General features: G+C 39.7%; 3 pseudogenes; 2 read left to right on the forward strand and 1 right to left on the reverse strand.

The window, feature by feature from the left end:
* On the forward strand, positions 6,694 to 7,668 carry Olfr721-ps1 (olfactory receptor 721, pseudogene 1; annotated as a pseudogene).
* Positions 37,120 to 38,436, forward strand: Gm21063 (predicted gene, 21063; annotated as a pseudogene).
* On the reverse strand, positions 46,786 to 48,558 carry Gm8483 (predicted gene 8483; annotated as a pseudogene).

Consider the following 72,089-nt stretch of genomic DNA (forward strand, 5'->3'; position numbering starts at 1 on the left):
AAAGAAAGAGAAAGAGAAAAAGAAAAGGTAAAAGAAAAATGATGAATTTCAACACTAGACAAAAAATTCTGACGTGATTTAGAAACACACAATCTGTGTGTTTACTTATCTGTGGTTTTTCTTTAACAAAATTGTTGATAACAAAAGGATAAACCTGATCTAACTGGTCCAGAAGCACTTCACTACCAATTCAAGGTATGATGATTTATAGCTATGTGGTGCTCTGTGATACATGGAAATTACTGATGGCCATAACTTAAACTCCTCAGTAGCTGTAGCCATCACAATTATCACCAGAGTGATGCAGTAAAACAGAACCAAGAAGATAAATATTCAGGTACAACCCACGTGCAGCTCTTTGAGAAGAAACAACATATGGAACAAATGTCTATTCAAGTCAATCCAACAGCTAGGAAAAAGATTTGTGCACTTCTGGGAAACTTGCAAAATAATTGGTAGAAAGGATTAGTGACTGTGTAGTACCATAAGTGGGTATATATGCACAGTTTCTCATTTGCTTTCCCCTTCATCTATATTGTCAGGGGTAAAGTCACAGGGTCTATGTCTAAGAGCTCAGCACTGAGTAGAAGTCACCCAAGTAACACATTCATAACTGTACTGAGTATGAGGAAAAGTGTGGGGGAAAAACCTCCAATCGGAGTTCATCCTTTTCATTAAACCAAAGAGATTCCAAGATTAGAAAATTGCTTCTATGATGAAATATCAAGAATTAATTCCAGGTCTCACTTGGGGAAAGAACAGCCTGACAGGCATCCTCCAAAGCACAAGGCACCTGGCTGGTTAATGGCCCAGAGCCTCCTCATGGGGCTTGAGCAATCCACTCTCAATGAAAGTTTGCTTCGACTTAGCCTTCCTTTCATGTCCAGGTATTTAAGAAGTCTACTTCCCACTGCTGTCTCACTAAGTCCTGGACTCTCGCCAGCTTGAGGTAGGACCTTAGACTTTTATGGAAAAATGTGAGGGCATAACTAAAGTACTGGGATATTTTCTTTGGGTGTCACTGAAACTAATAGAAGCTACTCTGGAGTCATCTTCTAGGATGCAAAAGGAAGCAGCACTCTTTCAATACAAAGGAGAGAAAGTGTATGCATTTACTCTTTAGCAAGATTATAAAATAGCAATATTTAGCTTGAAAGGAGCATAAAAGGAACCTGAGAATAAGGGCAGAAATGCATTTACTTCAAAGGAAAATGGTATAAAAGGGACTGGAGTGATGGCTTATAATAAGAAATGCTTGGTACTTTTCTAGAGGACCCAAGTTGAGTTCCCAATACCCATATAGGGTACCTAAATATTGCCTGTAACTCTAATTCCTGGCTTCCACTGGTAACCTCACAAATATGGCCTACTCTCACATAAATACACAAATACAAATACTTTTAGAAACTTAATTTTAGAGAGCTAATGCTTAAAAGAATACAGCTAGTATTCACCAGTGGAAGTTTTCAGATAGTCATCTTTAACTGGCAGGAGTCAAATAGTACAAGGGGCCCCTGGAACAATCTTAGTTGGAACACTGTGTTTGTGTGTGTGTGTGTGTGTGTGTGTGTGTGTAGGCAGTTATGGAGAATAAGTCTATGTGTTTGGAGCAGTATACAGAAGTCAAATACCGTCTCTTTCTAATTGGTTACTTTTTTAAAGCTTTATTTTCTTCTTTTGTATGATATACATATGTACCTTGATATCAAACACTCTCATTATCAATAGATGGCATCACCAAGAAGCCCTGAGGAGGCATATTGTGTCATTGAGAAGTATACTTGACTGATTAACTCAGTATCATGGGCTGGTGGCTACACATTGGAAGCTTAAATTTTAGGCTGCAAACGTGACACTGTGTGTTGAACCTCAGGTCTCTGTTTTTCACCTTCATTGCTGCTCCTGTAAAATTGTTCCTTCTCTCTCACCTTCCAGCTCCCTGATACAGCATCACTGTGGTGGACTATCTTGTCCATATGCCACAATCATTCGTTGATTTGTATTTGCTGCCAGTATATAAGCTAACACAGCTGCTTAGAAATTTATCTCTGTGTACTAAAACAGTAGTCTTCTTGAGTTAATTGACATTTTTAGGTCAATTAGCATCTGAAATATAAATACACAGTCCTAGTGAACTAATTCCTGGCCAGTTAAGTGTCCTGTAAGTGTTATCCACATGCCTGCATAATACTACATTTTAGAAGTTAGACAAATCTCTTCTGACATTTTCATCTTCATTTTCTACTTTAACAATTTCTAAATTGACTGTGAAGGTTATGGTACAAAAGAGATAGTGCTATATACCCTGCTGAGAAAATCACTGGGCAGAGCAATGAGTATGGCAGTTGAAGGGAGAACTTTAGGAGATATATAATGATAAAAATGGGTTCTATTATATACAATCAAAGTAATACATGTGGGGGGCAAAAGCAAGTACAGAAGAAATTGTAAAGAGACACAGCTCTTGTGGCTCTAAAACACTTAATATTAGTACTTAGTACCTGCTGTGCTGCTACTTTCAACACCACAAAGCTATCAGATACATCTGCCTTAAATTACTATTTTATTGCTGTTTCCCACTGGAATGACATGCATTTATACCTCCCGTTTCTTGGTCTTTTGAGACAGCCTCTATGCCTTCATCCTGGTTTCTCTTCCCAGAACCCTGCATCTGAATGTTCCTTCTCTGCTGCTTTTGAACTAACCTACCCACCCTTCCCTGACATGTCTGCCAGAATATCTGTACAGGCATCTTCTGATGTTACACTAGCTATAAAGGAGTTTTCCTTCTTTAAAATTTTACAGTTTAATCTAGGTCTATTTCCACCTGTGCTCCTGTGCAACCTGCCCTGTTAGCTGCTGCTCTCTACCCTTGGTTCCTTAGGCTACTGTACCAAAGCAGCCATCTCCCAATTCTCCTCAAACGTCTCATTATTTTAAGGTATCTCAGCTTCTAGTTCCAGGTCAAGCCCTTTGGATAAAGCCTTTAGCAGATATGGGCAGTATGAGTCATGAGTAGCATTTTCACATTTTCTATGATATAAAGTTGTGAAGCTTCTAGCATGCCTGCATATGCTGTCTCTGGGTTCATGGTATTCTACTACAGCACTTTGTTCTCCTTCTGTCTCTTTTATCCTTTGTGTCTTTGCATCTTTACCTTCTCTTTCTATAAATTTTATCCAAAGCACGTGTGCACACGTATATTAAATCCTATCTTTGGTTTAACTTTTTCCAACTCAGAAATTAATAACTAATTTAAAGCAATGTGATACAATTTAATTCCTTTACCTAAAAAAAAATGAATTCCAGAAACATATGACCATCATGATATTCCTGTGTTAATTTTATAGCTCTATGTAGCTCAGCTCATGAGCAGCTATTGCTGTTATTTCTTTTGCTAAGAAATTCTAACAAAATATTTCTCTAAAATTTTTTATTAGATTTACAGTTTTGTACCATTGGTATATATTGCAGCTCTCAAACTTTATCAAATACTACTTAGGGAAGCTGTCATGGTTATGGATCTTTGTAGCTCACCAGTGCTAGGTACAGTGCCTTGGATACAGAAAATGTTCAACATGGTCATTCCTCCTCTGAGAGTGTACTGGGAACCTTTCTTTGAAAGTGGATCAGGGACAATGACTCGTCCAAGCACATTATCAGCTTTCCCTCCACATGAATGGCACTAGCAGGAGATTTCTTGCTGCTCCTGTAGTCCTGGGTTTCTGAGGAAGTCTGTCAGAATTGCTCCTGAAGGGATACCTAATATCCTTTTAAGGCATAGTGAGGGTCACTGATGTTCTATAACACCTCCAAGCATGCTATCCTGAACTTTGGCCCTGCAGAGAGAGAGAGAGACCTTTCTCTTTCCCATGTACTCTTCTTTTCATGGAGAAGACAACTGGTAGTAAAGTGCCTGTCATGGGGCTCTGCCATTCTTTTCAATCACAAACCCCAACCAAACATAGCATGTCCCACATTTGGCTTACTTCCTCCATTCTACCCAGTAGTGTTTGAATAGGTGACTCTGTATGACATTGGTAGGTGTTACAACTAAGGTGATCTAACATGATTCCAAACAGCAGAAAGGTCGGACTGTGGAGTCTGCAGATGAAAAATCTCTTTTATTCTCTTTTACTGTTCTTTTCTATTCTCCTTTTTTCTTCTTTTTTCTTTTAATCTTTCTAATTTTTAGAAGACTATAACTAGAGAGGGAAGTAGGAGAGAACAGTGAGGCCTCAAGCAATTGAGAATGGTGATCAAGAATGTAGAGTTGTCTGCTTCATAGAGGAAGAACAAGGAAGGCAACATTACACAAGCAAATTCCCTCTGGCCTTGAAGTAGACTCTGAGAGCTCATGTAAGCAGAACTAACTCACACAGTACTTTGCTGATAATTCAGATACACTAACTTAACAGCATCTGTTGTCCTGAGTAAGCTATATGAGTAACAGAATCAAGTTTTTGTCTTTTTACAACGTCGTTTTACTAAATAACAATAAATTGGCCAGCCAGATAAGTCTTATTAGTTTTAACTCATCTAATATTCTTGATTTAACTTTGTACTTATGGTCATTGGCAATCATGGGTTCTTTTACTTCATTCCTAACATAGTTGCTAATTAATTAATTTTAGATCCCATACCATAATTTGCATGATTGTAGGTTACAAAATAAGTATGAAAGAGACAAAAACCTCCATGATCTAAGGAGGTTTACTAAAGGCAACATGGATGTAAACAGAATGTGTGCAGATACCCCAGTAAGTCATAAACCACTTGCAAAACTGTGCAAGCTAAAGCCTGCCAAAGCACAAAGCTGGCTTTAGGTGTAGCTGTAGGACCAGGGTCTGAACCCCTGAAAGGTCAGGCAGTATGTCAGCCAAGTAACCATGCTGAGCTCAAGCCCTGGACAGAGGCTGGATTTAGTAGGGTATTAATCCTGTGAAGCATACTCAGATGGCTTGATGAGATAGCCTATCACAAGTGGTTAGGTGTCATTGTTTCTGAGTGTTGAGTGACTAGAAGAATCCTGCATCTTTTTAATACAGTGTATAGTATCATCTGTATCTTTACATGAAACAAAATTCCTTAGCTGGTGTATTTATGCAAAAGCAATTTCCTATTTTCCTAGCTTATTGTTAATTTGAATTTGGTGTCATATGCTTGATATTTCTGTTTTCTTCAGGATATATTTTAAATGGATAAGTGGAAGATGACTTGGCAATATCAGTAATTACCATACAAAATTTATAATTTTGGCAAACAAAACATAAAAGTAATTAGTCAAAAATAATATTGGCTGCCTACATAAGTATTCTGATTTCCAACCACTCATTACAGAAGCTTTATCAGTGAGTTTCTGTTTGTAATGCTTTTAAACAGAGTTTGTATATGAGTGACTCAGAGCTAGGTTCATATGTTAAAGGAGACAAAACTGTTGGTTTTCCTCAATCTTGTCATGAATAAATATTTAATATTCAGAGTTTTCCCTTTCTTGATTCATAATAAATGACAGATATATATTTTAATGCATACTAACAAAATGTTTTATATTTTCTCCCTTTGTATTTTGACTTTTCTATTTGGAAACATTAACTATAGCAAAGAGCCATCTTACAGGAAAGTTAAAATTATTTCTCTGTTGCTTTTGTTATTTAATTTTTGCTTCGGTGTAAAAGAGTTTTATTTCAGCTTGGTGCTTTGACAATTATTTGACTATTGTAAAAAACTGTATTTTTATTTAATTCTGTTTGAAATTCTGTCAAGAAGTGGAATGCCATGATATAATAATAAAAACTCACAACACATCCCCTGATATCACTGGGCGTACTGAAGAAGAGCACATTTATATTCTTGGATGGAGAAAACATGAGGGTCAAACATTTCAAAGGAGTTTAAAACTTTTGTTATCTCCCCATTTTGATTGAGGAATTATATTTATTTCTAAACATTAAAGATCAACAATAAAACAGAAAGTAAAGTTTCTGGAGACCCTGGTCTGAGAACTCTTACACCATTCTGTCTTGAAAGGACAAAAGGAAATGAGTCCTTAAAGTATTCTATCCTAAGACAAGAATCCATATTATAGGACAATATGGAACTAACTCTCACAGGAAGTTGTCTTCACTAGCATGTTAATCCGATGTCCGAAACTTATTCATAGCTGTGTAGTAATCCCAGTAGCAACGAAAGAAATGATTTTTGTTCAAAATTTTGGTTATGTGTTCAGATCACAACAATTTCTTTAGTTACAAATATTATCTGTACAAAAACTTTAACATGTAATTATGATATCAGATGAAAAAATTTAAATTAGTGAGGCAATATTCACTGTAGTTACCAATGTCACAGAAAATTCAATATGGAGTAATGAGATAATAAGAATTGTGTAGAAGGTAGTTAAAAATAAAATAAATAAATAAAAGAAGTACCATTATCAATGGTTATATTTACTACTTTCATCCAACTTAGAGAGTTTGGATCCATGATGATCCATCAAAGCTGATGAATCTGAGGTTAGATTTTGATTTGAATAATCCTTTGCTGCTAATGTTTAAGCAAGAAGTCAAGAGAATTCCAAGGTGAACATTCTTTTCTTTTCCTATGTCTCTTCGAACATGACTAACACAAAAACCAATAATCATTTGACATATGAATTTTCTGCCTCTACAGCTGATTAAGCTGCCATGTTCTGTGGAAATGGAGACTATTTACCAGAACTCCACTGACTTCATCCTCCTGGGCCTCATCACCCACCCAAAATTTCCTGGACTGATCTTTGCTGTGGTTTTCTCCATCTTTGTGGTGGCTGTAACAGCCAACTTGGTCATTATTATGCTCATTCATGTGGACTCTCACCTTCACACACCCATGTACTTTTTACTCAGCCAGTTGTCCATCATGGATACTGTCTATATCTGTATCACGGTTCCCAAGATGCTTCAAGATCTCCTGTCCAAAGAAAAGACCATTTCCTTTCTGGGATGTGCATTGCAAATATTTTTCTACCTGACATTGATTGGGGGAGAGTTTCTCCTGCTGGGCCTCATGGCTTATGACAGGTTCGTGGCTGTGTGCAACCCTCTACGGTACCAAATAATCATGAATCCCAGGGTTTGTTTGCTTATGGTGCTGGGCTCCTGGGCTGGTGGGTCTTTGGATGGATTCATGCTGACACCTGTTACTATGAGCTTTCCTTACTGTGGTTCTCTTGAGATCAACCACTTTTTCTGTGAGATCCCAGCTGTATTGAAGCTATCCTGCAGAGACACATCACTCTATGAAACCTTGATGTATGCATGCTGTGTGCTGATGCTACTAATCCCAATATCCTTCATCTCAGTCTCCTATACACGGATCCTCATCACTGTCTACCACATGAGCTCCGCTGAGGGCCGTCGGAAAGCCTTCACCACGTGTTCCTCCCACATTATAGTAGTGAGCATTTTTTATGGGGCAGCTTTCTATACCAATGTACTGCCCCATTCTTACCACACACCTGAGAAAGATAAGGTTGTCTCAGCCTTTTATACCATTCTCACTCCTATGTTGAACCCACTCATTTACAGTTTGAGGAATAGAGATGTGGCTGTGGCTCTAAGAAAAGTCCTAAGGAAATATGCTTCCTCTCAGAGATTACGAGTGAGACACATACCTGAGAAATACTAGCAGGACATAGCCAATACTCATGGGTGGATGTCACAATCTTTCTGTAAAATAAACTTTGTTCTGCTCAGCATCGTTTTAACTATCTAAAATTATCACCAATCAAAATCACTCTTTTATAATCACCACTTAAGAATGAGATATGAGGGCTGGAGAGATGGCCCAGCCATTAAAGGCTAGGCTTACAAACAAAATATAAGAATGAGATATGAAATCAAAGAATAAGTTTTCACCAATTCTGACTTTCTTGTCTGGATTCAGCAGCAAAAAATGTTCCAGTGTTTTCAGACAAAATGCACTGTGAGTCTTCCCAGGCAATATGAGCATCAATTGGAAGAGCCTCTTACTGCTATCTTTATGTCTAGCATTTGGCCATATGTTCTTTGTGTCTGTATTAGTTATGAATGTCTTTGGGAGAAATGGAGCCTACAATTCTACCCATGCTAATTTATACTCTACAGCGGAATAACTCCAACCTTCCTGGCTAGGCTTTGAAAGGAAATTGCCAGAGTACTTTCCAAGTCCTTGAGGATTTAATTTTAAATATTGAAAAAAACCATTAAATATAAATTAAAGATTTTTCTAGTGATGATAGTGTAATTTCATTCTGTGAGCCAGAGAAACAAGATGCCTTGATTGAGATATACCATATACATGAAATATCAAAAATATATTTGCTAAACAAGGCCTGCATAAGAGCCACACCACACAACATGCCAAAGTGGAATTTAACATGGTCCTACTCCTAGATAAAGAGATACAGGCATCCAGTGGCTACTGAGGGAAAAAGAATCAATGTTATGCTGGAGAAAGCCTCCCAGTAGATTAACTAATCCCTGTGGTCATCCTTAAAAACATGTACATTTAAGGAACTCTAAATTGACTTAGTAGGTTATTTATGTATATATGTAGTGTGTGTGTGTGTGTGTGTGTGTACATAAAAATGTAACACTAAGAAAGGTCATAAATTTAAGAGAATATAGAGGACATGGAATTAGTTGGTGGAGGAGGTAGGGGTGGTGGTTGTATAAGTTGTACAAGGAGGTTGTATTCATATATCACATTATTAACAAATTTAAAACTTAAAAGACAAAAGAAAGCCCACAACTAACCATATGTTTTCTCCTCCGAGAAACATATTTCACTCCCAAAGATATACACCACTTTAGGGTAAAAGGATAAAAAAGTGTAATTTAAGAAAATGAAACTAATAGACAGGCAGGTATATAAATTCTAATATTTAAAGAGAATAGATTTCAAACTAAAATTATAAAACAAAGAAAGTCTTTTTATATTCATCAATGAGACACCGTTCATTATATTGATATTATAATTCTGAACATATAGGTACCAAACACAGAAACCCCTAATTTCATAAGGAACACTTCATGTAAGACACAGATTAATAATGGTGGTAGTAAGTGACTGCAGTATCCTACTCTCACAAACAAATGATTAAAAGAGAAACATTGAGTTAAGTGACATAGAGAGTCAAATTCCTTAATATACATCTATAGAACATTCTACCCGAACACTAAAGAATACATATTCAAAGAAAAACAAACAAACAAAAAGGCTGCAAGCCAATATACCTCATAAATATACATGCAAATATGTTCAATGAGATACTGGCAAATGAAATATAGGCATATAGCAAATAGACCATCCACTACAATCAAGTTAGCTTTACCCTAGAGATGAAGGCATGGTTCAAAATCATATAAATGAACTTAAAAAAATAGTCATATCTCAATGATGCAAAATCAGAATGGTTAAGATCAAAACTAAATCAAGAACACATGCTGGTGAGAATGTGGAGAAAGAGAAACACTCCTCCATTGCTGGTGAGATTATAAATTAGTACAACTTCTCTGGAAATCAATCTAGTGGTTCTTCAGAAAATTGAAAATAAATCTACCTGATGTGAAGACCCAGCTATATCATTCCTGTGCATATAACCAAAAAATGCTCTACAATACCACAAGGACACATGCTTCACTATGTTCATAGTAGCCTTATATGTAATAGACAGAAGCTGGAAACAACCCAGATGTCCTTCAACTGAAAAATGAATACAGAAAATGTGGTTCATTTACCCAGTGGAATACTATTCAGCTACTCAAAATGAGAACATCGTGAGTTTTGCAGGCAAATGAATGGAGCTATAAAATGTCATTCTGACTGAGGTAACCAAGACCCAAAAGGACATGCATGGTATGCAGTCACTGAAAAGTGAATATTAGCTAAAAGGTACAGAATACTCGTGATACAACTCACAGCCCACATAAAGTTTAACAAGAAGAAAGGCCCAAGTAAAGATGCTTCCATCCCACTTAGAAGGGAGAAGGAAATAATCATGGGAGGCAGAGGGAAAGAGGGACCTAGGTAGGAGAAGGGAGAGGTAGGAGGAAAGAGGTAAGAATCAGGTATTGGGGGGGGGGGTGCCGCAGACCCTCTGGGTCCCTGTGTCTGCGTAAAATGGGTCTCTAGAGTAGGTGGGCAAAGTTTAGGATTAATTTGACAAACAGACAAACACACAAGAGAGGTGTTGGATCTGAATGTGATGTTCTGCTCGAGCCTCAGACTTTTTATAATACAGAGTAAATTGCAAATCATAACAGAATAAGGCACATTGAAGTTTTCCAGGTGCAAGAGGAGTGACTTCAAAAGGAACCAGATAAATGTTTGCAAGAGGAGTGACTTCAAAGGGAATTTGCAGGAATCAGATAAATGTTTACACTAGAAATTAGCATCTCCGCCTCAGATCAGCTTTGTGCCAGGCAAGAGTTTCACACTTTAGTGTTAATAGCATCAGGGGGTTATTAACTCTTGACAGGCTTCAAGAATAATGTAGTGTCACTGACCCCGAAATTCTCTAGGCCTTGTTAAATTTTATCTTGTCTGGAGAATCCTCATTATTAGGACAGTATATTAACTCACTTTTGGTATGGAATGTAGTCTGTAATGAAATTTTTATCTCAGTGAGAATTTTAGTCTCTTACTGTAGACAACTGAGTTAATGGCTTTGATTTTATTGTAGTGCTTAATTAGTTACTGAATAGGTTAAGCTCCTTGCTGCTAACTGGAATCTTGGAACACTGGGAGAGGCTTTAGCTAATTCAGGATACAATCTTAAAAAGCACTTATTATAGGGCAATGCTTAATAGAGGGCACGTGGATCCATACACTAGACTAACATGGGAGTGGAAAATTAATTTTATGGGTTAGGGGGATGGCCAAAACTCCAGGAGGAAGTTTCCTTGAAACTCTTTTCCTCAGAGAAAGCTTCCAGACTTTCATCTGTCAAGCTGACTCCACCAGAGCAGTAGCAGGGGCGTGGGGGGAGAAGACAGGAGAGAAGCTCAGAGGGCTAGAAGAATAAATGGAACTATATAGCTGCGGGAAAGGGACTAGGGGGAACCTCTAGAAAGTCCCAGAATCCTGGGATATGAGAGGATCTCAGGACTCAATGGGGTAACCTTAGCCAAAATACCCAACAATGGAATAATGAACCTGAAGAGACCACTTCCTGCAAACAGGGCCCTAATGAAGGAATGATGGTCACCAACCCACCTTCAAAATTTTTGACCCAGAATTGGTCCTGTCTAAAAGAAAGGCAGGGACAAAATATGTAGCAGAGACTAAAGAAACGGCCAACCAGTGACTGGCCCAATTTGGGATCCATCACATGGACAGGCACCAAACCCTGACACCATTAATGATGACAAGTTGTGCTTGCAGACAGGAGCCGAGCACATCTGTTCTTTGAGAGGCTCTACCAGCAGCTGACTGAAACAGATGCATATACTTACTTACAGCCAACCCTTGGACTGATGTTAGGGACCGCTATAAATGAGTTAGAGGAAGGATTGAAGGAGCTGAAAGGGAGAGCAACCTCATAGGAATAACAAAAGTATCAACTAATTTTGACCCCTCAGAGCTCCCAGAGACTAAGTCAGCAACCAAAGAGTATACATGGCACCTAGCACATATGGACCAGAGGACTGACCTGCTTGTCTGGTCTCCGTGTAAGAGGATGTGCCTAATCCGCTTGATGCCTCAGGGACAGGATGCTGGAGGGGGTGATTCTGGGATGGTTGGGTGGGTGAGGGGAGCACCCTCTCAGAGGCAAAGGGGAGGGGGGAGAAGATGAAGAACTGTGGAAGGGGGGACCAGGAAGGGGGCAATATTTGGAATGTATAAACAAAATAATTTAATAAAAAGAAAAGAATAATTTCAACCCTGAAACCAAAATTAAACAAGTCTCTAATTAAAACCATAGTCTTAGTCGTAAACACTACTCTAACATTCACATTAACCTTACTCCTAACCCTAAAAATAACCATAACACTAAATATAACTCAATTCACAAATCTAACCATAAAACTAACCTTAACCTAAACCTGAAACTGTATTCCTAGCCCTAACCCTTTTCTAAACCCTAATATGAACCTATAGTACTAACAATAAATATGAATGTAAACCTAGAGTAGCATTACTCCTAAACCCAACCTTAGGTTTCTAACCCCAACTACACTTATTTATACCCTAATCTTAACAATAATGCTAATGCTAACTCTAAGCTTAACCCCATTCTAAACCCTAACCCTCACACTTTCCTAGACCTAACATCAATTTTATCTCTAGCCTGACTTAAACTTAATACCCTAATACTAACACTAATTGAATTTCTAACTGTAATCATAATTTTAGCACTGGATATAATTCTATCCCTAACTCAAACATGTGTCTAACCCCAACCATTACCCTGCCATTTGGCATAAACTTAACTCAAAAGCTAACACAGAATTGTCCCCAGCTCTAACCATATTGTAATCATAAGCCTAAACATAATCCTATAATTGATGCTTGTCCTCATCCCAAACATATTCATAGTCCTAACATATTAAGCTCACCTTAATCTAAAACCCAACACTAACTCTATTCTTTGTTTTTCACAATTTCTACTTCTTCTCCTCCTCCTATCTATATATTAATTATATTATATTATATTATATTATATTATATTATATTATATTCATTGGTGCTTTGCCCTTCCTATGTATGTCTTTGTGAATGTCAGAATTCAAGGAACTGGAATTACAGATAATTTCCCCTGGAAGAGTAGCCAATGAACCATCTGAACCATCATTCAAGTCCCCAAGATACGGGTTTTTTGATGGTGGTGGTGTGGTGTTTTTTAAGATTTATTTATTTATTATATATATGGTATTTTGCCTGCATGTGTGCTTGCAGGCCAAAGGGTGTCATGAGAACTCATTATAGATGGTTATAAGCTACCACGTGGTTTCTGAGAATTGAAATCAGGACCTCTGGAAGAACAGGCAGTGCTCTTACCTCTGAGCCATCTCTCCATCCTGCGAAGTCTATTCTTAAACCTAATTCTAAACAAGTTACTAATGCAATATCAACCCCAAGCAAAACATTCTCTTAACCTTAATTTAACCCTAGCCATAACTACAACCCTAGTATAATGACCACTCCCATAACTAAATATAAACACAAACCTAACCATAGACAGCTCAGTCCATAACCCAAACATAAGCATGTTCTTAAACATTTCCCAACCAAGTGACCTAAGGTAAACCTTAACATTGATCGCAATTTTAACTCTAACTTTAGCCATAGACAGAAACCTGACTCAACCTTAACACTAACAAAATCAATAACAAAAACTTTGAACATAATATACCTAACTTTATCCATAGCACTAAACCAGCTTCAACCTTAATCCAAGTCATAAACCTAGCCAAATTCATAATGCTAATTCTAACCCTAAATATATTCTAACCCTACTCCTGATCCTATCCTTAACCCCAAACCAGCATTAGAGCAGCTCTAGCATAAGCCTAACACTGACACAGTTAATCATTATAAACATAAATATGACCCCAAACCTCTTCTTAAACCTACAACTTACTTTGCCATAATCATTATGCTAACCCATGTGAACCTGATTAATAACTCTAGCATTATAGGTAAGCCATAATTCTTACCCAGTCCCTAGTCATAAAACTAACACTAATCCTACTCATAATATTAACACTAATCCTATTTTTTCCTAGCACAATTGTGTACCTGAACAATTGACTTAAATATAACATTGATCCTATACTTAACCATAGTCCTATCCCTAAATATGAAACTGATATTAATCAATCCTAACTTTGGAACTAGACCTAACTCTTATCCTAAATCCTAACCCTCACCCTACTCCTTACCCTAAACTCTTTCCTTAAAATATAACTTTAACCCTAATACCTACCTCTAAATTTAATGCTACTCTAAACACTAAACCTATCCCTAAACATTAATGTAAAACTTAACCTCAAGTGTAGCCCCTAAACTGAAATCCAACCCTCATCCTAAATCTAAACCCTATCCTTAAACTATTCATAACTGATTTTTGTGATGGCTAATTTTTATGTCAATACTGCTGCCTCTAAAATCAACAAAAATTGAAGATGCCAGGCATTCTCATAAGACACATTTTGTGATCGGATTATTGAAAAAGAATGGTAGACTGTCAGGATCCATCATAAAAAAAGTTAAAAACTAGCAGGTAGTCTTCCTGAGGTGGCTGTGCCTTGGATTAAAATTTACAATGGAATAGCTCTAAAAGGCAAGGCCCAGGAGAAATTCATTTTAGAGAGATTCCAGCTATGAATATATATTTTATTCATATTCATATAATATATATATATAATAATTTATACACATAACAATTGCTAGGTACTAGCCCACCATTTTGAGCAGATCTCTGAAGAACAATGAAGATATACTGTCTTGTAGTGATGTTATATAAACAAATAGATGGTTTCTTAATCCTTAATGATGATCCTATAAGAATTCCTAAAATTTTATTAATAACTATTAAGCTCTGTGATAGTGGGACTACTAGTAGATTCTCTCTGATAATCAAAACTGCAATGAGAACTCTGTCAGTCTTTAGTGTCATGAGTTAATTGCTTCTGAGATAGCAAGCAGACATCTACTATTTAGGGCACATTCCAAGAGATTGTAAAACCATTAAGCAAACATCATTAAAAAAAGAACTAATGATTTACTATAGGTGCTAGGACAGAGGGTAAAATATTGACTGGCTTTATCTATACAAAACTTCACAAATACCTTGGTCACAAAAGTTAATTTTAACTCTCCATAAACCTAATGAGCTTGGGAAAGATGATGAATGTTTAGCTAGATAATTCATCCTAATAGATATGTGTGTAAAAATTCTTTCTTGTATCCTTCTTATTTGATTTATGATTTGAATTTATGTGTGAACTTGTGATGAACATTTTACCATGAGGTCATGTATTCTGAAAGATGTATAAGTGCTGAGGACAAAGAGAAGAGAACATTCTCCTTAGCCCACCTTTCTTAGCATTCTCCTTATTCCCCTTTTCTTAGCACTCCTTATCCTTTTTTTCAGTTAACTGCTTATTCCCCCTTTTTCTTACATTCCCCTATCCTCTTTTTTCTTAGACATACCCTTAATCCCCCTTTTTCTTAGAAGCCCCCTTCACTTTTTATTAGAGAGTTTTTATAGGAACCTTTTTAGAACTTTAAAAAATGCTAAAATCATTTTTCAAAGTTTCCCTTTTTCTTCCTGCAACTTCAGGTATTTTTGCTGAAAGTTATTTTGAACAGGTCCTGTGGAGATAGAACAAAGGCTACTTTACTTAATCTCCTGCTGTTTTATGAGAGAGATGCTAAATAATTTCTTACCTTGGAGAAACTCAGAAGGCAGGTTAGCTACTGAAACAAAATGACTTAGACTTAAGTCAGGAAAATATTTTATTATTATACAACAACCTTAAATATCTTGTAAGACCAAGTCTTATCCCCACCAATGCAATTCCCCCTCCACTGCTTCAAGAAGAACCAAACAAGAAAGAATATTCACTTCTATTGCACTATTGTTGCAACCCTCTTATTTGGACTTCCAACATTGAATACCAGCAGCTGTACAGTAATTCTCCATGCCTTCAGTACTGTTTGGAATTGCTGAGATATCCAGCTTCCAGGAATGAGGAGCCAGTAGATTTTCCATCTCTCTAAAGTAACAAAGCAATTGTTAAACTACCAAGACCATATCCTATAAGACTTTCTTTTTAATCCCAAGCATATATATTGTGTATGTTGTTTTACTTTAGAATGCATTAACTAATACAGCCTCTCAGCCAGACACGAGAACAATAACCCTAACCATACCATAACCCAAGTAATAAGACAAACCCTAACCAAAACAAGCCTAACCCCAACCTCTTACCCTTAACTACAACCCTCTAACTACAAACCTAATCATTATACTTTAACTCTTGCCTTAAACCAAAATGTTAACACAAACCCAACCTAGTGGTTACTCTGAACCCTAACACTTACCTTACACAATCACAGCCCTAACCCTAACATTAGTAAGTTCAACCCTAATATCTAACTCACTAATCATCTAACAGAACTCTAACTAGCTTAACCTATACTTAAACCTACACCTTAAAGCCTGAACCCTATAACTTAACCTGTACCTTGCTCTCACCCTATAAGTAACTATGAGTAATAAACTCATTGATTCACCAAGTGAATCCTTCAAGTAATCATTGTGTTGTTATGGCCTTAGTGACAAATAGGAGGTTAATTTTTGTTTACATTTCCATAAGAAAAAACCACACATACTTGATGCCTGAACGGGGATCAACAGAACCGAAGATGATTTGTGATAAAACAATTTTCCCATCCTAATCCTTTACTGTTTCATACAACTTAGGCAGGCCAGATGGAAAAGAGAATACTAATTAACTTTTTGCTAAAGTCCTCCCTGGATTTCCAAAATTTGCCAAATCTGGATGTAATTAAAGTGAAGAATAAACTGGCAAAAGTGATAGAAAATACCACTCAGACTCAACCTTTAATACAGAAAAAAATAAAATTCAGAATTGGCATGAAGACAGGGGTTCTAAAGATGAGCCAATATGACAGTCTGATAATCATGGATTATTCAGCATCTGGGATTCGTAAATTGAGAAAGATATTAAATAAGCAATAAAATAGGCCATTCCGCCTTCTGGTCAGCACCAGCACCGGGTCACCTAGGGCCCGGAGTCAGCAGACACCACCAAGATCCCCAGAGGACTCTCCTCGCCATCTTAGGATCACTGGTGAGTGGGACACAACATCTGTTCCAATTCAATTGGGCGGGACTTGAGACAGCAAAAGGGAAGCAGAAAACCAGCCTGACCAGGGGCACAAGTCCCTTCAGGTTGGCACCAGCACCGGGTCACCTTGTGCTCAGAATGGGCAGACAACCCCACAGTCCCCAGAGAACTCTCCACGTGATCTTAGGATCACTGACCAGACAGCTTTAAAGTCCTCAAAGGAGACACCATTTCCAGGCACTGTAATGAAAGACCCACAACGTGAGGACTCCCCCACGTTCTGACTCAGGAGAGGCGACACCCCAAATCACTTACGAGAAATGGTCTTGCTGCAAACTGCAAGAGGCCTTTTTATTTCAAAAGTGCTCTCGGGCCCACAGTCATACACCACACAGGGGTAGAGGACTGTGGCGCCCCAAGTAGCTAGGTAAGGGGGTATTTAAAGGAAGAAACCACAACTCAAGGAGGTGGGAAGGGCATTGTTGGAAAATACCAAAAATACCACTTAAGAGTCACAAGGAAGTGCAAAGTCACAGGAGTCACAAGGAATACCTGGTACTTGTGTGGGTTATTTCTCAAGACAGTTTCTAAGAGCCCCTAACATTAGTACTTTTGCATAGCGGGTTCCAGCAATGGTCAGAGTGGGTCAGGGTGACTTTGTTTTGAATGAACACTCCTTGAACCCAGGAAGTGGGTGGGTGGAGGAATGTTGCTATCTGTTTTATGATTAGCATATCTTGGAGCATTGAGTCACAGAGGTCACATTCTCAAGCCTGGGCCTAAAAGCCTTTTACGTTATACTTTTTCATTCCCCACTTCTACTTGTTAGTAGTTCTAATCTTAGAACTAGACACTGTCTTCTCCCTGACATACTTAATCCTTTAGGGCATGGTGCCGTTGTCTCAAAACTAAAAGCCACACTGCACTAATTCTTGTTCTAATAAAGGCAACTTTCCTATTTAACACACATGGACCTATAATTAAAAGCAGAAGCAAAATTAAAAGGGGCCCCATAAGGGTAGAAATTAGGGTGGTAAAGATTACAAGATAAGGGCCTTTCCGCTGAGTCTTAAAGTTTTCTGTGTGGAGGCGTCTAATGTAGACTGAATCTATAACTTGGAAGAGATGTGGGGCTTCCAGGTCTTCTCTTGAGTAGGCATTCTGGAGCTGCTTCTATACTTGCTGTCTCACCCATTCGAGCACCTTGAGACTAGAGAACAAAGGCTGGGAAAGCAGCACATCAGCACTATGTACAGAGGCTATTTTTACCAATGGAGAGGACCCCCCATAGAGTGATTCATAGGGGTTCAGTCTAAACTGTCCAGGGGTGTTTCTAACCCTGAAGAGCACAAAGGGTAGGAGAGCTATCCAATCATTAGTGGCAGTCTACACTGTCAATTTGGTAAGGGTCTCTTTTATGGTTTTATTCATCCTCTCTACCTGTCCTGAGTTTTGGAGCCTGTATACACAATGTAACTTCTAATCAATCCCCAATATCTTGGCTAGTCCCTGACTTACCTTGGCAACAAAGGCAGGTCCATTATTGGACCCGATTACCTTGGGTATGCCAAACCTCGGGAAGATTTCTTCTAGGATCTTCTTGGCTATCACATTGGCTGTCTCAGTCCTGGTAGGAAAAGCTTCTACCCACCCTGAAATGGTGTCTATTAACACTAATAAGTACTTGTTGCCATATCTAGCTGGCTTAGATTCTGTAAAATCTACCTCCCAGTAGGTTCCATGTCAGTCACCCCTGAGCATCTTCCCAGGAGTATATACATGGAGTGTCCTGCATTAGTCATAGCACAGGCCTTGCAGCTTTTGACTATTTCTTCTGCTAAGTCAGAGAGTCCTATAACATAGTAGTTGGAGGACCTAAACACACCTTTTAATTTCATGGCCCCCAGATGGGTCAAGTAATGTAAGTTGGTAACATACTTGCATCCTTCTTCCCATGGGAGGACTAGTTTTCTTTCTTCTGTTTCCACTACTCCATACAGGGTTTCCTTTACTAGTCCTAATTTGTCCATAACTTGATAGTCTTCAAGGGTGTATCTAAAGCTGGTCTCTCTGATGTCATAATAATCTTTAGGCTCCTTGACTGCCAGGATCATTGCTCCTTGGGCCGCTTGCTTGGCAGTTAGATCTGCCATCTGATTCCATTTAGCCACAGCATCTTAGGTCTTTCTCTGCAGATGTCAACAGCCCTCTTTGTCGGTATATTGCTCCGTACAGTGGCAAAAGCATACCTGCTATCAGTGTAAATGTTGATAGACTTCCTTCTTGCCATTCATAAAGCTTGTATCAAAGCCACAAGTTCAGCTTTCTGGGCCAAAGTCCCTTCAGGGAGGCTGCTGGCCTAGATCACTTGCTTTCTGTCCACCACTGCACTGCTGCCCCCACCTTCTGCTTACCTTCAACCATGAAGCTACTGCCATCCATGTACCAGCTCGAACTCCCAGGTCAAGGCTGATCTGTTCCTTCAGATCATTTCGAGAACCAGTTTCTTCTGCCGAATGTCAGCACAGTGATGAATAGGTGAAGACTCAGGCAGTAGGGTAGCAGAATTGAGGACAGCAGGGGGAGCGAAGATCACTCATTCAGTCAATCAAAGCTCTGATAATGTGTCGTATGAGAGTTGGTCATCCGTCAGTCAGGGGGACTGTTGGATAATGCTTTCAAGAGTGTGGGGTGCCACTATAGTCATTTGCTGTCCCAGAGTGAGATTATCAGCATCCTTGACAAACAGAGCTATGGCAGCATTAGCTTTCAGGTAAGAAAACCATCCCTGGCAAAAGGGTCTAACTTCTTGGATTGGTAAGCCACTGGCCTTTTTCAAGGTCCCAAAGTCTGAGTAAGGACTCCTCTGGTGACCCCTGCTCTCTCTTCCACATAAAGAGTGAAAGGCTTGGTTAGGTCAAGCAAGGCCAAGGCTGGCCATCAGTAGGGCCTTTTTAATTTCTTTAAAGGCTTTCTGGTGATCTGGGGTCCACACAAACACCTCCCCTTCCTTGGTTAGGGGGAACAATGGGGCAGCTAAGGTCGCCAACACAGGTATCCAGAGTCTGCAGAAGCTAGCAGTGCCCAAGAATTCTCTTACTTGCCTTGGTGTAGTTGGGGTGGGGAATCTAAATTGGTCTTTTTTCTGGCTTCCTTTAGCCACTGCTTCCTGTCTCGAAGGGTGTATCCCAAATAAGTAACTTCAGTCTGACACAGCTGAGCCTTTTTAGCTGAGGCTCGGTACTCCAACTCAATTAATTCTGTTAAGCACATTGGTCTTCTGTTGCCCAGATTCCCTGTTTAGGTCCTATCTTTTCTTTCTCTCCTACCACTGCGGCCAAGATTCTAGTCAAATTTATTTCTTGTCTACGATTCCTCCTGTTTTCTCTTTCTTCTGCCTCCTGCCTCTCTCTTTCATGTCTACCTCCCGCTGCCCCCCCCCCCTTGTAATACACCTTCCAATCTCTGAAGTTTCTTTCTGATATCTGGAGCCAACTGCCTTATGAAGGCCAGGGCCACTGAGGCCTTCTGGGCTTCTGAGGTAAGATCAAAGGGAGTGAACTACCTGAAGGTTTTCATAAGCCTTTCAAGGAACACTGAGGGATGTTCAGCCGGCCCCTGGATTACCTCTCTTACCTTAGCCAAATTAATGGGCTGTTTTGAGTTGCCTTGGAGACCAGAGCCTGGTGATAGATTTTGAAGCTCTCCCTACCTTCTGCCATGTTGCAGTCCCAACGGGGGCAAATCAAAGGGAATTCCATGTAGATCTCATTTTGTTGCTGTAGGCTGCATGTTGGCTCCGAAGATATTTTTTTTAGCCTCTAACAGAATTCTCTCTCAATCTTTGGTTGTGAAGAGCATCTGCAACAGCTGTTGACAATCATCTCAAGTAGGCTGATGAGAGAACATAAGGAGCTCCACCAATCCTGTGAGGCATTGGGGATCCTCTGAGAAAGGGGGGGTGGTTAGTTTTCCAGTTATAAAGACCAGTAGAGGAAAATGACCAATACTGAAGGGTTTGAAGTTTGGGCGGGTCGACCAGAGTCCACCCAGACTCTGCACTCTACGGCTCCATGTACCCATAGCAATCCACCTCCTGCCACCCCAAGGGGTTCATGGTTCCTCCAGAAGCTGGGGTTGAGGCTGTGGATAAGGGAGAGATAGTGGACTTGGCCACTCAGGAGGCTTCATAGATTTTGGAGGAGCCGATGGATTTAGCTGGTAGCTCCGATTCGGGAGAAGCCTTCGATTTCTCTTGTAACACAAGAGTACAACCACAATTTTGGGAAGCAAAACCCAATTTCAACAGTTTAAACAATCCATTCTCTTTAAAAATCAACACCAAAAACATTACTTGCTACAAAATTTGGCTACCTGTTCCTGCACACAAACGCAAGAAGGTATAGCCTCCAATACCTCAAAAAGACACTGCCCTAAATCCTATCTTTTATAAGTCTGGTTTCTAGGATAAGAATTACATATAATATTACCCAATTCAGGTGTATGTTTAGAGACCTGTCTCCTTGGGTTGTCTCATGCTGCATGTTGTAGTTCTAAATTACTCCAACCCAGAGTTACCAGTTTTAAGCCAACTTTTTGTTACCAATGTTACAAATTTTTAATCATAACCAATAAATTACGTGCCAATAATCTATAACCAAGACATATAAAACATATTTATACCTTTGAAACTATTCAGAAACAAAAATGAAATGGCTGTATACCTTTGCTTATTTAAACCAAACAAAATTCTTAATTTTTCTAGCTTTAATTTCAAGAGAGGAGCACCTTGTCACCTGATGAATTCAATCACAAGCACGGAGATTTTTGTAGGAAAAACAGCCATCGGTTTCCTTACCATAGAAGTTGAGAAGCTGCTGGTCCCTTTAAGAGTAGCATTTATAATCAGCTCCTAGCAGGACTTCTCCAGCCACACTGGACTTCTAACTACAGGTGCAGGGCTCCAAAGGCCAATTGATACTGTCGATTTTTTTTTGCACCAAATTATCCCCAGATAATTGGAGAGTACTGCTTTTCTCAAACCCGTTCTCTCATGTGTAAACTATCTCTAGTCAGGGTACAAAGCACCAATGAGAATTACCGTCACTTCTCTAAATTTTCACATAGCTCTAAAGACATACACAAAAACACACAAAACAGAAACCAACAGATCCAGACACATGTGACCCTTTCTCATCCTCCACAAGCAGGCAAAACAATTAGACGATTTCTGAGGGGGAAGCTTCTGCTTCATAAACAGAACTCAGTCCCTCTGACTGATCTCCGGATACTACCAGGTGTCCCTGGATCTCCCTACTTCCCAGGGCGTCCCCCAGGGCAGCAGCCTGTTGGTCCTCCTAGCATGTCTGCTAAACACAGTCCTCCGGTCCTTATGGCCCAAGAGTACAGCTGCAAATACAAAGCATACGTGTTACAGAAAACCCCATTGTCTACAAACACCATCATCTGCTTCCACCAGTATGACCAAAACCAGAGAAACCAAACTCAGGTGGATCCAAATCCAGGCTGATCAGTATAAACTCAGATGGATCAGAATCCAAAACTCAGGCTGATCAGTATCTAAACTCAGGTGGATCCAAACTCGACTGCAACATGTTTCAGAAACATAGGACGAGACACAGACAAACAATCCAACACAACAAGCACACGTTCATTTCAGAAAACAGACACTCAAACCAGAGACACTGGATGGCACTCACACAAGAAGGTATCCCCATACTTCCAAGTCGATTCTCGGGTGTGAGGGATGGTCGTGTTTCCCTGCCATTGCACCAAATGAAAGACCCACAACGTGAGGACTCCCCCATGTTCTTACTCATGAGAAACGGTCTTGTTGCAAACTGCAAGAGGACTTTTTATTTAAAGAGCCTTCCAAGAAACCACAACTCAAGGAAGTGGGAAGGGCATTGTTGGAAAATACCAAAAATACCACTTAAGAGTCACAAGGAAGTGCAAAGTCACAGGAGTCACAAGGAATACCTGGTACTTGTGTGGGTTATTTCTCAAGACAGTTTCTAAGAGCCCCTAACATTAGTACTTTTGCATAGCGGGTTCCAGCAATGGTCAGAGTGGGTCAGGGTGACTTTGTTTTGAATGAACACTCCTTGAACCCAGGAAGCAGGTGGGTGGAGGAATGTCACTATCTGCTTTATGATTAACATACCTTGGAGCATTGAGTCACAGAGGTCACATTCTCAAGCCTGGGTCTAAAGGCCTAGAATTTTGCTTTTATGTTAAACTTTTTCAGTAACACACCCAAGATCTTAGGACAACAGGATCCCAGGATAAGAGGAGCTGGGTCACACCAGTATTTCAGGGTCTCAGAGGAAGCTTGACTGCCAAAACCTCTGTCACACCCAGAATCTCAAGTTCACAGGAGCCCACAATCAAAGGATCACAGAGAAAGCTGAACTCTAAGGAGTCCTGAATCAACTGGGATTAGGGACAGGCTCCAATCAGATATATTGAGGACAGCAAGAACTTGAGATATTCACATGGCAGGAGGTAAGCAAAAGAACAAAAGCAACAGAAACCAAGGTTATTTGGCATTATCAGAATCAAACTCTCCCTCCTTAGCAAGTCCTGGATACAACATCACACCAGAAAAACAAGACATGGATCTAAAGTCACTTCTCATGATGATGATGATGATGGAGGACTTTAAGAGGGAAATAAAGGAAACCATAGGTAAACAGCTAGAAGTCTTTAAAGGGGAAACACAAAAATTCCTTAGAGAGTTACAAGTAAACACTACCAAGCAGGTGATGGAATTAAACAAAACCATCCAGGATCTAAAAATGGAAGTAGAAACAATAAAGAAAACCCAAAGGGAGACAACTCTGGGAATAGAAACCCTAGGAAAGAAATCACGAACCATAGATGCAAGCATCAGCAACAGAATACAAAAGATGAAAGAGAGAATCTCAGGTGCAGAAGATTAAATACGGAACATGGACACAACAATCAAAGAAAATGCAAAATTCAAAAAGATCCTAAATCGAAACATCCAGGAATCCAGAACACAATGAGAAGACCAAACCTACGGATAATAGGAGTAGATGAGAATGAAGATTTTCAACGTAAAGGGCCAGCAAATATCTTCAACAAAATTATAGAAGAAAACTTCCCAAACCTAAAGAAAGAGATGCCCATAAACATACAAGAAGCCTACAGAACTCTAAATAGACTGGACCAGAAAAGAAATTCCTCCTGACACATAATAAGCAGAAAAATAAATGCACTAAATAAAGACAGAATATTAAAAGCAGTAAGGGAAAAAGGTCAAATAACATATAAAGGCAGGCCTATTAGAATTACACCAGACTTCTCACCAGAGACTATGAAAGCAAGATCCTGGACAGATGTTATACAGACCCTATGAGAACACAAATGCCAGCTCAGGATACTATACCCAGCCAAACTCTCAATTACCATAGATGGAGAAACCAAGCATTCAATGACAAAACCAAATACACACAATATCTTTCCACGAATCCATCCCTTCAAAGGATAATAACGGGGAAACACCAATACAAAGACAAAAACTATGCCCTAGAAAAAAGCAAAAAAGTAATCCTTCAACAAACCTAAAAGAACACAGGCACAAGAACAGAATCCTAACTCTAATAACAAAAATGACATGAAGAAACAATTACTTTTCCTTAATATCTCTTAATATCAATGGTCTCAATTCCCCAATAAAAAGACATAGACTAACAGACTGGCTACACAAACAGGACCCAACATTTTGCTGCTTACAGGAAACCCATCTCAGGGAAAAAGACAGACACTACCTCAGAGTGAAAGACTGGAAAATATTTTCCAAGCAAATGGTCTGAAGAAACAAGCTGGAGTAGCCATTCTAATATGGAATAAAATCGACTTCCAACCCAAAGATATCAAAAAAGACAAGGAGGGGCACTTCATACTCATCAAAGGTAAAATCTTCCAAGAGGAATTCTCAATTCTGAATATCTATGCTCCAAATGCAAGGGCAGCCACATTCATTAAAGAAACTTTAGTAAAGTTCAAAGCACACATTGCACCTCACACAATATTAGTGGGAGACTTCAACACACCACTTTTATCAATGGACAGATTGTGGAAACAGAAACTAAACAGGGACACAGTGAAACTAACAGAAGTTATGAAACAAATGTATTTAACAGATATCTACAGAACATTTTATCTTAAAACAAAAGGATATACCTTCTTCTCAGCACCTCATGGTACCTTCTCCAAAATTGACCATATAATGGGTCACAAAACAGGCCTCAACAGATACAAAAATATTGAAATTGTACCATGCAACCAATCAGATCACCATGGACAAAGGCTGATCTTCAGTAACAACATAAATGATAGAAAGCCAACATTCACATGGAAACTGAACAACACTCTCCTCAATGATACCTTGTTCAAGGAAGAAATAAAGAAAGAATTTAAAGACTTTTTAGAGTTTAATGAAAATGAAACCACAACATACCCAAACTTATGGGACACAATTAAAGCATCCCTGAGAGGAATACTCATAGCTCTGAGTGCCTCCAAAAAGAAACTAGCGAGAGCATATACTAGCAGCCTGACAGCACACCTAAAATCTCTAGAACAAAAGGAAGCAAATCCACCCAAGAGGAGTAGACTAGAGCAAATAATCAAACTCAGGGCTGAAATCAACCAAGGTGAAACAAAAAAACTATTCAAGAATCAACCAAACCAGGAGCTGGTACTTTGAGAAAATCAACAAGATAGATAAACCTTTAGCCAGACTGAGTAGAGGGCACAGGGACAGCATCCTAATTAACAAAATCAGAAATGAAAAGGGAGACATAACAACAGATCCTGAGGAAATAAAAAACACCATCAGATCCTTCTACAAAAGGCTATACTCAACAAAACTGGAAAACCTGGATGAAATGGACAAATTTCTAGACACATAACTGGTACCAAAGTTAAATCAGGATCAGATTAATGACCTAACCAGTCCTATATCCCCTAAAGAAATGGAAGCATTCATTAAAAGTCTCCCAACCAAAGAAAGCCCAGGACCGGATATGTTTTGTCCAGAGTTCTATCAGACCTTCAAAGAAAAGCTAATTCCAGTTCTTCTCAAGCTATTCCGCAAAATAGAAATAGAAGTTACGCTACCCAATTCATTCTATGAAGCCACAATTACTCTGATCCTTAAACCACATAAAGACCCGACAAAGAGAGAGAACTTCGGACCAAGTTCTCTTATGAATACCAGTGCAAAAATACTCAATAAAATCCTCGCAAACCGAATCCAAGAACACATTAGAACGATCATCCATCATGAACAAGTAGGCTTCATGCCAGAGATTCAGGAATGGTTTACCATACGCAAATCCATCAATGTAATACACTATATAAACAAACTCAAAGAGAAAAGCCACATGATCATCTCATTAGATGCTGAGAAAACATTTAACAAAATTCAACACCCATTCATGATAAAAGTCTTGGAAAAATCAGGAAAATTCAAGGCCCATACCTAAACATGATAAAAGCAATCTACAGCAAACCAGTAGCCAACATCAAAGCAAATGGTGAGAAGCTGGAAGCAATCCCACTAAAATCAGGGAATAGACAAGTCTGTCCACCCTCTCCCTCCCTATTCAATATAATACTTGAAGTCCTAGCCAGAGCAATTCGACAACAAAAGGAGGTCAAGGGGATACAAATTGAAAAGGAAGAAGTCAAAATATCACTATTTGCAGATGATATGATAGTATATATAAGTGACCATAAAAATTCCACCAGAGAACTCCTAAACCTGATAAACAGCTTCAGTGTAGTAGCTGGATATAAAATTAACTCAAACAAATCAGGGGCCTTTCTCTACACAAAGGATAAACAGGCTGAGAAATAAATTAGGGAAACAACACCTCTCACAATAGTAACAAATAATATAAAATAACTTAGTGTGACTCTAACTAAGGAAGTAAAAGATCTGTATAATAAGAACTTCAAGTCTCTGAAGCAAGTAATCAAAGATTATCTCAGAAGATGGAAAGATCTCCCATGCTCATGGATTGGCAGGGTCAATAAGTAAAAATGGCTATCTTGCAGAAAGCAATCTACAGATTCAATGCAATCCCCATCAAAATTCCAACTCAATTCTTCACTGAGTTAGAAAGGGCAATTTGCAAATTCATCTGGATAACAAAAAATACCTAGGATAGCAAAAATTCTTCTCAATAATAAAAGAATCTCTGGTGGAATCACCATGCCTGACCTAGAGCTGTACTACAGATCAATTATGATTAAAACCTGCATGGTACTGGTATAGCAACAAACAAGTAGACCAAAGGAATAGAATTGAAGATCCAGAAATGAACCCACACACCTATGGTCACTTGATCTTTGACAAGGGAGCTAAAACCATCCAATGGAAAAAAGACAGCATTTTAAACAAATGGTGCTGGCACAACTGGCAGTTATCATGTAGAAGAATGCAAATTGATCCACTCTCTCCTTGTCTAAGTGGATTAAGGAACTGCACATAAAACGAGAGACACTGAAACTTATAGAGCAAAAAGTAGCGGAAATCCTCGAAGATATGGGCACAGGGGAAAAACTCCTGGATAGAACAGCAATGGCTTGTGCTGTATGATCGAGAATTTACAAATGGACCTCATAAAATTGCAAAGCTTCTGTAAGGTAAAAAATACTGTCAATAAGACAAAAACTTCACCAACAGATTGGGAAAGGATCTTTACCAATTCTAAATCAGATAGGGGACTAATATCCAATATATATAAAGAACTTAAAAAGGTGGACTCCAGAAAACCAAATAACCCCATTAAAAAATGAGGCACGGCCCTTCCGCTCGACTCGAGACTCGAGCCCCGGGCTACCTTGCCAGCAGAGTCTTGCCCAACACCCGCAAGGGTCCACACGGGACTCCCCACGGGACCCTAAGACCTCTGGTGAGTGGATCACAGTGCCTGCCCCAATCCAATCGCGCGGAACTTGAGACTGCGGTACATAGGGAAGCAGGCTACCCGGGCCTGATCTGGGGCACAAGTCCCTTCCGCTCGACTCGAGACTCGAGCCTCGGGCTACCTTGCCAGCAGAGTCTTGCCCAACACCCGCAAGGGTCCACACGGGACTCCCCACGGGACCCTAAGACCTCTGGTGAGTGGACCACAGTGCCTGCCCCAATCCAATCGCGCGGAACTTGAGACTGCGGTACATAGGGAAGCAGGCTACCCGGGCCTGATCTGGGGCACAAGTCCCTTCCGCTCGACTCGAGACTCGAGCCCCGGGCTACCTTGCCAGCAGAGTCTTGCCCAACACCCGCAAGGGTCCACACGGGACTCCCCACGGGACCCTAAGACCTCTGGTGAGTGGACCACAGTGCCTGCCCCAATCCAATCGCGCGGAACTCGAGACTGCGGTACATAGGGAAGCAGGCTACCCGGGCTTGATCTGGGGCACAAACCCCTTCCACTCCACTCGAGCCCCGGCTACCTTGCCAGCTGAGTCGCCTGACACCCGCAAGGGCCCACACAGGATTCCACACGTGATCCTAAGACCTCTAGTGAGTGGAACACAACTTCTGCCAGGAGTCTGGTTCGAACACCAGATATCTGGGTACCTGCCTTGCAAGAAGAGAGCTTGCCTGCAGAGAATACTCTGCCCACTGAAACTAAGGAGAGTGCTACCCTCCAGGTCTGCTCATAGAGGCTAACAGAGTCACCTGAAGAACAAGCTCTTAACAGTGACAACTAAAACAGCTAGCTTCAGAGATTACCAGATGGCGAAAGGCAAACGTAAGAATCCTACTAACAGAAATCAAGACCACTCACCATCATCAGAACGCAGCACTCCCACCCCACCTAGTCCTGGGCACCCCAACACAACCGAAAATCTAGACCCAGATTTAAAAACATTTCTCATGATGATGATAGAGGACATCAAGAAGGACTTTCATAAGTCACTTAAAGATTTACAGGAGAGCACTGCTAAAGAGTTACAGGCTCTTAAAGAAAAGCAGGAAAACACAGCCAAACAGGTGATGGAAATGAACAAAACCATACTAGAACTAAAAGGGGAAGTAGACACAATAAAGAAAACCCAAAGCGAGGCAACGCTGGAGATAGAAACCCTAGGAAAGAGATCTGGAACCATAGATGCGAGCATCAGCAACAGAATACAAGAAATGGAAGAGAGAATCTCAGGTGCAGAAGATTCCATAGAGAACATCGACACAACAGTCAAAGAAAATACAAAATGCAAAAGGATCCTAACTCAAAACATCCAGGTAATCCAGGACACAATGAGAAGACCAAACCTACGGATAATAGGAATTGATGAGAATGAAGATTTTCAACTTAAAAGGCCAGCTAATATCTTCAACAAAATAATAGAAGAAAACTTCCCAAACATAAAAAAAGAGATGCCCATGATCATACAAGAAGCATACAGAACTCCAAATAGACTGGACCAGAAAAGAAATTCCTCCCGACACATAATAATCAGAACAACAAATGCACTAAATAAAGATAGAATATTAAAAGCAGTAAGGGAGAAAGGTCAAGTAACATATAAAGGAAGGCCTATCAGAATTACACCAGACTTTTCACCAGAGACTATGAAAGCCAGAAGAGCCTGGACAGATGTTATACAGACACTAAGAGAACACAAATGCCAGCCCAGGCTACTATACCCGGCCAAACTCTCAATTACCATAGATGGAGAAACCAAAGTATTCCACGACAAAACCAAGTTCACACAATATCTTTCCACGAATCCAGCCCTTCAAAGGATAATAACAGAAAAGAAGCAATACAAGGACGGAAATCACGCCCTAGAACAACCAAGAAAGTAATCATTCAACAAACCAAAAAGAAGACAGCCACAAGAACAGAATGCCAACTCTAACAACAAAAATAAAAGGGAGCAACAATTACTTTTCCTTAATATCTCTTAATATCAATGGTATCAATGGACTCAATTCCCCAATAAAAAGACATAGACTAACAGACTGGCTACACAAACAGGACCCAACATTCTGCTGCTTACAGGAAACCCATCTCAGGGAAAAAGACAGACACTACCTCAGAGTGAAAGGCTGGAAAACAATTTTCCAAGCAAATGGACTGAAGAAACAAGCTGGAGTAGCCATTTTAATATCGGATAAAATCGACTTCCAACCCAAAGTTATCAAAAAAGACAAGGAGGGACACTTCATACTCATCAAAGGTAAAATCCTCCAAGAGGAACTCTCAATTCTGAATATCTACGCACCAAATGCAAGGGCAGCCACATTCATTAGAGACACTTTAGTAAAGCTCAAAGCATACATTGCACCTCACACAATAATAGTGGGAGACTTCAACACACAACTTTCTTCAAAGGACAGATCGTGGAAACAGAAACTAAACAGGGACACAGTGAAACTAACAGAAGTTATGAAACAAATGGACCTGACAGATATCTACAGAACATTTTATCCTAAAACAAAAGGATATACCTTCTTCTCAGAACCTCATGGTACCTTCTCCAAAATTGACCATATAATTGGTCACAAAACAGGCCTCAATAGATACAAAAATATTGAAATTGTCCCATGTATCCTATCAGACCACCATGGCCTAAGACTGATCTTCAATAACAACATAAATAATGGAAAGCCAACATTCACGTGGAAACTGAATAACACTCTTCTCAATGATACCTTGGTCAAGGAAGGAATAAAGAAAGAAATTAAAGACTTTTTAGAGTTTAATGAAAATGAAGCCACAACGTACCCAAACCTATGGGACACAATGAAAGCATTTCTAAGAGGGAAACTCATAGCGCTGAGTGCCTCCAAGAAGAAACGGGAGACAGCACATACTAGCAGCTTGACAACACATCTAAAAGCCCTAGAAAAAAAGGAAGCAAATTCACCCAAGAGGAGTAGACGGCAGGAAATAATCAAACTCAGGGGTGAAATCAACCAAGTAGAAACAAGAAGAACTATTCAAAGAATAAACCAAACGAGGAGTTGGTTCTTTGAGAAAATCAACAAGATAGATAAACCCTTAGCTAGACTCACTAAAGGGCACAGGGACAAAATCCTAATTAACAAAATCAGAAATGAAAAGGGAGACATAACAACAGATCCTGAAGAAATCCAAAACACCATCAGATCCTTCTACAAAAGGCTATACTCAACAAAACTGGAAAACCTGGACGAAATGGACAAATTTCTGGACAGATACCAGGTACCAAAGTTGAATCAGGATCAAGTTGACCATCTAAACAGTCCCATATCACCTAAAGAAATAGAAGCAGTTATTAATAGTCTCCCAACCAAAAAAAGCCCAGGACCAGATGGGTTTAGTGCAGAGTTCTATCAGACCTTCAAAGAAGATCTAATTCCAATTCTGCACAAACTATTTCACAAAATAGAAGTAGAAGGTACTCTACCCAACTCATTTTATGAAGCCACTATTACTCTGATACCTAAACCACAGAAAGATCCAACAAAGATAGAGAACTTCAGACCAATTTCTCTTATGAATATCGATGCAAAAATCCTCAATAAAATTCTCGCTAACCGAATCCAAGAACACATTAAAGCAATCATCCATCCTGACCAAGTAGGTTTTATTCCAGGGATGCAGGGATGGTTTAATATACGAAAATCCATCAATGTAATCCATTATATAAACAAACTCAAAGACAAAAACCACATGATCATCTCGTTAGATGCAGAAAAAGCATTTGACAAGATCCAACACCCATTCATGATAAAAGTTTTGGAAAGATCAGGAATTCAAGGCCCATACCTAAACATGATAAAAGCAATCTACAGCAAACCAGTAGCCAACATCAAAGTAAATGGAGAGAAGCTGGAAGCAATCCCACTAAAATCAGGGACTAGACAAGGCTGCCCACTTTCTCCCTACCTTTTCAACATAGTACTTGAAGTATTAGCCAGAGCAATTCGACAACAAAAGGAGATCAAGGGGATACAAATTGGAAAAGAGGAAGTCAAAATATCACTTTTTGCAGATGATATGATAGTATATATAAGTGACCCTAAAAATTCTACCAGAGAACTCCTAAACCTGATAAACAGCTTCGGTGAAGTAGCTGGATATAAAATAAACTCAAACAAGTCAATGGCCTTTCTCTATACAAAGAATAAACAGGCTGAGAAAGAAATTAGGGAAACAACACCCTTCTCAATAGTCACAAATAATATAAAATATCTTGGCGTGACTCTAACTAAGGAGGTGAAAGATCTGTATGATAAAAACTTCAAATCTCTGAAGAAAGAAATTAAAGAAGATCTCAGAAGATGGAAAGATCTCCCATGCTCATGGATTGGCAGGATCAACATTGTAAAAATGGCTATCTTGCCAAAAGCAATCTACAGATTCAATGCAATCCCCATCAAAATTCCAACTCAATTCTTCAACGAATTGGAAGGAGCAATTTGCAAATTTGTCTGGAATAACAAAAAACCTAGGATAGCAAAAAGTCTTCTCAAGGATAAAAGAACTTCTGGCGGAATCACCATGCCAGACCTAAAGCTTTACTACAGAGCAATTGTGATAAAAACTGCATGGTACTGGTATAGAGACAGACAAGTAGACCAATGGAATAGAATTGAAGATCCAGAAATGAACCCACACACCTATGGTCACTTGATCTTCGACAAGGGAGCTAAAACCATCCAGTGGAAGAAAGACAGCATTTTCAACAATTGGTGCTGGCACAACTGGTTGTTATCGTGTAGAAGAATGCGAATCGATCCATACTTATCTCCTTGTACTAAGGTCAAATCTAAGTGGATCAAGGAACTTCACATAAAACCAGAGACACTGAAACTTATAGAGGAGAAAGTGGGGAAAAGCCTTGAAGATATGGGCACAGGGGAAAAATTCCTGAACAGAACAGCAATGACTTGTGCTGTAAGATCGAGAATCGACAAATGGGACCTAATGAAACTCCAAAGTTTCTGCAAGGTAAAAGACACCGTCAATAAGACAAAAAGACCACCAACAGATTGGGAAAGGATCTTTACCTATCCTAAATCAGATAGGGGACTAATATCCAACATATATAAAGAACTCAAGAAGCTGGACTTCAGAAAATCAAATAACCCCATTAAAAAATGGGGCTCAGAACTGAACAAAGAATTCTCACCTGAGGAATACCGAATGGCAGAGAAGCACTTGAAAAAATGTTCAACATCCTTAATCATCAGGGAAATGCAAATCAAAACAACCCTGAGATTCCACCTCACACCAGTCAGAATGGCTAAGATCAAAAATTCAGGTGACAGCAGATGCTGGCGAGGATGTGGAGAAAGAGGAACACTCCTCCATTGTTGGTGGGAGTGCAGGCTTGTACAACCACTCTGGAAATCAGTCTGGCGGTTCCTCAGAAAACTGGACATAGTACTACCGGAGGATCCAGCAATACCTCTCCTGGGCATATATCCAGAAGATGCCCCAACAGGTAAGAAGGACACATGCTCCACTATGTTCATAGCAGCCTTATTTATAATAGCCAGAAGCTGGAAAGAACCTAGATGCCCCTCAACAGAGGAATGGATACAGAAAATGTGGTACATCTACACAATGGAGTACTACTCAGCTATTAAAAAGAATGAATTTATGAAATTCCTAGCCAAATGGATGGACCTGGAGGGCATCATCCTGAGTGAGGTAACACATTCACAAAGAAACTCACACAATATGTATTCACTGATAAGTGGATATTAGCCCCAAACCTAGGATACCCAAGATATAAGATATAATTTGCTAAACACATGAAACTCAAGGAGAATGAAGACTGAAGTGTGGACACTATGCCCCTCCTTAGATTTGGGAACAAAACACCCATGGAAGGAGTTACAGAGACGGAGTTTGGAGCTGAGATGAAAGGATGGACCATGTAGAGACTGCCATAGCCAGGGATCCACCCCATAATCAGCATCCAAACGCTGACACCATTGCATACACTAGCAAGATTTTATTGAAAGGACGCAGATGTAGCTGTCTCTTGTGAGACTATGCCGGGGCCCAGCAAACACAGAAGTGGATGCTCACAGTCAGCTAATGGATGGATCATAGGGCTCCCAATGGAGGAGCTAGAGAAAGTAGCCAAGGAGCTAAAGGGATCTGCAACCCTATAGGTGGAACAACATTATGAGCTAACCAGTACCCCGGAGCTCTTGACTCTAGCTGCATATATATCAAAAGATGGCCTAGTCGGCCATCACTGGAAAGAGAGGCCCATTGGACTTGCAAACTTTATATGCCCCAGTACAGGGGAATACCAGGGCCAAAAAGGGGGAGTGGGTGGGCAGGGGAGTGGGGGTGGGTGGATATGGGGGACTTTTGGTATAGTATTGGAAATGTAAATGAGTTAAATACCTAATAAAAAATGGAAAAAAAATGAGGCACGGAGCTAAACAAACAATTATCAACTGAGGAATACCAAAGGGCTGAGAAGCACTTGAAGAAAATGTTCAACATCCTTAATCATCAGGGAAATGCAAATTAAAACAACCCTGAGATTCCACCTCACATCAATCAGAGTGGTTAGGATCAAAAATTCAGGTGACAGCAGATGCTGGCAAGGATGTGGAGAAAGAGGAACACTCCTCCATTGCTGGTGGGATTGCAAGCTTGTACAATCACTCTGGATATCAGTTTAGCGGTTCCTCAGAAAATTGGACATAGTACTACTGGAGGATCCAGCAATACCTCTCCTGGGAAAATATCCAGAAGATGTTCCAACTGGTAATAAGAACACATGCTCCACTATGTTCATAGCAGCCTTATTTATAATAGCCAGAAGCTGTAAAGGACCCAGATGCCCCTCAACAGAGGAATGGATACAGAAAATGTGGTACATTTTCAGAATGGAGTACTACTCAGCAATTAAAAACAATGAATTTATGAAATTCCTTGACAAATATATGGATCTGGAGGATATCATCCTGAGTGAGGTAACCCAATCACAAAAGAACCCACATGATATGCACTCACTGATAAGTGGATTTTAGCCCAGAAATTTAGAATACCCAAGATACAACTTGCAAAACACCTGAAACTCAAGAAGAAGGACGAGCAAAGAGTTAACACTTTGCCCCTTCATAGAATTGGGAACAAAACACTCATGGAAGGAGTTACAGAGACCAAGTTTGGAGCTGAGAGGAAAGGATGGACTATCCAGACACTGCCCTACGCTGGGTGTCCATCCCATAATCAGCCACTTAACTCAGACACTATTGTATACGCCAGCAAGATTTTGCTGAAGGTACCCTGATATTGCTGTCTCTTGTGAGGCTAAGCCAGTGCCTGGCAAGCACAGAAGTGGATGCTCACAGTCAGCTAATGGATGGAACACAGGGTCCCCAATGTAGGAGCTGGAGAAAGTACCCAAGGGCCTGAAGGGGTCTGCAACCCTATAGGTGGAACAACAATATGAACTAACGAGTACCCCCAGAGCTTGTGTCTCTAGCTGCATTTTTAGCAGAAGATGGCCTAGTTGGCCATCTTTGGGAAGAGACTCCCCTTAGTCTTGCAAACTTTATATACCCAGTACAGGGGAAACACCAGGGCCAAGAAGTGTGAGTGGGTAGGTAGGGGAGCGGGGGGGGGGGAGGGCATAGGGGGCTTTTGGGATAACATTTGAAATGTAAATGAAGTAAATAGCTAATTAAAAAATTGGAGGAATAAATAAATAAATAAATAAATAAATAAAATAGGCCATTCCAACGTAGTTAGTAACTAAAAGGAAGATAAGATCAGTTTGAACACTGTAGAGGCAGAAAAACAGTAAAGTAACTGCCTCTTCCTCCTCCATGGCAAGGCTTCATAACCTGAGGCAAGACATGGGAAGCAGTCACTGGTGGACTGCTCATATAAGCCAACAAGAATATTCTTAGTTAATATTGGTGAGGTCCCCGTGAATATTCAGGGCATTGTAGGCTTAGATTTTCCTAACTTTTAATAAGGGTTCTTAAATGCTTTAATATCCCTTGTAGCCCATTACCCACCAGAGGTAATGGAACCCACATGTCTACATGTAAGAAATTGAGGTACCCTGCCCCCAGTTGATTTTGATTGGTAAATAAAATTGCCTGCAGCCAATGACTGGGCAAGGAGTCAGAAACGGGACTTTAGGATGCCTGGGCAAGGGACAGAGTGAGGAGGAAGAAGATATAACCACCATGCTGGGAAAGGATAAAAGACCAGACCTGAGAGGTGCAGAAGAGAGAGCACAGCAATCATGTACGAGGCAGGGAAGAGTGGCCCCAGGGGGCTTCCCAACTGGGGATAATGCAGCAAAGATGGAATATAGATTTTAGTAAATTATAACTCAGAAATATCAGAGGGGAGGTTTTAGCTGCATGGAGACTTGGGAGTGGCCCAACCATTGACCTATTTAAGGCATTATTAAAATATAAGGCTCTGTGGTGTGTGTGTGTGTGTGTGTGTGTGTGTGTGTGTGTGTGTGTTTCATTCAGGAACACAGAATATTGGGGCAGGTAGCCAAGAACTCACATTGCCAACACTAATCGATCAGAGAAAAAATTAATTGACAGCTGCAGCATATTTATATCATTTCCAAATATCATGTGTTCTCTCAAGTGTATCCTCTAGAAAAATATCACATGCCCCTTTTCTAGGCTTCCTCCAGAAAAAAACACCACATGTTTGTTCTTAGCAAAACATCCTTCCATGTTTCTGCTTCAACAAAAACATCCTCTCATAAGACAGTTTCCAGGAAAACATCACATGACAAAACTGAGTCACCAAAGAAACCAGAAATTTCCACTTTAGGGCATGAAAGACATTAGAAAAAGAACAAGTATTGGAGGAATTTGAAATAAAACAGATCATACGTAATTCTTAGTGGCATGTGGCCAAATAGAACTATTTTCACAGAGGAAGTTTTTTTGGTTTTGGTGTGCTTGGCTTGGTTTGGTTTGGTTTTTAAGTTGATTCAGCAAGGACCAAGTGACTGGTCTGGGGTTTGTGTAGCTTTCAAGAGTCCCATAGTGTACCATGAACAACCTGGACTGGCTTTTAGATTGAGCATGTAAGGTGTAAAAGCACTCAGAAGATGGGAGAAAGGGAAAACAGAGAGGATCCTTAGACCTTTTGGGAAATGGGTATAATGCTTTGTCTTAATTCGGCTCCCAAAAGCCACTTCCAGTCACTGAGGGTCTGTGTGACCCAGGTGCTTTGATTGAAAAAGAATGGCTGTGTAGGTGGATGGCATTCCCACAATGCTCCAGGGCGGTCCATCACCACCACCATCATCATCATCGCTGCCAGCTCCACTACCGCTAGAGGAAGAAGGTGGCGGAAGGTGGAGTGGCAGACCTGGACACCTAGCGTTCTGACATCGTGATGCTGCTCAAAACCTTTCTCCAGAAAGGGGACACCTGACAAATGCTGTGGGGCTGGAATCATTTTCGAGTTAGCTAATAAGCGACAGCTGGAAGACCTGAATTGAAGTACTTGGATCATTAGTTTGTATCTAGTAGATAGATATTCGGTGGTTCAAACAGTGGAAAAAATATGTTGACTTTGAGAGTTGGGACAAATACCATATGGGAGATCAAAATGTCTATCCTGGACCCATCCATAACGCTGGGCTTCTCAGAGATGGTAATGCTCAATCACTTAAGGAGCACCTTATTGATGAATTGGATTACATACTGTTGCCAACTGAGGGCTGGAATAAACTTATCAGCTGGAACAAGCTGATGGAGGGCCAAGAGCCAATAGCAAGGAAGGTGGTAGAACAGGGTGTGTTTGAAAAGCACTGCAAAGTAGAAGTCTACCTCACAGAACTGAAGATCTGTGGGAATGGCAACATGAACAATGTTGTAACTCGAAGGTTTAGGAAAACTGACACAATAGATAGGATTGAAAAGGAAATAAGAAAAAAAATTCTTCAATATTCCAGATGAAAAGGAGACAAGGCTGTGGAACAAGTATATGAGCAACACATTTGAGCCACTGAATAAACCAGACAGCACCATCTGGAGGAGGACAATATGCAGCTTTTGCAAAAAACAAAGATGATGGAATATGGTACTATTTTGATGGGAGTAGTCTCTCCACTGCATCTGAAGACCAAACTGTGTCCAAAGCAGCATACGTGCTTCTACCAGAAACAGGACACTTTCAGTGGAACTGGTTTCTTCCCTCTTGATGGAGAAACTAAAGGTGCTTCAGCTGCCACAGGTATCCCCCTGGAAAGTGATGAAGGCAGCAATGATAATGACAATGACCAAGAAAATGAAAACTGTGTGCACACTAATTAATGAAAGTCCAAGAAGTCATAGGAGAGATTTTCCTGCTGGTGGTGTCTATGGAAATAGAGTTATAACCACAAGAAACAGAAGTCTAAGATGAGGAGTTTCAGATACCCAAATGTAAATTCTTTATCAGATTTTAACTTGTGCAGTACTTGAAATGAAACACAGTGAAAACTTTAACAGAAATTGTCTCTTAATACATTTACAGCCTTGTAGGAAATCACACACACACAAAAAATCCCTTTTAAGTTTGAAAAAAAAGAATTGTTGAATAACCTATGTCTGGGCAGGTGGATGGAGGTAGAACTTTTTAGATTGAAAGAACAATTTGGACATAGGGGCAAAGAGGAAGAGGAGAATTGCCATGAAGGGGGAACAAAGGGAGCAGACTTAAAAGCCTGCCAACAGGTAAGAATCCAGGAAAGTAGCGCTAGGGGCCACTCCCCCAATTGGGTCTGGGGTAGCAGAGATGAAATATAGATTTTAAAATATGTTAATTCAAGAACATCAGAGGAGAGTGTGTGCTAGCTTCTAGGTTTAGAAGTGCCCAACCATTGAGCTAGTTAAGGCATATCAAAATTAGCTGGCATATGTGTGTGTTTCATTCATGAATCCAGAGCTCTTGGGCGGGTGCATCACGCATGCAACCTGCCAGAAGCTCAGTCAGGATAATTGACTATTCACCACTACAGATGGCACCTAATACAGGGCAAGAAGTCATTTCTTAAAAATTAATTGGAGATTCCCAAATGAAATATGGATGTGCCATAATTTAAGATTAGGAAGTGGGGAGAATTGGTTTCTCAGCAAGCCAAGCTGAGTCACATGGTTCCTACACAAGCCCTGACTAGAACAAAGGAACACATCTACTGGTGAGAGTTTACCCCTGGACCTTCTAAAACATTTCTAGCTGGCTCATAGAGCTTAAGCTCAGAGATGCTGGGAACCCCTGTTGAACAGAGACAGGCTGCTCCAAGGCAGAAAGAGAATAATCAAATGGTAGAAGCTGCCTGCTTCCTACAAGCCAATAATCAAAGAAGAGAAATAAATAAATTTTAATTTGATTGCTTTTAATAATGAATGGTATAATGGTAATTGTTTAAATGTTCTTCAGTATTCATGGAATAAAGAAATCCAGGCCTTTGATCTCAAATGTAGAAAATAAAGACAAGGAGGGAGAATAGAAGGCATGGAAAAAATACATTAAAAGAAAATTTTAAAAGTCTATGCCAGGCAGCTCTCAAATTTTCAAACATTGCCTACATGGGATTTCTGGGATTACTCAGCCTGTTATAAGAATAGAGACTGCAGACAGGCTTATGTAGCAAATAAAAGGGAATTTAATTAAAGTTAGTTGCCTAGTTGAATGAATACTTTGAGGCTTTTGATCTTAAATTTTAGGTCAAAAAGCAGGGAAGAGGAAGCCTAACCTATCTCAGACAGTAGAAACTTAGGCCCTGATCTCACTATTAAGAAATTAATCATGTAGGAGCAAAACAGGAGATAGTGGAGCAGCATTATCCCAACAGATAATATTTGATTGAAATGTTTTAATTGCTTTGAATTTTTTGAATTATCAAAATGAAGATGATTATAAGTTTGGTGGTATTTATGATACTAAAAAATCCTCTGGAGAGAGATTGAATTATAATTTGGACTATACCTTTAATGATTCCCAATTACAAGACCAAGGACATGCTATTTGGAGAGAGAGGCTCTATATTTGTGTTGACAGGAAAGGGGAAAGGTTTTGGACTCGTTCCAAAGTGATATGGATGAGATAAGACAGGGGAAGACCTCCTGAAGATATGGGCTACAGAAAAAAATAATTCAAGTTAACCAAACATGACAAGTAACTTGATCTGCTGATTCCTCCACAGAGGAACAACCCAATAACTGGCTCACCTATAAAAAATGTTTCTAGCCAAAAAGTTCAGCTAAATTTAGGCAGTAAATCTTGTTGATTATGGAATCCTTATAAGATTCTTCATGCCCTCATTCATATGGCATAAATTAAGATTTATTGCAGTTGGATATTGATCAAATTAACACATAAAAGGATAACTGTCTTTACCTGTTCAAAGAAGGAACAAATTTCACCCTTAACTGATCTGTGCACCTTGCATAACCCATATGAATGTCTTAATAGTACTAAAATTTTGTTTGGAGATTCATATATTACAGAATGCAAACTCTGACAAGATTCATCCTTGGAGATGCTGATATGACCTGCTTCCTGAAGCTGTTTCAAGAGAATTGCTTTGAAATCAGCTGGTGATTCCAGATGACCTTGCTTTATCCAACCTTTCAGACAGAAACAGTCAAAACTTCATTGAAGTCCTAAGCCTTCTAAGAATAGAGACTAGATAACACGTGCTAAAACTACCTTTCCTTTTTATTAACTTTTTAATGGATTTTTTAATTTACATTTCGAATGTTATCCCTTTCTTGGTTTCCCCTTCAGAATCTCCCTATCCCTCCTCCTCCTGCCTCAGGAGGATACTCCCCCAGCCTGGCATTCCTCTACACTGGGGCCTTCACAGGACCAAGGGCCTTTCTTGCTTTTGGTGTCCAACAAGGCAATTCTCTGCTACATATTCCGCTGGAGCAATGGCTCCCTCCAGGTATACTCTTTAGTTGGTACTTTAGTCCCTGGGAGCTCTGGGATCTAATTGGTTTATATTGCAGTTCTTCCTATGGGGTTGCAAATCCCTTCAGCTCTTTCGGTCTTTTCTCTAATTTCTCCTTTTGGGACCACATGCTCATTCCAATGGTTGGCTGTGAGCATCCACCTCTGTATTTGTCAAGCTCTGGCAGATCCCCTTAGAAGACAGCTATATTAGGCTCCCACCAGCAAGCACTCCTTGGCATCCACAATAGTGTCTGGATTTGGTGACTGTATATGGGAGAGATCCCCAGGAGGGATAGACACTGGATTGCCTTTCCTTCAGTCTGTGCACCACACTTTGTCTCCATATTTCGTTTAAACAGGAGAAATTCTTGATTAAATTTTTGGAGATGAATGGGTGGCCTTATCTCCCAACTGGGGGCCTTGCCTAACCTATGGATATGGTCTCTAGAGGATCTCTCTCACCTTTGTTGGGTATTTCAGCTAATCTCAACCACATTGGGTCCTGGGAGACTTTTGAGTTACTGGCATCTGGGACTTGCTGGTGGCTACCACCAGTTCCCCCTCCCCCATTGCTAAACCTTTCTATTCAAATTCCTGGCCATCTATATATCATCTCTGTCCCCTTTCATACATGATGCTGCCCCACGTTTCTTCCTCCCCCTCCTCTATTTCTCCCAAGTGCTTCCAATCCTCTACCTACCCTGAGTATTTTATTACCCTCTTCTAAGAAGAACTGAAGCATCCACACTTTGGTCTTCATTCTTCATGAACTTCTTATGGTCTGTGAGTTATATCTTGGATATTCTGAGCTTTTGGGCTAATAACCACATTTCAGTAAGTGAATACAATGTGTGTTCTTTTGTGAGTGGATTACCTCACTCAGGATTATGTGTTCTAGTTCCATCCATTTGCCTAAGAAATTCATGAAGTTATTATTTTTAATACCTGTGTAGTATTCCATTATGTAAATGCACCACATTTTCTGTATCCATTCCTTTGTTGGAGGAAATCTAGGTTCTTTCCAGCTTCTAACTCCATAAATAAGGCTGCTATGAAAATAGTGGAACATGTGTCCTTCTTATATATTGGAGCATCATTTGGGTATATGCCCAGGAGTGGTATAGCTGGGTCCTCAGGCCCTATGTCCAATTTTTTGAGGAACCAACAGACTGATTTCCAGAGTGGGTGTATGAGCTTGCAATTCAACCAAAAATGGACTAAAAAGTGTTCCTCTTCCTCATAATCCTCGACAGCATAGGCTTTCACCTGAGTTTTGATCTTGCCATTTCTGACTGGTTTGAGGTGGAATCTCAGGTTCATTTTGATTTGCATTTCCATGATAACTAAGGATGCTGAAGATATCTTTAGGAGCATCTCAACCACTTCATATTCCTCAGTTATGATAAATCAACCTTTAGCTCTGTTCTCCAATTTTAAATATGTTATTTGTGTTACTGAAGTCCAGTTTCTTGAGTTCTTTGTATATATGGATATTAGCCCTCTATCGGATGGACAATTGGTAAAGATCTTTTCTCAATATGTTGGTTGCCCTTTTGTCCTATTGGCAATTTCCTTTCCTTTACAAAAGCTTTGTAATTTTATGAGGTCTCACTTATTGATTGTTGATCTTAGAACATAAGCCTGGTGTTCTGTTCAGGGACTTTCCCCCGTGCCCATGTGTTCAGGCTCTTCTCTATTTTCTCTTCTATTAGTTCCAGTGTATCTGGTTATAGGTGGAGGTCCTTGATCCACTTAGATTTCAGCTTTGTGCAAGGAGATAAGAATGCATAAATTTGCATTCTTCTATATGCTGACCTCTAAATGAACCAGCATCACTTGTTGAAAATGCTGTCTTTTCTCCACTGGATGGTTTTAGCTCCTGTGTCAAAGATCAGGTGACTGTAGGGGTGTGGGTTCATTTCTGGGTCTTCAATTCTATTTCTTTGCTCTATCTGCCTGTCTCTATACCAATACCATGCAGTTTTTAATCACTATTGTTCTGTAATACAGCTTGATGGGAGGAATTGTGAGTCCCCTACAAGTTCTTTTATTGTTAACAATAGTTTTTCCTGGCTATCTTGCCAAAAGCAATCTATACAATAGAATAGAATTGAAGACCCAGAAATTAACCCACACACTTATGGTCACTTGATCTTTGACAAGGGAGCTAAAACCATCCAGTGGAAAAAAGACAGCATTTTCAACAAATGGTGCTGGCACAACTGGTTGTTATCATGTAGAAGAATGCAAATTGATCCATTCTTCTCTCCTTGTACTAATAACAAGTCTACGTGGATCAAGGAACTCCACGTAAAACCAGAGACACTGACACTTATAAAGGAGAAAGTGGAGGAAAACCTCGAAATATGGGCACAGGGGAAAAATTCCTGAACAGAACAATGGCTTGTGCTGTGAGGTCAAGAATTGACAAATGGTACCTCATAAAATTGCAAAGCTTCTATAGGGCAAAAGACACTGTCAATAAGACAAAAAGTCCACCAACAGATTGGGAAAGGATCTTTACCAATCCTAAATCATATAAGGGACTAATATCCAATATATGGAACTCAAAAAGATGGTCTACAGAAAATCAAATAACCCTATTAAAAATGGGGTACAGAGCTAAACAAAGATTTCTTAACTGAGGAATACTGAATAACTGAGAAACACCTGAAAAAAATGTTCAACGTCCTTAATCATCAGGGAAATGCAAATCAAAACAACCCTGAGATTCCACCTCACACCAGTCAGAATGGCTAGGATCAAAAATTCAGGTGATAGCAGATGCTGGCAAGGATGTGGAGAAAGAGGAACACTCCTCTATTGTTGGTGGGATTGCAAGCTGTTACAATCACTCTGGTAATCAGTTTTGTGGTTCCTCAGAAAATTGGACATAGTACTACCGGATGATCCAACAATTCCTCTCCTGGACATATACCCAGAAGATGTTCCAACTTGTAATAAGGACACATGCTCCACTATGTTCATAGCAGCCTTATTTATAATAGCCAGAAGCTGGAAATGACCCAGATGTCCCTCAACAGAGGATTGAATACAGAAAACTGGTACATTTACATAATGGAGTACTACTCAACAATTAAAAACAATGAATTCATAAAATTCTTAGGCAAATGGATGCATCTGGAGGATATCATGCAGAGTGAGGTAACCCATTCACAAAAGAACACACATGATATGGACCCAGTGATAAGCAGATATTAGCCCAGAAACTTAGAATATCCAAGAAACAATTTGCAAAACACATGAAACTCAAGAAAGAAGACCAAAGTGTGGATACTTTGTTCCTTCTTAGAATGGGGAACAAAATACCCATGGAAGGAGTTACAGAGACAAAGTTCCGAGCTAAGATGGAAGAAAAGACCATCCAGAGACTGCCCCACCCTGGGATCCATCACATATACAACCACCAAACACAGACACTATTGCATATGCCAGAAAGATTTTGCAGACAGGACCCAGACATAGCTCTCTTGTGAGTCTATGCCAATGCCTGACAAATACAGAAATGGATGCTCACAGTCATCTTTTGGATGGAACACAGGGCCTCTAGTGAAGGAGCTAGAGAAAGTACCCAAGGAGCTAAAGGGATCTACAACCCTATAGGAGGAACAATGATATGAACAAACCAGTGCCCACCCCCCAGAGCTGTGTCTCTAGTTGCATATGTAGCAGAGGATGGCCTAGTCAGTCATGAATGGGAGGAGAGGCCCTTGGTATTGCAAAGATCATATGCCCCAGTACAGGGGAATGCCAGGGCCAGGAATCAGGAGTGGGTGGGTTGGGGAGCAGGGTGGGGGGAGGTTATAGGGGGCTTTGGGGATAGCATTTGAAGTGTAATTGAAGAAAATATCTAATAAAAAATTGTAAAAAAAAAACAAACAAACAAACAAAAAGAATAGTTTTTCTTATCCTGGGTCTTTTGCTGTTCCAAATGAATTTGCAAATTTTTCTTTCTAAATCTATGAAGAGTAGAGTTAAAATTTTTATGGGGATTGATTTGAATCTGTACATTGTTTTCAGCAAGAAGGCCATTCTTACTATATTAATCCTGCATATCCATGAACATGGGAGTTCTTTCCATCTTCTGATAGCTTCTCTTTCTTTCTTGCGAGACTTGAAGTTCTTATCATACAGATCTTTCACTTGCTTAATTAGAGTCACACCAAGGTATATTATATTATTTGTGACTATTGTGAAGGGTGGTGTTTCCATACTTTCTTTCTCAGCCTCTTTATCCTTTGAGTATAGGAAGGCAACGGATTGGTTTGAGTTCATTTTATATTCAGCCACTTTGCTGAAATTGTTTCTCAGGTTTAGGAGCTCTCTGGTGGAATTTTTGGGTCACTTATGTGTACTATCATCTGCAAAAAAAAAAAAAAAAAAAAAAAAAAGAAAAGAAAAGAAAGAAAAACCAAAAAAGTGATAGTTTGACTTCTTCCTTTCCGATCTGTATCCCTTTGACCTCCTTTTGTTGTCTAATTGCTCTGGCTAGGAATTTTAGTCTGATATTGAATAGGTAGGCAGACACTGAGCAGCCTTGTCTGGTCCCCAATTTTAGTGGGGTTGCTTCAGGTTTCTCTCCATTTAGTTTGATGTTTGCTACTGGTTTGCTGAATATTGCTTTCACTATGTTTATATATGGGCCTTGAAGGGGTATTGAATTTTGTCAAATAATTTCTCGGCATCTAATAAGATGATTATGTGGGTTTCTTCTTTGAGTTTGAGTGGATTGCATTGATGGATTTCTGTATATTGAGCCATTCCTGCATCCTTGGGCTGAAGCCTACATGAACAATGGATCATCACATTTGATGTGATCTTGAATTCCATTAATGAGAACTTTATTGAGTATTTTTGAATCAATATTCATAAGGGAAATTGGTCTGAAGATCTCTTTGTTGAGTCTTTGTGTGGTTTAGGTATAAGTGTAATTGTGGCTTCATAGAATGAATTTGGTAGTGTGCCTTCTGCTTCTATTTTGTTTGAAGAGTATTGGTATTAGACCTTCCTTGAAAGTCTGATGAATTCTGCACTAAAACCATCTGATCCTGGGCTTTCTATGGTTAGGAGACTTTTAATGACTGCTTCTATTTCTTTAGGGGTTATGCGACTGTTTAGAACATTATCTAATCCTGATTTAATTTTGGTCCCTGGTATGTGTCTAGAAAATTGTTCATTTCATCCAGATTTTCCAGTTTTCATAAGTATAGCCTTTTGTAATAGGATCTGATGATTTTTTTGGATTTCCTCAGGTTCTGTTGTTATGTCTTCCTTTTCATTTCTGATTTTGTAAATTAGGATACTGTCTCTGTGCCCTCTAGTAAGTCTGGCTAACGGTTTATCTATTTTGTTGATTTTCTCAAAGAACCAGATACTGGTGTGACTGATTCTTTGAATAGTTCTTTTTGTTTCCACTTGGTTGTTTCAGCCCAGAGCTTGATTATTTCCTGCCATCTACTCCTCTTGGGTGAATTTGCTTCCTTTTTATTCTAGAGCATTCAGTTGTGCTGTCAAGCTGCTAGTGTATGCTCTGTCCAGTTTCTTTTTGGAGGCACTCAGAGCTGTGTGATTTACTCTTAGCACTGCTTTCCTTGTGTCCCATAAGTTTGGGTATGTTGTGGCTTCACTTTCATTAAATTCTAAAAAGTCTTTAATTTTTTTATTCTTACTTGACCAAGTTATTATTGAGTAGATAATTGTTCAGCTCCCATGTGTTGTTTGTGGGGTTTCTGTTTTTTGTTTGTTTGTTTGTTGTTTGTTTTGGTTTGGTTTTGGTTTTGGTTTTGGTTTTGGTTTTGGTTTTGGTTTTGGTTTTGGTTTTGGTTTTGGTTTTGGTTTGTTTTTGCTATCCATGGTGATTGGATAGGATGCATGGGATTATTTTGAACATTTTGTATCTGTTGAGGCTTCATTTGTGAGGTACTGAGAAGAATGTATATTGTTTTGTTTTTGTTTTTGACTTCTGCAGCTTTTATTTTTGCATGTAAACCACTTGGGGGGGGGGTCTTGATGGTGGGCACCCTAGAGTTTACACTGGAGTTCTGAGGGCTCTAGACACTAGCTGGGACAGTCAGGTGACAGAAACAATGATTCAGACCAATCACATGATTGCAAAGCTGGGTCTCCAGCAGGGTCTCTGGTGGTCAGATATCTATAGAACTCCCATGTCACTGCTTCCTATGCCTAAGGAAGCAGTGACATGGGAGGGGCACGCACTGGGCTGGTCTTGAGCCTCCTGGATGACATCAGGGACAGAGGACCTAGCAGCTGGTGGCTCCAGAGATCTCCAGCCCATGCTTTATTTTGGCCAGGGGGTTCCTGAAGGACCTGCCAGCAAACTTGGCTTTGCTGCCCAGCTCTTCCTCGATTCTAAGGATCTGACTGTACTTGGCCAGGCGCTCAGATCAGCAAGGAACACCAGTCTTGATCTGCCCAGTGCAGAGCCCCACCACCAGGTCTGCGATGAAAGTGCCCTCAGTCTCACCAGATCAGTGGGACACCATGACGCCCCAGCCATTGGATTGGGCCAGCTTACACGCCTGCAGGGACTCGGTCACAGAGCTGATCTGGTTCACTTTGAGCAGGAAGCAGTTGCAGGACTTCTCGCTTGCAGCCTTGGCAATCCACTTAGGGTTGGTCACTGTGAGGTCATCGCCCACCACCTGGATGCATGCACTAGCCATGAACTTCTAGCAGGCGCCCCAGTCGTCCTGGTCAAAGGGGTCCTCGATGGACACTACTGGGTAGTTCTGGATAAAGGACTTGTACAGGTCAGCCAGCTGGTCGAGTGTGATGTACCTGCTGGGGTCATCCGGAGACTTGAAGTCCAGGTCATACTTGCTAGACCTGTAGAACTCGGAGGCGGCCACATCCATGCCGATGACAACCTGGTCCGTGTAGCCGGCCTTTGCGATTGCAGTCTTGAGCAGCTCCTGTGCTTCTTTGTTCTCCAGGATGTCAGGTGTGAATCCACCCTCATCACCCACATTGGTGGCATCCTTCCCGTACTTCTCCTTGATCACGTTCTTCAGGTTGTGGTAAACTTCTGCTCCAATACTCATGGCTTCCGGGAAGCTGGATACCCCCACAGGCAGGATCATGAACTCTTGCATGGCCAGCTTGTTGCCAGCATGAGAACCACCGTTGATCACATTGAAAGCTGGGACAGGCAGGATGACTTCAGGGTTGCCGGCCAAGTCAGCAATGTGGCGGTAAAGGGGCACCCCCTTTTCCACGCCACCAGCTTTGCAGACAGCCGGGGACACTCCCACGATGGCATTTGCACCGAATTTAGATTTATTCTCTGTGCCGTCCATCTCGATCATGAGCTTGTCAATCTTCTCTTGCTCCACAACATTCACTTTCTTGCTAACCAGAGCAGGTGCAATGGTTTTATTGATGTGCTCAACAGCCTGTGAGACACCCTTCCCCATTGTCTCGGAGTTTAGGGCCTCGTAGATGCCAGTGGACGCACCGCTGAGCACCACAGCTCTGAAGAGACCTTTTGCGGTGTACAGATCGACCTCAACAGTGGGATTCCCACAGGAGTCAAAGATCTCTTTGGCGTGGATCCTGAGAATAGACATGGCGAACTTCTGGCAGTAGGATGGCTGCTAAGGAAGGAAAGAGGGTATAGTGGACACCGAGGAGAGCCTTAAGGACAGACGCAAGCATGACTCTACCGGAGCTGCACTAAGCACCTCCCACTCTGAGTTCCTCTTCTGCTCCTTGTTTTGTTTTAAGATGAAATGTACTATAGATATCTGTTAAATCATTTGATTCATAACTTCTGTTAGTTTCACTGTGTCTCTGTTTAGTTTCTGTTTCCATGATCTGTCCATTGATGAGAGTGGGGTGTTGAAATCTTCCACTATTATTGTGTGATGTGCAATGTGTGCTTTGTGCTTTAGTAAAGTTTTTTTTAATGAATGTGGGTACCCTTGCGTTTGCAGCATATATGTTAAGAAATGAGTGTTGAAGCCGGCCAGCGACCCACATGTCTGTGTTCTAGCCTGGGAGGCATCTTGGAATCTGGAAGAAAAGAGGGAACTAGGCGGTGCGAGAAAGGATGGAACCAAGACATTAGTCTAATCAAGGTTCAATTTTACTATTCGGAGACATGGGATTATGAAGAAGGGGGAGGGGCCCATTCCCACCAAACCATCTTTGGAGTCCAGTTTCAGGTGACCATGTGTTGGCTCCGGAACAGCTAGGCGGCAGGTAGTAGCAATGGGAGTGGCAGAAGATAGGGTGGCAGGCTCCACTCCCGATTTTCTCTTATTGATAACAGTCAAACCTGATCAGTCAGATTTCAGGCTAGGGGGTGGGGGAAGGTTACAAATGAGAGTTTATCTTGGTACATTTTTCCTTTGATGAGTATGAAGTGTCCTTTTCCTTCGTTGTTGGTAAACTTTGGTTGAAAGTCAATTGTATTTGATATTAGAATGGCTGCTCCAGCTTGTTTCTTGGGACCATTTACTTGGAAAATTGGTTTTCAGGCCTTTACCCTGAGGTAGTGTTTGTCTTTGTCACTGAGGTGCGATTCCTGTATGCAGCAAAATGCTGAATCCTGTTCATGTACCTAGTCTCATAGTCTATGTCTTTTTATTGAGGAATTGAGTCTATTGATGTTAATAGATATTAAGGAAAAGTAATTGTTGCTTCCTGTTATTTTTGTTGTTAGAGGTAGAATTATGTTTGTATGGCTATCTTCTTTTGAGTTTGTTGAAAGAAGATTAATTTCTTGTTTTTCTTAGGGTATAGTTTCCCTCATTACATTAGAGTTTTCTACCTATTATACTTTGTAGAGCAGGATTTGTGGAAAGATATTGTGTAAATTTGGTTTTATCATGGAATGTCTTGGTTTCTCCATCTATGGTAATTGAGAGTTTTGCTGTATAGTAGCTTGGGCTGGCATTGTGTTCTCTTAGGATCTCTATGACATCTTCCCAGGATCTTCTGCCTTTCAGAGTCTCTGCTGAGAAGTCTGGTGTAATTCTGATAGGTCTGCCTTTATATGTTACCTGACCTTTTTCCCTTACTGTTTTTAAATTTCTTTCTTTGTTTTATGCATTTGGTGTTTTGATTATTATGTGACAGTAGGAATGTCTTTGCTATTTGGAGTTCTGTAGGCTTCTTGTATGTTGATGGACATCTCTTTCCTTAGGCTATAGAAGTTTTCTTCTATAATTTTGTTGAAGATATTTACTGGCCCATGAAGCTTGCAGTATTTGCTCTCTTTCATACCTATTATCCTCAAGTTTGGTCTTCACATTGTATCTTGAATTTCCTGGATGTTTTGGGTTAAGATCTTTTTGTATTTTGCATTTTCTTTTACTGTTGTGTCTATGTTTTCTATGGTATCTTCTGCACCTGATATTTTCTCTTCTATCTCTTGTATTCTGTTAATGATATTTGTATTTATCACTCCTGATCTCTTTCCTAGGTTTTCTATCTCCAGGGTTATCTCCCTTTATACTTTCTTTATTATTTCTATTTCCATTTTTGGACTGTGCATAGTTTTGTTTAATTCCTTTACCTATTTGGTTGTGTTTTCCTGTAATTCTTTAAGGGATATTTATATTTCCTCTTTAAGGGGTTCTATCTGTTTAACCTTTGTTCTCCTGTATTTCTTTAAGGGAGTTATTTTTGTCCTTCTTAAAGTCCTCTATCATCATCACAAGACATGATTTTAAGTCTGGGTCCTGGTTTTCAGGTTTGTTAGGGTATCTAGGACTTGCTATGGTGGGAGAACTGGGTTCTGATGATGCCAAATAGCCTTGGTGTCTGTTGCTTAGGTTCTTTCCTGTTGTATCTGGCCAGTAGATCACAACCTGGGTTCTAGCCTGGAAAGGCATTTTGGAAACCTGGAAGAGAAGAGGGGCTGGGCTGTGCGAGATAAGGAAGGAACCAAGACAAAGCTCTCTGCTCAAGGTTCAATTTTTACTATTTCAGCACTCATATATAAAGGAAGGGGGAGGGGCCCAATTCCCGCCAAATAATCTTGGGATCCAGTAGCAGGGTGATCACGTGATTGCTTCAGAACAGCAAAGCAGCAGGTTCCAGCAGTAGGCGTGGCAGAAAGATTGAGCGGGAAGCTCCACCCCTGAGCAAGCAGGTTTCAGGCTGGGGGAGGGGAGACTACATCTCCTCCCTGTTGTTAATAAAAATAAAAAAAATTAAAGGCTGGCCTGAGGCAAAAAATTTATCTATGCTCAATAGTTCTGCCTGAATTCTAGGGCTAAAGAAAAAAAAAAACTGTTTCCGTGGGATTCCCTAACTTTTCTTATGGTAAACTCTATCTGGCTAAGACTGTCCTTTCTATCCTAGTAAACAACTAACAGAAAAGCCCTAAGCAGTAGGCTCTGACTTTATAATGCTAATTTGTGCTGAATAGGTAACTTCCTAGTTGAATTTTAAGTAGGGTGTTGGAACCCTGGCTAAGCTTGACTGAACAATTTTGAAATACACTATATTAAGAATAACACTGAGTTGATATTCCTCCGCATTTTGGATGACAGGCGGGAAACAGGGAGAAGGGAGTGACAACTGGCTCCATAGTACAAGGCCAATTGGCTTGTTATTTGGGTGGGAGGCAATGAAGGGCTTGCCCTTCCAACAGTACAGTCTCCAACCTCTCTCCCCCCTATTAATTAAGTTTAAAAAGGCCACACTTAACTGAGGTGATCAAATGATTTTCTCATCCGTAGATGAGTGGGATTTTAACCTTGGCTTGGGTGGACATTGGCCCGATTCCTTCCGTGGGTGCTATCACGACCCACACCTGTGGCTCTTGGTATCTTTTGGGAAGGGGAGGGAGAGCCTTAGATATTTTTGTTTTTTAGCTGTAAATAGATACCAACCTCCGTCAAACCGGGTTTATCCCACAGGAAACTCAGAAATGGTCAAGCTGGACCTTCCCTTGCAGTAGTTCTCTGCACCAAGCGATACCCATACTGTGTTTGTATGATCACGAACCAGTATGCACAGTTCTGAGTACTGTGCAGCTCCTAAAGGAGAATTGTCAACCTCAGATTTAGCAAGGCCTAGGCAAGAATTATGTCATTAGTAACACCATGATTTGTGGCTAAAATAGGAGCTGGAAGTCGTTCCTCCTCATCCCTGTTATTCCCATAGCCTAAGGAACTAAGGACACCTTGCAGTAACCGCAAGGGTGAAAAGCCAGAGGCCAGCTAAGGGACTAAGCCCATCTATCAAAATAAAAACCAACCTCTTATCTGCTCTTCTAGCCCTCTTGGTAAACCTAAATTTCAAATCAGACCAAAGGCCACGTGCTGGAATGTCCTGGGAATAAAGATAGCACTTGCCACCTGTGCACTCTAGGAGGGCAGGGATGCACATCTGCTGGTCCGGCTGGAGAATATTGATTAACCTGCTTGAAAAACAAAAGATCTAGACAATGAGAAAGTAGGAAAGCAGATCTTCTTTTGGGGAAGTCTAGGTACTTTATTTAGTTGCAAATTAACAAGGCACAAACTCAGTCTCTGGGCTGGTTTTAGAATAGGAAAAAGGCCAGAGACTCTCAGGAAGTGGGGGATGTGCTCTGAATTAACTTTGCTAGGTAGTTAAGAATATAGGAATCTCTAATATTGGACTGAATATTAGACCAGGCTATGATTGAGTTAGAATGACTGGTCACACTGAATAAAAGAGAAAAATCATTATGACTCTATTAAATGACTAATTTTACCCAGTCAGTATATACAGTCTCTGATGAACTATTGCCATAAAGTTAAAAGTCTAGAAGCTAGTCTAAATTGGAAAAATGGCAAGCAGGGATGGATCTAAAACATGAATTTAATTTAGTTTTTTAGTCATTTCAATCAGGACACTGAGTCAATTTACCTGCCAGCTCGACACACGAATTAACTAATATGCTTCTGCAGCGTTCTGTGGAAAGAACCTGTTTTTCCCTTTCCCAATAAGGTAGCTGTTTTAGGATCAATCCATAAGCCAATAAGTAGATCCTTTTAAGATACTATAAAGCATTTATTAAATTCTTTGACATTTAAATTTCAAATTTTGAAAATAAAGGTATGATTTAAATAGTGTGCATGGGAATGCACTAAATAGTATGTACGGGGATACAATTTCTCTTTTTTGTCTTTTAAGAAGTTAAAGTTTTAAAATTTCACAATATCTAACCTTTTGAATTAATAACTTGTTGACAAAACATTTTAAATACTTGACTGTAAAGGGGCAGTGACTAATTGCACTTTCAATAATTTTTCTTAAGGAGCGGTTGTAACTAGAAAGCTTGAAAAGTTATTAAGAGTCACATGTGTATAATTTATTTATTAACTAGAAATATGCATAAGCAATTGTAAATTTGAGAATTAATAGTATCTGAGGGATGAACAATTTAAGCAATTGTGAGCTCAGAGATATGGCATTGACTATTAATATACAAATTAAGGTTTGATTTTCAGCATTTTAAAACACCATCTACAGCACACAACTAGATTATTTGTACTGGAACAGGGGAAACTGTGTCTTAAGACTCTGCCCCACAGCAGCTAGTTGGGACCACCTGGGCCAACGATCAGCTGGGAGGATGAGAAAAATGACTTTACAATAATGTTTTTTCTGGCCAAAGAATTGTCTTGGGCACAACTAATATTTAATTACCAATGAATATAATTAATAACAATTATAAAATCTTTCTTTATTTTTTGTAAAACCTTTTGTAGTAAACTAAAACCCTAAGTAATAAAAGTATATTGTCTCTGAATCCTTTGGGTGAAAGCAAGGTTTTTAAGGTAAACTTCCTTTGAGAAGCATTAGTTAATAAAACACTTTCCACTTAGGAAACAATATACACTGAAAGATTAAAACTCTTGGCTTCTTCTATAGAAACAGAAACAATAAAAATTTTTCTTACATAATGTAAAGTTACATTAGCCATACGTAGAGGCAAAATTTTCTAGTAATTACCAGTTCACTAGAAGCAAAACTCTTTGAATTTAAGCATTATTCTAAACATCTGAATAGATCTGCAACACTGTTAAAAAGAAATTTTCTTGAACACAGGGAAAAACTTTCTCAGGCACTGTTTGCAAAACAAAAGAAAGGCCACAAGCCTCTCTGGGGCTGCCCAGAGCCCTGCATCCACTCAAATGTAAAATACTTTTTAATCTGAGCATCTTGGCTCTCCTGCAATAAGGACTGATTCTAGAGGAACAATTTAACAGTCTACGCCTCTAATTTTTGATACTCTATCTTAAGATGACTTATAGTTAAAACATTCTTCACAACTTTAGTGTTGTGAAAAAATTGCCCATACTGCAGTTTCCTACCAGGCTGCAACTATAGCCAAACTGATTGTTTGAGGCTCTAATCTATTCACAAAGACAAACATAACTAGATAACTTTGTCACAGTTTTGTATGAAGTGAGCTGTATTAGCGCTTTCAAAAGATGATTACTCTTGTAATTATCTTAATTACAATATACAGGTGAATTAAAGATCTTGCAGAAATCAAACCGCAAGCTGCAGTCAATGGAACACTGGCAATTTTAACCATAATTTTTAAGTTTTTGTTGCAATATTAGAATATATCTATAACTTTTGGAAAGCAAAACCCAAATTTAAAACAATTTATCATCTTTAAAATCAATATTAGAAGCATTACCATCATATTACGAAGTTTGGCTGCCAATTAATACCTATGAATAGCTATTAAAGCAAGCTTTAATGCTTTAATAAAGAGGCATTGCTTTAAATCTTATCTTAAATTTTACTATTTAGGATAGGAACCACATTAATTATTATCTAAACTAGAAATATCTTTAGAGACCCAGCCTCTTGGCCTGCCTTATGCCTCGTGTCGGAATGACTCTAAACTTGAGTTATCAAATTTAACACTAATCATCTGTAACAATGTAACAATTATTAATCTTAACCAACAACTTATGAGCTGTATGTGAAAACATGCAGAGCACATTTTCAATAAAAAAGAACCAAATGAAGCAGTTACATTTAGACCAATCAGAGAATATTAATTTTTGTAGCTACAATCATAGAATAAAAGGCACTTTACCATTTGTCAAACACATTAGTCACAAACCATTTATCAGCTTTTTTACTCCAAAACTAAGAGGCTGTGCACTCGCCCTTTTTACCTAAAATGAAACAGTTTTTCCAGCAGGGGCCCTCCTGCCATGTGTCTGATTCCTGGCTGAAGCACGTGGCAGCTCTCGGCTTTGCAGATAAAGTTTTTTATACCATCTTTATTATCCAACATAAAACATAGAACATTCATTCATACAGACGGGACACGAACATACATGAATTGAACACGAGAACAGATTGGTGCACCAGACATTAGACAAGACACAAAAGGGAACGGAGTACTCCTGCTATAAGGCCCAGAGAGAACAAAGCATGGCACTCCTGAAATTTCTCTCTGCTTTTTGGGACATTTTCCTCCCTCATGATGCAGTTTTTATTAACTGCGGCAATCCGCCTGATTATTAATTTCCTTTTAATAAACCTTTTCTTTTCTCACTCCTAAAAATGTAGCTTCGGAGAGCCACTGCCTATGCCTGTTATAGTTCCCAGCTCCTCTTAAGCTTCACTGCTGAACCTAAGTGAACCAGCGCTCAGGTTTAACGCTGTTTCACCTTAGCCCATACCTTCTCCGGTATGAATTTCCTTTATCCTTTAATTATTCCATGGAGCTCCAAACCAGCAGTGCCTCTTCCAAAAATCCTTTGCCGTTTCTCAGTCCCGCGTTGGTTCACCAAATGTTGTGTCTGGCCAGTAGATCACAACCTGGGTTCTAGCCTGGAAAGGCATTTTGGAAACCTGGAAGAGAAGAGGGGCTGGGCTGCTCGAGATAAGGAAGGAACTAAGATAAAGCTCTCTGCTCAAGGTTCAATTTTTACTATTTCGGCACTCAGTTATAAAGGAAGGGGGAGGGGCCCAATTCCCGCCAAATAATCTTGGAGTCCAGTAGCAGGGTGATCACGTGATGGCTTCAGAACAGAAAAGCGGCAGGTTCCAGCAGTAGGCGTGGCAGAAAGATTGAGCGGGAAGCTCCACCCCTGAGCAAGCAGGTTTCAGGCTGGGGGAGGGGAGACTACACTTACCCTTGCCTCTTGCCATCTTGTTATCTCTGGCTGTTAGTTGGTCTTGCTGTTTCTGCTGGAGATTGTCCCTGCTGTGGGGCTGTGAACCTGTCCCTAGCTGCTTTGTGATTCCTGTGCTCTCTGGGTCCCTGCCAAGTTCCTTCTTGACCTATTTTGTATAAGTGGCTTTCTGACCTGTGAGCTTAGGAGTGACAGCACTCCTAAGAGACCAGCTCTCTCCAGGCAAGATTTGGGTAGAGAGCTGTGGCTCAGCATTAGCTCCAGGGCCCATATCTAAAACTAGCTTTTTAAAGTCTAACCAAATTTTCTAATTTTCCTATCCCCTCCACGCATTTAAAGTATATTTGTCACCCCTGATAAGCAGGAAGAATTATGGAGAATTGTGATCCTGAAGCCTTAGGTTTGGGTGTATGGTTATGTTTACTTTGCAAATTATAAATAACTTGTCATTTGAAGGGATAGTTTAGAAATGGTCATAATTTAAAACAAAGGAAATAGATGGGATGGATTACTAAATTTACTCTTTTTATTAGATATTTATTTATTTACATTTCAAATGCTATCCCATTTCCTGATTTCCCCTCCAAAAACCCCCATCCATTCCCTGCCCCCTACTCACCAACCCACCCATTCTCACTTCCCTGTCCTGGATTTCGCCTACACTGGGACATTCAGGCTTCTCCGGACAAGGGCTTCTCCTCCCATTGATGTACAACAAGGCTGTTCTCTGTACTCTTTGATTGGTGGATTAGTACCTGGGAGCTCTGCGGGTACTGTTTGATTCATAATGTTGCTCTTCCTAAGGGGCTGCAAGCTCCTTCAGCTCTTTTGATCCTTTCTCTAGCTCCTCCACTGGGGACCTTGTGCTCAGTCCAGTGGTTGGCTGAGAGCATCCACCTCTGTATTTGTCAAGCACTGGCAGCTGTATCAAGTTCCTGTCAGCAAGCACTTGTTGGAATCAACAATAGTGTCTGGGTTTGTTTACGGTATATGGTATATATGGTATACGGGATGGATCCCCAGGCAAAGCAATTTCTGGATAGCCTTCCCTTCAGACTGCTAAACACCTTGTCTCTGTATCTCCTCCCATAGGTATTTTGTTTCCCCTTCTAAGAAGGACCCAAGTATCCATACTTTGGTCTTCTGTCTTCTTGAGCTTATATTGGTCTGTGAATTGTATCATGGGTATCCCGAGCTTCTGGACTAATATCCACTTATCACTGAGTATATACCATGGGTGTTCTTTTGTGATTTGGGTTACCTCACTCAGGATGATATTTGCTAGTTCCTTCCATTTGTCTAAGAATTTCATAAATTCATTGTCTTTAATAGCTCTGTAGTATTCCATTGTGTAAATGTATCACATTTTCTGTATCCATTCATCTGTTGAGGGACATCTGGGTGATTTCTAGATTCTGGCTATTATAAATGAGGCTGCTATGAACATAGTGGAGCATGGATCCTTATTACATGTTGGAGCATTTTCTGGGTATATAACCAGGAACAGTATATCTCAGTCTTCAAATAGTACTATGTTCAATTTTATGAGGAGCTGCCAAATTGATTTCCAGAGTGGTTGTACCAGCTTGCAATCCCACCAGCATTGGAGGAGTGATCCTTTTTCTCCACATCGTCACCAGAATCTGCTGTCACCTGAATTTTTGAACTTAGCCATTCTGACTGGTGTGAGGTGGAATCTCAGGGTTATTTTGATTTGCATTTCCCTGATGACTAAGAATGTTGAACATTTATTTAGGTGTTTCTCAGCCATTCAGTATTCCTCATTTGAGAATTCTTTGTTTAGCTCTGTTCCCCATTTTTCATAGGGTTATTTGTTTCTCTGGAGTCTAACTTCTTGAGTTCTTTGTATGTATGGATACTAGCCCTCTATTGGATGTAGGGTTGGTAAAGATCTTTTCCCAATCTGTTGGTTGCCATTTTGTCCTATTGACAGTGTCCTTTGCCTTACAGAAGTTTGTAATTTCATGAAGTCCCATTTGTCAATTCTTAGAGCATAGGTTATTGGTGTTCTGTTCAGGATATGTTCCCTCGTGCCCATGTGCTCAAAGCTCTTCCCCACTTTCTTTTCTATTACTTTCAATGTATCTAAATTTATGTAGAGGTCCTTGATGCCCTTGGATTTAAACTTTGTACAAGGATATAAGAATGGATTGATTTGGGGGCTGGCGAGATGGCTCAGTGGTTAAGAGCATCGAGTGCTCTTCCGAAGGTCCTGAGTTCAAATCCCAGCAACCACATGTTGGCTCACAACCATCCGTAATGAAATATGATGCCCTCTTCTGGAGTGTCTGAAGACAGCTACAGTGTACTTACATATAATAAATAAAATAAATCTTAAAAAAAAAGACTGGATTGATTTGCATTCTTTTGCATGCTAACGACCAGTCAAACCAGCACGATTTGTTGAAAACCCTATCTTTCTTCCACTGGATGATTTTAGCTCCTTTGTCAAAGATCAAGTGACTGTAGAAGTGTGGGTTCATTTCTAGGTCTTCAATTGTTTTCCATTGTTCTCCCTGCTTGTCACTGTACCAGTACCATGTAGTTTTTATCACTATTGCTCTATAGTACAGCTTGAGGTCTGGCATGCTGATTCCCCCAGGAGATCTCTAATTGTTGAGTATAGTTTTCACTATCGTGGATTTTACTTATTACAGATGAATTTGAGAATTGCTCTTTCTAACCTTAGAAGAATTGAGTTTGGATTTTGATGGGGATTGCATTGAAATTGTATATTGCTTTTAGCAAGATGCTATTTTTACTATATTACTCCTGACAATCTATGAGTATGGGAGATCCTTCCAACTTCTGAGCCCTTCTTTGATTTCTTTCTTCAGTGACTTGAAGTTCTTGTCACACAGATCTTTCACTTGTTTGTTTAGAGTCACACCAAGATGCTTTATATTGTTTGTGACCATTGTGAAGGGTGTCCTTTCCCTGTATTCTATCTCATCCTCTTTATCCTTTGAGTATAGGAAGGCAACTGATATGTTTGAGTTAAATTCATATCTAGCTAATTTGTTAAAGTTATTTACCAGGTTTAGGAGTTCTATGGTGGAGTTTTTAGGGTCACTTAATTATACTATCACATCATGTTCAAATAGTGACACTTTGAGTTCTTCCTTTCCAATTTGTATTCTTTTCACCACCTTTTGTTGTCTAATTTCTCTAGCTAGAAATTTAAGTATTATATTTAATAGATAGGGAGAGAGAGAGGGCAGCATTGTCTAGTCTCTGATTTTAGTGGAATTGCTTCAAGTTTCTCTCCATTTAGTTTAATGTTGGCTGCTGGTTTGCTGTATATTGCTTTTAGTGTTTTTAGGTGTAAGCCTTGAATTCCTGGTACTTCCAAGACTTAAAGAGATGTTGAATTTTGTCAAATGCTTTTTCAGTATCTAATGAAATGATCATTTGGGGTTTTTTTCTTTGAGTTTGTTTCTGTAGTGGATTACATTGATGGATTTCCATATATTGAACCATCCCTGAATCACTGGAATGAAGCCTACTTGATAGGGTGAAGGATTTTTTTGCTCCCAAACCCATCCACTCCTGCTTCCTGGCCTTGGCATTCCCCTGTACTGGGGCATATAATCTTCCCAAGACCAATGGCCTCTCCTCCCATTGATGGCCGACTAGGCCATCCTCTGCTACATATGCAACTAGAGACACAAGCTCTGAGGGGTACTGGTTAGTTCATATTGTTGTTCCTCCTATAAGATTGCAAGCTTTAGCTCCTTGGCTACTTTCTCTACCTAATTCGTTGGGAGCCCTGTGTTCTACCCAATAGGTGACTGTGAGCATCCACTTCTGTGTTTGCCAGGCACTGCCATAGCCTCACAAGTGACAACTATATCAGGATCGTGTCAACAAAAACTTGCTGACATATGCAATAGTTTCTGGATTTGGTGTTTGTTTATGGGATAGATCCCTGGGTGGGGCAGTCTGTGGATGGTCCTTTATTCCTTCTCAGCTCTAAACTTTCTCTTTGTTACTCCTTCCATGGGTGTTTTGTTCCCCATTCTAAGAAGGAATAAAGTATACACACTTTGGTTTTCCTTCTAGAGTTTCATGTGTTTTACAAATTGTATCTTGGGTATTCTAAGTTTCTGGGCTAATATCCACTTATCAGTAAGGGCATATAATGTGTGCTCTTTTGTGAGTGGGTTACCTCACTCAGGATGAAATACTCCAGACCCATCCATTTGCCTAAGAATTTCATAAATTCATTGTTTTTAATTGCTGAGTAGTACCCCATTGTGTAAATGTACCACATTTTCTGTATGCATTCTTCTGTTGAGGGACATCTGAGTGATTTCCAGCTTCTGGCTATTATAAGTAAGGCTTCTATGAACACAGTGTAGCATGTATCCATATGACAAGTTGGAACATATTCTGGGTATATGCCAGGCAAGGATATGCTGGATCTTCGAATACTACTATTTCCAATTTTGGGAGGAACCCCAAGAATGATTTCCAGAGTGATTGTAACAGCTTGCAATCCCACCAGCAAAGAAGGAGTGTTACTCTTTCTCCATATCCTAACCAGCATCTGCTGTCACCTGAATTTTTGATCTTAGCCATTCTGACTGGTATGAGGTGGATTCTCAGGGTTGTTTTGATTTGAATTTCCATGATGATTAATGGTGATGAACATTTTTTCAGGTGCTTCTCAGCTATTCAATATTCCTCAGTTGAGAATTCTTTGTTTAGCTCTGTACTCCATTTTTAATAGGGTTATTTGATTTTCTGGAGTCCAGCTCCTTGAGTTATATATATATATATATATATATATATATATATATATATATATATATATATATATATATATATATTGGAGATTAGTGCCCTCTCAGCATTAGGATTTTTAAAGATCTTTTCCAATTCTGTTGGTGACTTTTTGGCTTATTGACAGTGTCTTTTGCCTTACAGAAGCTTTGCAGTTTGATGAGGTCCCATTTGTTGATTCTCAATCTTATAGCACAAGCCATTGCTGTTCTGTTCAGGAATTTTTCCTCTGTGCCCATATCTTCGAGGCTTTTCTCCACTTTCTCCTCTATAAGTTTCATTGTCTCTGGTTTTATTGGAGTTCCTTGATCCATTTAGACTTGCACTTTTTACAAGGAAATAAGAATGGATCAATTGGCATTCTTCTACATGATAACCTCCAGTTGTGCCAGCACCATTTGTTGAAAATGCTGTCTTTTTTCCCACTGGATGGTTTTAGCTCCCTTGTCAAAGATCAAGTGACCATAGGTGTGTGAGTTCATTTCTAGGTCTTCAATTCTATTCCATTGATCTGTCTATCACTATACCAGCACGATGCAGGTTTTACTCACAATTGCTCTGTAGTACAGCTTGAGGTCAGGCATGATGATTTCCCCAGAGGATCTTTTGTTGTTGAGAATGTTTTGCTATCCTAAGGTTTTTGTTTTTTGGTTTTGTTTTTTTTTTTTTGTTTTTTTGATTTTTTGTTTTGTTTTGTTTTGTTTTGTTTTGTTTTTTGTAATTCCAGATGAATTTGCAAGTTGCTCTTTCTAATTCAGTGAAGAATTGAGTTGGAATTTTGATGGGGATTGCATTGAATCTGTAGATTTCTTTTGGCAGGATAGCCATTTTCACTATATTAATCCTGCCACTCCATGAGCATGGGAGATCTTTCCATCTTCTGAGATCTTCTTCAATTCCTTTCTTCAGAGACTTGAAGTTCTTTTCAAACAGATCTTTCACTTCCTTAGTTAGAGTCATACCAAGGTATTTTATATTTTTTGTGAATATTTTGAAGGGTGTTGTTTCCCTGATTTCTTACTCAGTCTGTTTATCTTTTGCATAGAGAAAGACTACTGATTTGTTTGAGTTAATTTTATATCCGCTACTGCACTGAAGCTGTTTACCAGGTTTAGGAGTTCTCTGGTGGAATTTTATGGTCACTTATATATACTATCATATCATCTGCAAAAAGTGATATTTTGACTTATTCCTTTCCTATTTGTATCCCCTTGATCTCCTTTTGTTGTCAAATTGCTCTAGCTAGGTCTTCAAGTACTATATTGAATAGGTAGGGAGAAAGTGGGCAGCCATGTCTAGTACCTGATTTGGTGGGATTGGTTCCAGCTGCTCTACATTTAGTTTAATGTTGGCTACTGGTTTGTTTATATTGCTTTTACTATGTTTGGCAATGGGCCTTGAATTCCTTATCTTTCCAAGGCCCATTCCCAAACATAGTAAAAGCAATATAAATATCATGAAGTGGTGTTGGATTTTGTCAAATGTTTCTCAGAATTAAACAAGATGATCATGTGGGTTTGACTTTGGGTTTGTTTATATAATGGATTATGTTGATGGATTTCCATATATTAAATCATCCCTGCATCCCTGGAATGAAGCCTAATTTATCATGATGGATGATTATATTGATGGGTTCTTGAATTCAGTTTGTGAGAATTTTATTGAGTATTTTTGCAATGATATTCATGAGGGAAATTGCCCTGAAGTTCTCTTTCTTTATTGAGTCTTTGGGTGGTTTATGTATCAGAGTAATTGTCGCTTCAAAGAATCAATTGGGTAGAGTACCTTCTGTTTCTATTTTGTGGAATAGTTTGGGAAGTACTAGTATTAGGTCTTCTTTGGAGGTCTGATAGAACTCTGCACTAAATTCACCTACTCCTGGGCTTTTTTGGTTGGGAGACTATTAATGGCTGCTTCTATTTCTTTAGGGGAGATAGGACTATTTAGATCATTAATCTGATCTATATTTAACTTTGGTACCTTGTATGTGTCTAGAAAATTGTCCATTTCATCCAGGTTACCTAGTTTTGTTGAGTATAGCCTTTTGTAGTATGATCTGATGATGTTTTGGATTTCCTCAGGTTCTCTTGTTATGTCTCCCTTTTCATTTCTGATTTTGTTCATTAATATACTGTCACTGTGCCCTCTAGTTAGTCTGGCTAAGGGTTTATCTATCTTGTTGATTTTCTTAAACTACCAACTCCTGGTATTGTTGACTCATTGTATAATTCTTTTTGTTTGTTGGTTTTTTTTGTTCATTTGTTTGTTTTGTTTGTTTTTATTAGATATTTTCTCTTTTTGTTCTTTTTTTTTATTGGATATTTTCTTCATTTACATTTCAAATGCTATCCCAAAAGTCCCCTATATTCCACTCACTCCCAATTCTTGGCCCTGGCTTTTCCCTATACTGTGGCATATAAAGTTTGCTAGACAAAGGGTCTTCTCTTCCCCATGATAGCCAACTAGGTCATCTTCTGCTACATATGCAGCTAGAGACATGAGTTCTGGGGGTACTCATTAGTTCATATTGTTGCTCCACCTATAGGGTTGCAGACCCCTTCAGCTCTTGGGTACTTTCTCTAGTTCTTACATTGGGGGCCCCTTGTTCCATCCTATAGATGACTGTGAGCATCCACTTCTGTATTTGCCAGGCACTGGCAAAGCCTCACAGGAGAGAGCTATAGCAGGGTCCTTTAATCAAAATCTTGCTGGCGTATGCAATAGTGTCTGCATTTGGAGGCTGATTATGGGATGGACCCCAGGGTGGGGCAGTCTCTGCATGATCCATTCTGTTTTCTTGGCTCTAAACTTTGTCTCTGCAACTCCTTCCATGAATATTTTATTCCCTATTCGAGGTAGCAATGAAGTATCCATGAGTTGGTCTTCCTTCTTGATTTTCTTGTGTTTTCGAAGATGTATCTTGGGTAGTCTAGGTTTCTAAAAATCCACTTATCAGTAAGTACATATCAAGTGACTTCTTTTGTGATTGGGTTACCTCACTCAGGATGATATCCTTCAGATATATCCATTTCTCCAAGACTTTCATAAATTCGTTGTTTTTAATACCTGAATAGTACTCCATTGTGAAAATATACCACATTTTCTGTATCTATTCCTCTGTTGAGGGACATCTGTGTTCTTTCCAACTTCTGGCTATTATAAATAGGGCTGCTATGAACATAGTGGAGCATGTGTCCTTATTACCAGTTGGAACATCTTCTGGGCATATGCCCAGGAGAGGTATTGCTGGATCAACCCGTAGTACTACTATGTCCAGTTTTCTGAGGAACTGCCAAACTGATTTCCAGAGTGGTTGTACAAGCTTGCAATCCCACCAGCAATGGAGGAGTGTTCCTCTTTCTCCACATCCTCGCCAGCATCTGCTGTCCCCAGAATTTTTGATCCTAGCCATTCTGACTGATATGAGGTGGAATCTCAGGGTTGTTTTGATTTGCATTTCCCTGATGATTAAGGATGTTGAACACTTTTTCAAGTGCTTCTCAGCCCTTCTGTATTCCTTGGTTGATTATTCTTTGTTTAGCTCTGTATCCCATTTTTAATAGGGTTATTTGAATTTCTAGAGTTTAGCTTTTGAGCTCTTTGTATATATTGGATATTAATCCCCTATCAGATTTAGGATTGGTAAAATTTCTTTCCCAATCTGTTGTTGGCCTTTTAGGTCTTATTGACAGTATCTTTTGCCTTACAGAAGCTTTACAATTTTATGAGGTACCATTTGTCGATTCTTGATCTTACAGCACAGTCCATTGCTGTTATCTTTAGGAATATTTCCCTGTACCTATATCTTTGAGGATTTGCCCCACTTTCTCGTCTATAAATTTCAGTGTCCTGGTTTTATGTGGAAGTCTTTGATCCATTTAGACTCGAGTGGGGTAAAAGTAGATTAGAATGAATCAACTCACATTATTCTACATGATAACCTCCAGTTCTGCCAGCACCATTTGTTGAAAATGCTGTCTTTTTTTCCCACTGGATGGTTTTAGCTCCCTTGTCAAAGATCAAGTGACCATAGGTGTGTGGGTTCATTTCTGGGTCTTCAATTCTATTCCATTGATCTACCTGTCTATCACTATACCAGTACCATGCAGTTTTTACTCACAATTGCTCTGTAGTACAGCTTAAGGTCAGGCATGGTGATTCCCCCAGAGGATCTTTTATTGTTGAGAATAATTTTTGCTATCCTAGGTTTTTTGGGTTTTTTTTTTTTTTTTTTTGTTATTCCAGATGAATTTGCAAATTGCCCTTTCTTTCTTTCAGTGAAGAATTGAGTTGGAATTTTGATGGGGATTGCATTGAATCTGTAGCTTGCTTTTGGCAGGATAGCCATTTTTACTATATTAATCCTGCCAATCCATGAGCGTGAGAGATGTTTACATCTTCTGAGATCTTCAATTTCTTTCTTCAGAGACTTGAAGTTCTTGTCACACAGATCTTCCACTTCCTTAGTTAAGAGCCACACCAAGGTATTTTGTATTCTTTGTGACTATTGAGAAGGGTGTTGTTTTCCTAATTTCTTCCTTATCCTGTTTTCCTTTGTATAGAGAAAGACCATTGATTTGTTTGAGTTAATTTTATACCCAGCTACTGAACTGAAGATGTTTATCAGGTGTAGGATTCTCTGTTGGAATTTTAATGGTTACTTGTATATACTATCATATCATCTGCAAATAGTGATATTTTGACATCTTCCTTTCCAATTTGTATCCCTTTGATCTTCTTTTGTTGTCAAATTGTTCTGGCTAGGACTTCAAGTACTATATTGACTAGGTAGGGAAAAAGTGGGCAGCCTTGTCTAATCCCTGATTTTAGTGGGATTGCTTCCAGCTTCTCTCCATTTACTTTGATGTTGGCTACTTGTTTGCTGTATATTGCTTTTATTATGTCTAGGTATGGGCCTTGAATTTCTGATCGTTCCATTACTTTTATCATGAAGGGGTGTTAGATTTTGTCACATGCTTTCTCAACATCTAACAAGATGATCATGTGATTTTTGTCTTTGAGTTTATTTATATAGTGGATTACGTTTATGGATTTCCATATATTAAACCATCCCTGCATCCCTGGGATGAAGCCTACTTGATCATGATGGATGATCATTTTGATGTGTTCTTGGATTTGGTTTGTGAGGATTTTATTGAGTATTTTTATATCGATATTCATAAGTGAAATTTGTCTGAATTTCTCTTTCTTTGTTGGATCTTTGGGTGGTTTAGGTATCAGAGTGTTACCTACTTCCAGCCTATCAAGCCCAGATGTGACCATCTGCCACTTAGGTGGAGCCACCTGCTGTGCTGCTTCTCATCCCTCTCCTTTGATCCACTACTATCTGCCTGAGACTGAACCAGCTCGCCAAGATCTTACGGAGTTAACACCAAACTGATCTTCATGAGTTCCTACTAAAAGGCTGATCTCTCTACTTCAAAGGAACTTTGTGTGGCTGGGAATGGGCCTCTTCTTTTAAAGTGTGTTCCCCGACATTAAAGTAGAACCTTGATCGTACTAATGTCTTGGTTCCATCCTTTCTCGTGTCACCTAGGTTCCCTCTTTTCTTCCAGATTGCAAGATGCCTTCCAGGCTCGAACCTGAACATGTGAGCCGTTGGCAGGCCTCAACAGATTGGCGCCTAATGTGGGGCTGAGAAATGGCAGAGGACATGGGAAGGAACACTGCTGGTTTGGAGCTCCATGGAAGAAGAAAATATTTAAAGAACATTTGTACAGGAGAAGGTTGGTACAGGCTAAGCTGAAACGTCGCTAAACCTGTGCACTAGATTCACTTAGGTTCAGCAGTGAGATAGATAATCAAGATCTAAGAACATAACAGGCAGTTAGTCGCAGCTTGCATAAGCTACTTTTTTACAAGTGAGAATAGAAAGGGTTTAATTAAAGTGATTTAATAATCAGGCAGATGGCCACAGTCAGAAACTGCATCAGGCAGGAGGAAAATGTTCCAGAAGCAGAGAGACATTTCAGGGGTGCCTTACTGTGTTCTCTCTGGGCCTTACAGCAGAAGTTCTCTGCCCTCTTTGTGTTTTTGTCTAAAGTCTTGTCTAATGTCTGGTGCACCAGTCTGTTCACGTGTTCAACTCATATATGTTCATGTCCAGTCTGAATGAATGAATGTTCTGTGTTTCAGGTTTGTAAATAAAGGTGACTAAATCTTTCTCTGCTGGTATAACAAGCCGAGAGTGGCCACAGACTTTAGCCAGAAAACAGGTACACAGCAGGAGAGCCCCTGCTGGAGAAACTGTTCTTTATAGGAAAAAAGAGAGTCTACAGCCTCATGGTTTGGGGGAAGAAAAAGCTGATAGATGGTCTGACCTAAAAACGTTCTCTACATTCGTGATTATTGCATTTAACTAATGATAAAGTGCTTTTTATTTTATAATTATAGCTAGAAAAATTAATATTTTCTGATTGGTCTAAGTCTAACTGCTTCACTTGGTTTTCATTGGTAATGTGCTCTACTTGTTTTCAGAATCAGGTCATAAGTTATTGGTTAAGACTAAATAATTGTTACATTAATAACAGAGAGTTAGCCTTAAAATTGGCAACTCAGGAGTCTTTTCAAGCATGTGGTGTAACAGGCCAAGAGGCTGGATCTCTAGAGATACTTCTAGTTGAGATAATAATTAATGTGATTATCATCCTAGAAAGTAAGATTAAGATAAGATTTAAAACAATGTCTCTTTAATGAAGCATTAAAGCTTGCATGTATTCATAGGTATAAATTGGCAGCCAAACTTCGTAATATGATAGTAATGCTTCTAATATTAATTCTATATGTGATAAATTGTTTTGAAATTGGGTTTTACTTTCCCAAAGTTAATGTTGCAAGAGAAACTTAATTCTAATATCGGTCCTCATGGCAAGAGGAATTAAGCTCAGAGCAGCTTCGGCTTGGTGTGTGTGACTTTCCTTTGTCTTGCAAACGCTGCCTAGGGAAGCTCTGGAAATTTGCCTCCAGGGAAAAAATTTTTTTAGCTAAAAGAGCACCTTTACAGATCTAGCCATATGCTCTTTTAATAAAGTTCAAATTTATAGTTTATAAAGGGTCAATCAGACTGTAAAATTTATCAAGACATTACAATCTGGCTTGCCTACCTTTTATATAGTTATTATAGATCCGAAAGTTTGTTTCTTTTTTTCTCTGAGTTACAACCAAAAGAATCTTTCTAAGGCTCTGCCTCCCCTCCCCAAAAGATACCAAGAGCCATGATTGTGGGTCGTGACAGCATCCACGGGAAGAATCGGGTCAATGTTCCCCCAGCCATGGTTAATGCCCGCTCATCCAAGGATGACAAGATTATTTGATTGCCTCAGTTAAGTGTGGCCTAATTTAATTTAATTCAAAGGGGTAAGAGAGGTTGGAGACCAAACTGTGAAAAGGCAAGCCCTTCACAGCCTCCCACCCTAACAAGCCAAATGGCCTTGTGCTAAGGAGACAGCCGTTACCCCTTCCACTCTGTTCCCTGCCTGTCACCCAAGGCTGTTAAGGAGGATCCACGTACTCTCCTTTAGTGCTATCTTATTATAGTGCCTTTAAAAATTGAATCCTGATACAGTTAAGTCTTCGCCAGAGTTCCAACGTCCTAGAAAGACCGTGAAGCTGACAACTTGAAATTCAGTAAAAATTTAGCAAAGAAGTTACCTATTCAGTAACCAAATTTAGCTTTACTAAAAATGGAGCCAAGAGCTCAGGGCTAGTCTGCAAAATGTTTACTAACACAGAAAGGACAGTCTTAACCAAATAAGGGTTTACCATGAGAAAAGTTAGAGAATCCCACTGAGACAGGTTTCTTCGCAAGGCCCTAAGAATTCAGGCAGGACTATAGAGCATAAATAAATGTTTATACGTCAGTCCAGTTTTATTTAATATTATTTATAGGGGGGAAATGTTACCTCCTTCCAGCCTAGCAAGCCTGGCTGTGACCATCTGCCACTTGGGCGGAGCCACCTGCTGTGCTGCTTCTCATCCCTCTCCTTTGATGTGCCACTACCTGCCTGAGGCTGAACCAGCTCCCCAAGATCTTCGGAATTTAACACCAAACTGATCTTCATGAGTTCCTACTAAAAGGCTGATCTGTCTACTTCAAAGGAACTTTGTGTGGCTAGGAATGGGCCTCCCCTCTTCTTTATAAAGTGTGTTGCCCTACACTAAATTTGAACCTTGATCAGACTAATGTCTTGGTTCCATCCTTTCTCGTGTCACCTAGGTTCCCTCTTTTCTTCCATATTCCAAGATGCCTCCCAGGCTCCAACCAGAACATGTGAGCTGCTGGCCAGCCTCAACATCAGAGTAAATGTGGTTTCATAGAATGAATTGGGTAGAGTACCTTCTGTTTCTATTTTGTGGAATAGATTGAGGAGAGTTGGGATTAGGTCTTCTTTGAAGGTCTGATAGAACTCTGCACTAAACCCACCTGGTCCTGGGCTTCTTTTGGTTGGGAGGCTATTGATGACTGCTTCTACTTCTTTAGGGGAAATGGGACTGTTAAAATCGTTAATCTGATCCTGATTTAACTTTGGTACTTGGTATCTGTCTAGGAAGTTGTCCATTTCAGCCAGGTTTTCCAGTTTTGTTGTAGTAGGATCTGATGATGTTTTGGATATCTCCAGGATCTGTTGCTATGTCTCCTTTTTCATTTCTGATTTTCTTAATTAGGATACTGTCCCTGTGCCCTCTAGTCAGTGTCGCTAAGGGTTTATCTATCTTGTTGATTTTCTCAAAGTACCAGCTCCTGGTTTGGTTGATTCTTTGTATAGTTCTTTTTGTTTCCACTTGGTTGATTTCAGCCCTCAGTTTGATTATTTCCTGCCTTCTAATCCTCTTGGATGAATTTGCTTCCTTTTATTCTAGAGCTTTTAGGTGTGTTGTCATGCTGCTAATGTATGTTTTCTGTAGTTTTTCTTTAGTAGCACTTAGAGCTTTAAGTGTTCCTCTTAGGACTGCTTTCATTGTGTCCCATAAGTTTGGGTATGTTGTGGCTTCATTTTCATTAAGCTCTAAAAAGTCTTCAGTTTCTTTCGTTATGCCTTCCTTGACCAAGTTATCATTGAGTAGAGTGTTGTTCAGCTTCCAAGTGAATGATGTATTTCTATTATTTATGTTGTTATTGAAGATCAGCCTTAATCTGTGGTGATCTGATAGGTTGCATGGGATTATTCCAATATTTTTATATCTGTTCAGGCCTCATTTGTGACCAATTATATGTTCAGTTTTGGAGAAGGTACCATGAGGTCCTGAGAAAAAGGTATATCCCTTTGTTTTAGGATAAAATGTTCTGTAGATAGCTGTTAAAACCGTTTGTTTCATAATTTCTGTTAGTTTCAATGTGTCTCGGTTTAGTTTGTTTCCAGGATCTGTCAATTGATGAAAGTGGGATGGTGAAGTCTCCCACTATTATTATGTGAGGTGCAATGTGTGCTTTGAGTTTTACTAAACTTTCCTTAATGAATGTGGCTGCCCTTGCATTTGGAGCATAGATATTCAGAATTGAGAGTTCATCTTGGAAGATTTTACCTTTCAAGAGTATGAAGTTCCCCTCCTTCTCTTTTTTGATAACTTTGGGTTGGAAGTCCATTTTATTCGATATTAGAGTGGCTACTCCAGCTTGTTTCTTCAGAACATTGGCTTGGAAAATTGTTTTCCAGCCTTTCATTCTGAGGTAGTGTCTATCTTTTTCTCTGAGATGAGTTTCCTGTATGCAGCAAAATGTTGGATCTTGTTTGTGTAGCCAGTCTGTTAGTCTATGTCTTTTTATTGGGGAATTGAGGCCATTGATATTAAGAGATATTAAGGAAAAGTAATTGTTGCTTCCTGTTATTTTTGTTGTTAGAGTTGGCATTCTGTTCTTGCGGCTGTCTTTTTTTAGGTTTGTTGAAGGATTACTTTTTTGCTTTTTCTAGGGCATAATTTCCCTCCTTGTGTTAGAGTTTTCCCTTTATTATACTTTGAACGGCTGGATTTGTGGAAAGATACTGTGAATTTGGTTTAGTCAAGGAAATCTTTGGTTTCTGCATCTATGATAATTGAGAGTTTTGCTGGATATAGTATCCTGGGCTGGCATTGTGTTCTCTTAGGGTGTGGCTTTCATAGTCTCTGGTTGGGAGTCTGGTATAATTCTAATAGGTCTGCCTTTATATGTTACTTGACCTTTTTCCCTTACTGCTTTTAATATTCTATCTCTATTTAGTGCATTTGTTGTTCTGATTATTATGTGTCAGGAGGAATTTCTTTTCTGGTCCAGTCTATTTGGAGTTCTGTAGGCTTCTTGTATGTTCATCGTCATCTTTTTCTTTATGTTAGGGAAGTTTTTCTTCTATAATTTTGTTGAAAATCTTCATTCTCATCTATACCTATTATCCTTATGTTTGGTTTTCTCATTGTGTCCTGGATTTCTTGGATGTTTTTAGTTAGGATCTTTTTGCATTTTGCATTTTCTTTGATTGTTGTGTTTGTGTTCTCTATGGAATACTCTGTACCTGAGATTCTTTCTTTCATCTCTGGTATTCTGTTGCTGATGCTTGCATCTATGGTTCCTGATTTCTTTCTTAGGGTTTCTATCTCGATAGTTGTCTCCCTTTGGGTTTTTTTCATTGTTTCTACTTCCATTTTTAGATCTTGAATGGTTTTGTTCAATTCCATCATCTGTTTGGTTGTGTTTTTCTGTAATTCTTTAAGGGATTTTTGTGTTTCATCTTTAAGGACTTCTACTTGTTTAGCCATGTTCTCCTGTATTTCTTTAAGTGGGTTATTAATGGCCTTCTCAAAATCCTCTACCAGCATCATGAGATATGATTTTAAATCCAAATCTTGCTTTTCTGGTGTGTTGGGGTATCCAGGACACACTGTGGTGGGAGTACTGGGTTCTGATGATGCCTGGTCTTTATCTGTGTTAATAAGATTCTTATGTTTGCCTTTTGCCATCTGTTACTATCTGGTGTTAGATGTTCTAGCTGTCTCTGGCTGTAATTTGTTCCTCCTGTGATTCTGTTAGCCTCTGTCAGCACTCCTGGGAATCCATCTGTCTCCTGAGATCTAGCGGTCAGAGCACTCTCTGAAGGCAAGCTCTCCTCTTGCAAGGAAAGTACACATAGGTCTAGAGCTCATCTCTGCCTCCTGGCTGAAGATGAAGGCCCGAAGGGACCCTGTCCAAGAATCTCTGTTGCTTCTGAGGCCCATTCACTCTTCTGTAGGGACTGGTCTCTGAAGTACCCAGGATACAAGATGTCACTCTCACCTGAGTCCCAGGGTCAGAGCCCTCCCTGGAAGCCAACTCTCCAATTGCAGGGATGATGGCCAGAAATCTGGGTCTCAGCTCT

This window comes from Mus musculus, chromosome 14, assembly GCF_000001635.26.
Source record: "Mus musculus strain C57BL/6J chromosome 14, GRCm38.p6 C57BL/6J".
Taxonomy (NCBI): Eukaryota; Metazoa; Chordata; class Mammalia; order Rodentia; family Muridae; genus Mus; species Mus musculus.